The 69,608-nt window shown below is 49.9% G+C and overlaps 2 protein-coding genes and 1 long non-coding RNA gene across 4 annotated transcripts; 2 read left to right on the top strand and 1 right to left on the bottom strand.

Annotated features, from left to right (window-relative positions):
- Nucleotides 1-438: 438 nt before the first annotated feature.
- On the top strand, nucleotides 439-23,277 carry NSFL1C (NSFL1 cofactor). Of its 2 annotated transcripts, XM_030309900.1 has the most exons (10): nucleotides 439-571; nucleotides 3,076-3,173; nucleotides 9,428-9,502; nucleotides 11,351-11,356; nucleotides 11,966-12,131; nucleotides 12,748-12,840; nucleotides 14,165-14,274; nucleotides 15,115-15,252; nucleotides 21,662-21,826; nucleotides 22,865-23,277. In XM_030309900.1, the coding sequence occupies exons 1-10, from the start codon at nucleotides 467-469 to the stop codon at nucleotides 23,025-23,027; spliced, it is 1,119 nt and encodes a 372-aa protein (XP_030165760.1). In that variant the 5' UTR covers nucleotides 439-466; the 3' UTR covers nucleotides 23,028-23,277. The 2 variants fall into 2 exon arrangements, with proteins under 2 accessions (XP_030165760.1, XP_030165761.1); XM_030309901.1 differs by lacking the exon at nucleotides 11,351-11,356.
- An 11,598-nt stretch (nucleotides 23,278-34,875) lies between these two features.
- LOC115510251 lies at nucleotides 34,876-40,698 on the bottom strand. Its single transcript, XR_003967646.1, has 2 exons — nucleotides 40,359-40,698; nucleotides 34,876-35,124 (listed from the first exon to the last, which is right to left on the bottom strand). It is a non-coding gene; the product is annotated as an uncharacterized LOC115510251 (long non-coding RNA).
- A 112-nt stretch (nucleotides 40,699-40,810) lies between these two features.
- FKBP1A (FKBP prolyl isomerase 1A) lies at nucleotides 40,811-67,338 on the top strand. Its single transcript, XM_030309902.1, has 5 exons — nucleotides 40,811-40,963; nucleotides 41,051-41,098; nucleotides 60,593-60,705; nucleotides 64,127-64,296; nucleotides 66,212-67,338. Exons 1-4 carry the CDS (start codon nucleotides 40,927-40,929, stop codon nucleotides 64,253-64,255), a joined length of 327 nt encoding a protein of 108 aa, XP_030165762.1. The 5' UTR covers nucleotides 40,811-40,926; the 3' UTR covers nucleotides 64,256-64,296; nucleotides 66,212-67,338.
- The last annotated feature ends 2,270 nt before the right edge of the window (nucleotides 67,339-69,608 follow it).

Below are 69,608 nucleotides of genomic sequence, written 5' to 3'. Positions count from 1 at the left end.
TCTATTTCCCTAGAATGTGGACCAGAGGGCAGGGACTTTATTTTGCTCCTGCCTGTCCCCAACCCTGGAAGAGCACCAGGGTACTCGGTAAATACGGAAACAAGTAAGTGAATGAACGAATCCATAAGTGAATAAAATGAAGGGATGAGCCAATGAATAATTGTGAATCGGACTCCTTGGGAGATCTCTTATTCCACGAAGGCATGGAGATCCGCCCCGCCGCCGCTCATCCTCCGCCGGGCTTCCAACCCCGTCCTTAGGCTGCAAGTCCGCGCCTCGGCCGCCAGAGGGCGCGGAGCCGGGGGAGTTTCCCGCACGGAGGACTTTGCGTGAGGCACCGCATGGGGCGGGGCCTGCGGGCGGGCGCCGCTCGGCTGGGCCGGGTTGACCGGTGGGCGGAACGCGGCTGCGGGGCTGAGGCTGTGCGGCGGCGGGCGGAGCGCTTCGGGCGGCGCACAGAGCGAAGATGGCGGCGGAGCGGCAGGACGCGCTGAGGGAGTTCGTGGCGGTGACTGGGGCCGAGGAGGACCGGGCCCGCTTCTTCCTCGAATCGGCCGGCTGGGACCTGCAGGTAACGGCGCGGGGCCGGGTGCGTTGGGCCGGCTGGGGGGCTGCGGGACGCGGGCGTCTGGCGCACCAAGCCGGCGGTGGCCGAAGCGCACAGTCATCCCGCCGGGCTGCGGCCCGACCCAGGCCTCGGGGTCCGGGGGCCGCTTGCCACGCGTCGCCGGCTCGGCCTGGGCGTGGGAAAAGGCGCGCCAGCCCCGGCTCTGGTCTGCGGGCCCTCGGCACCCCCCTCTGCCTCGCCGGCTGGCGGGGTCAGCGAGACTTCGGGCGCTGCCGCGACCCGCGTGGAGAAGGGAGCTGGGGGCGTGGCGGCCGCGCCGAGGCTCGGCTGAGGGCCTGGCCGGTGGGAAGGACCGGGTCCTGGGGGGAGCTGCGGTGAGGCCGAGGGGTCGTTCGTTTCCATTTCCGCCGCCCCGGCAGCCGAAGCCCAGCCCTGCAGTTGGCCCACGCCCCCTCCTACCTAATTGCTGGGAGAAACTGCCTTCGAGGTGGTGGCGCCAGCTTGGGGCCTGTGTCAATGTCTGTCTTAGCTCATCTGTACAGTGGGAGTCTCGAGGAGTTTATCGTCTAGTTCGCTGGCACGTATTAAGTATTCATTAAATGTTTGTTAGCTAAGTCATGAAGATGAGCTACACGAGGGAGGGTTTTTTGTAAACTGTTGAATCCCCAGTGCCGAGCGCAGGTCCTGCCTCATCGTAGACGCTCGGCAATTAATTATAGAAAGAATGGCGTAAATGGTATTGGCCAGCCTGCGTCTTAGGTAGGTGACGATGATTAGTGATTTCTTGAATCCTTACGGTGGAGCCAGGTGCTCTTCTAACTGCTTTCCGTGCCGGAAGTTATTTAATCTTTGCATTTTGCAGCTGAGGATTAGGGAGGTTAAGTGACTTGCGTGAGGCCTTGCTAGTTACCAAGTGGGAACAATAGCATTAGAACTCGGTTCAGTCCGATTCCAGAGCCCAAGCTCTGAACCCACCAAGGGCCAGGCACTTTACATGTGATGATGTGTTTAATCCTAGCAACACTGAGGTAAAGAAGACTAACCAGCTCCGTTGTATAGATGAGGAATGGGAGGCTCAGAGGGCAAGTGACATGCCCGAGGTCCACAGCCAGTAAGTAGTGAGGTTGGGATCAGAATTGGGTCTGACTTCACCCATTTAAATTGCTTCCCCAAAGTAAAAGAGTTAGGTACAGCATCGCGCCTGTATGCGCGCATGTGGACGCGCGCGCGCGCGCGCGCACACACACACACACACACACACACACACACACAGTGTGAAGTTCCTGTGCAAGGCAGCCTGGAAAGCCTAGACTAATGTCACACACTTGTCGGGTCATTCAGTGCGTCTCCTCACACTACAGGTAGGGAATATGAGGCTCCCACGTGCGACATGACTTGCCTGGCAGGGCCAGGACTTGAATGTAGGCCCCCCTTCCCCCACCCCCATACCAGTTCAGTGCGTGTCCTATGACAGCATACTGCCTCCTATAAGGTTGGTGATCTTGAGGACAGGAACCACGCCTCTTTCATCTGCATAGACCTAGGTGCTGGTATCTTTGTACAGAGTGATTAAATAGTTCACCATTGAGTCAGCGAGAGAAACACTCGCAAATGGCCAAAAGACTCCCGTAGACCTTCTGTATGTATAGAGCTAAGACGTGCCTGTGCATAAATGCTAATGGGTCCTCTCATTCATCGTGCAGGGTTGGTGGGCCAGGTGTCCCTGTGGATAGATGAGGAAACTGGGCCTCAGTGGGAAAGCAACAATAGCCATCTGAACTGACCTCACCGTTCCTGACTCCTGGTCATCCCGTAAAAGCTGAGAGTAGGGGCCTGAGCAGACTGCCTGGCTTGGAACCTGGCTCCACTCCTTACACACTGTTTAACTTTGGGCAATATTTTTCTCAGTGTCTCCGTATCCACTCTATAATAATTATATAGAGTTCTTTGAGGATTAAATAAGTTAACACATGTAGAGTTAATGCTCAGGACGTTGTGGCACATAAATAAATGCTCAATAAATGTACGCTGCTTTCACTGGACCACCTTTCCTGGTAATGTGAGAGTGAGGAGTGTCTCCATCCCGGCCTGCCTTCTTGCCTTCTATTCCCCTTAGGATATGGAATTCGTTTCAGGTGATAATGAGGAGAAATAGTTGGGCTGCTACTTTTTTTTTTTTTTTTTTTAATCATTTATTTTTGAGAGGGCACAAGCTGGGGAGGGGCAGAGAGGGAGAGGGGAGAGAGGATCTGAAGCTGACTCTGCACTGACAGCAGTGAGCCCTATGTGGAGTTTGAATTCACGACAGCGAGATCACGACCTGAGCTGAAGTGAGCTGCCCAGGTGCCCCGGGCTGCTACCTTTTGATCTCATTTTCCATGGTCCCCAGATACAGACCATCTTGTAAGTGTGGGCCATACCTTCGTGACTTTGCTTTTTTGCACTCAAAGGAAATATGTCAGACAAAGGCCTGTTTAAGAACCCAGGTTACTACCTCTCTGTTTCAGATCGCCCTAGCAAGCTTTTATGAGGATGGAGGGGACGAAGACATTGTGACCATTTCGCAGGCAACCCCCAGTTCAGTGTCCAGAGGCACAGCCCCCAGGTAAGGGCCAACTTCAACTACTGCTACACGGGTGTGTTTCCAACAGTGAGGAGCAATTTCCTGACTTGATGGAGGGTTCAGGCCTGGAGATATGAGCCAATAGATTGCAGTGAGAAAGTTAGACTAACTGGTGGGAATTAGTACCTCATAAGATTTGCTCCTTTCCTGTAGAGAGGTGGACGACACACTCAGGTGGAGTGTGGTTTATGGTCCAGGCCTGGGGGAATCCATGGAACCTACTCTGAAGATGTTTGAGAGTCTTGTATTTATCAATGTGAGGAGTGACTCTCCATCTCTGGAAGTTTTTTTAAATGCTTATTTCTTTTTGAGAGAGCGAGGGAGAGTGAGTGGGGGAGGGGACAGAAAGAGAGGGAGACACACAATCTGAGGCAGGCTGCCTGAGCTGTCAGCACAGAGCCCAACATGAGGCTCGAACCCATGAGTGGTGAGATCGTGACCTGAGCCAAAGTTAGACACTTAACCGACTGAGCCACCCAGGCACCCCCTCTGGAAGTTTTTAAGTAGAAAGCAAAGGACTTCCTCTCTGGGGTGCTGTAGATGGAAAAGATTAGATAACTTTAGAAGGGCTCTTTTGATATTTTTGGTAGGTAATTTTCATTACCCTATTAAGAAGTCTTAGAGAAAATAAACCTGTGTTGCCCACTCTTCCCCAGATTGATGAGGGAGACCTTATTCGGTGAACCAGAGTTGACCTTCATGATCCCGTTTGCATCCCCTATCCCAGACACCTGGCTGCAGGGTTCCCATGGCGGACCACTGCTATGATCTGCAGAGTAAGACAGTGCTGATTGTCCAGGAGACAGGCAGGGCCTCTTACTACAAAGGTGTCTGAACCACAGCTCCCCTCTCTGCTCCAGCCTGATTTGTCTCTACTCTCTGGTATATGTTTTCACCGGGAAAACTTGTGTGTTTTTTTTAAATTAGCCCCAGAATACAGATGGAGTGTTTCTTTGACAGTGAAATGGTAAATTTTGTTTCTCTCTAAAGGCATCCAAGCTTTAAACTACATTTCTTCCCTCTGAAGAAGGAACTCTAATCCCAGACCAGATTTTGTTGCTTCCTTAACTTGTTCCCTCTCTCCCACGTCCAGAGAAAAGAGGTAGTAGTAGGCAGTTGATCTTTTAATTATTCACAGGGGCTGACCTGTAAGGTATGGGTGATGGCTCATCTGGACGTTACTGCGTGGAACGTGGTTGTTAGGAAGATGGCTGATTTCCTGGGTATGAGTCTTTTACAGGCCCCCCAGGTTACTGGTGGGACATCAGCGTGTCAGACACACAGAGGGGGGCCTCTGGTGAGATGTTCACATCTCTCTCCTCTAGTAGCCCCAAAGTCCTGTCAAGACCGTGGTTCATCAGAGCATAGGCCTATGAGCCTGACTGCCTGCATTCCAGTCCCAGCTCTGCTACCTGGGAGCTTTGAGACCTTGAACGGTTTACTGAGCATCTCAGTCCCTCGTTTTTCCTCACCTATCAAATGGGAACAATAGCAGTGTCTACCATGGGGAGATTAAATGAATTCATAACTTACGAAGCACTTCGAACATAATACATATTAGCTGCTGCTGTTGTCATGTTTTTATTATCAGCATCCATTTTTGTCTTCCTCATTCTTTTTTATGTGTTCCCTGGCTCTTTCCACAACAAATTCGTAGATTGAAAAGTAGACCTACTAGTAAAACAATCGAGGAAATAGAGTTTAATGTTAAGACTGAGGCACGTGCAGGCCTGGATGCCTGGCTTTGTTGTTTCGGGGAAGCCAAGAAAAAGAGAGGAAGGGCATGGTTTGATGTCATTGTCCTTGTCTGGAAGAAAAGCACTGAGTGCACTCTCAGGAGAAGCCATGCTTTACAATAGCGCCTCAGAGGAGTTCTGTGTGGACCTGCCTCCGCCCCCACCCCAACTGACCTGTTGCAGGACACTTAGCCTGCCCCCGGCTCGCCCCACCCCCCACCGTCCTCCTCAAGTACTCTTTCGTGTCCTCACCATTCCTTGGAGCCACACTCAATTAGCGAGGTCCTGCTCTGATTCTAGAAGGGGGTTCTTAATGTGGAGGCCCTGAACCCCCAGGATAAGTCTGCAACGGATGTGAGAAGGTTTATAAATTACCTGAAACCACTGGCCAGATTGTGTGTGTGTCTTTTCTGGCAAGGATATCCATAGCTTTTAACAGAGTTTCCAAGGTCTGTGGGACATAAGAGGTTAACACTGCTACAAGATAGTCTAAACTCCTCGATAGTAACAGCTGTCATTTATTGAGCACTTGCCAGGTGCCGTGCACTGGGTTAAGCCTTTACATGTACATCTCTTTAGTCCTCACTACAACCCTGTGTGTGGGTATTGTCCCTGTAGCCATTTTACAGATGAAAATACTAAAGCTGGGCATCTTCCCAAGATGCACAGTGAGTAAAACAAGGATTTAAATGCAGGTCTGTTTCTGTTTCCAGCGTTCCCTTCGTGGACATGCAGCGTCCTCCCGAGTGAGCCCTGAGCCTACCTTCCTAGTCTTACCCTCGTTTCTCACATCCTTATTCCAACCAAACCGATCTCTTTGGTGTCTTAATTTGACCTCCTTTTTGGTTCTCCTGCTTCTGTTTGAGCCTCTCACCTGACTGGATGTGCCTGCTGTCTTGCATTCTACCTGTCCAAACCCCGTGGGTCCTTCTAGGCTTAGCTCTGTGCCCGCCTTCTCTGTCGAGAGCATCATCCCCAGCCCGTGGGCAACGTGCCATAGTCCCGTCCCGTTCCTCAGGAATCCAGGCCACCTATGATTTGTTCACTTTGACCCATATCCACGTACTACTCGGTGACATCACTCGTGGGCTGTCTTGAACTCTTCTCCTGATATTTAACTTTTTGTCCCTCAGTAAATTAGAAGTTCCTGGAAGTGGGAGAACTGGGATTTCAGGAGCACCCACCATCCGTCTGGCTCTGCCAGATACTCTTTAGAAGTAGGTAGGGTGCTTGTCAGTTCACAGGTCAGGGTGCTGGGTCTTACAAAGATTGAGTAACTCCCAGCTGCTGGTATGGCAGATCCAAGGCCAAGTCTGTGTAAATCCGGAGCTGCTTCTGCCACATGCTACTCCCTGTCCAGCTCCTCCCACCCCTGTACCTAGCGCAGCAAGAGGTAGCGGTGAGTTTCTTCCTTTTCTTCTTCTTCTCCCAACTAAACTGTGCTTTCTGAGGATGTCTGGGGCTGCCATTTTCTGATTCTCTAAAACTGTACTATCCAGTGTGGGAGCCAATAGCCTCATGTGGCTGTTTAGATTATTTAAAATTAAATAAAACGAACATTCAGTTATTTATGCTAATCACATTTCAAATATTCCATAGGTCACATGTGACTGTGACTTCCGTACTAGACAGCACAGGTACAGCATTTCCATCGCTGTGGAAAACGGATCTGACAAAGGACTTTTGTGGCACTTCAGGGTGCCAGGGTACCTGGGAAATAGAGTCTGGGTGCTGAAATTTCTGAGACATTTTGCCACTTTGTGGAGGACACAGGACAAAGTGTTCTAAAATTGGTGGTGTCCCCTTGACGTTCATGCTATAAGGCAACTCTCCGAGCGCTACTCCAGAACGGCTCTCAGATCTGAGCGTGTGCGGCAGAATTGGAGAGCGCTTCAGACACAGGGTGCCAGGCACTCTTCCCCGAGTTTCTGACTCAGGAGCTCTAAGGCAGGCCTGGGGATTGGCATTTCTAACAGTCTCTCCAGTAATGCTCATGCGCTCGGTCTAAGGACCGGCACTGGGAGAACCACTGCTCGAGCACAGCACTTGAAATGTGCTGCACCATGGGGTCGGTGCTGTGATTGTCCCCATTTTCACTTGGGAATGGGAAAACTTAGAGCGCTTCGCTAGCATGCCCAGGATCCCAGGGTGGGAGGCTCAGTTGGGATCAGAACCGGGTATGTGGACACCAGAGTCTGTGTCAGAGTCCGGATGTAAGAACTTCCGGAGAAAAACCTGTAGGCAGAGCAAGTGGTTTGCTCAAGCACGTGTACGTGTGTGTATTTGAAGGTGTTAACAATGGGGCGGGGGGGGGGGGGGGTTTTTTCCCACGGATGCTAGGCCGAGCATCTGTGGAAGACTCCCCCTGGGAAGGTTAATGAGTGGAATTAGCCTTTTGGGGCACTGGTGCACATCTGTCACTTAGATCCTTTTGAACCATGTCGTAGAGAGCATCCAGGAATGCCCAGGAGATTGCCTCAGCTAACTCAAGCAGGGAATGTATTTGCTACATTAATTGGTCTTTGTTCTCTCATTTCTAGTCGATGCAACTTCAAAGCCTTGTTCTGTCCTCTGATTATCTCTTTGGTATAAATCTTCAAGACTGATCTGCAGCTTTTCTCTAGAAAATAACTCCTTGAGGCTTCTTGGTCTAGCCTCACTAGACCTGTATTCCCCTTCTTCTTATAGAGACGTTACCTTCTTACTCTAAGAAATACCAAAAGTGTTTTTATCAATATGCCTCCTCCTTGAGAAACTAAGTTCCTTGAGGACAGTCTAAGCTAGGAAAAAAGTGGCAGTGTAAAACAATGTCAGAAGAGGAAGGTGACCCTTCTCACGCCCGTTTTTAGTGTGCCCTCTCCAACCCCACACACAGCCCTGCTTTTTTCTTAAACACCAATAAAGGCTCTTTCTTGAGCCTACAGCAGAAGCAGAGGCCTCCACCCACATATTCATTTCCTTTTCACTTGTTGATAGCTCACCCTTCCTCGAATGTGTAACTCTGCGTGTGTGCATATACCTCTTTCTTGCAGTGCGCTGCTGCCCCCCTTCTCCCACCAGCCCTTGCCCTTTATCCACCTGACAGTCCTCATTCTTCAGCACTCAATCCAAATGTCCATTTTGCTGGGAAACTTGTCTTGATGTTCCCCCATCCCCACCCCATGAGGGATAGGACATTCTGTACCCACACATCCCATGTGCTCCAGCCCCCATTTAGCAGAGGGTTTCCTGGCCCAGGGGCCACAATGAGCCTATAAGCAACTCAAGAATAAGAACTTTTGGGGCGCCTGGGTGGCTCAGTGGTTGAGCGTTTGACTGTTCATTCCGCCTCAGGTCATGACCTCACGGTTCAGGAGTTTGAGACCCGCATCAGGCTGTGCACTGACAGCACAGAGCCTGCTTGGGATTCTCTCTCCCCCTCTCTGTCCCTCCCCGGGGTGTATATACACTCTCTCTCAAAATAAATACAGTTAAAAAAAAAAAAAAGAACTAGGTCTGATCATCTTTATAGACCTAGTATCCAGTTCAGTGTCTAACACATAAGCATCCCTCAGTATTTAAAAATTAAATGATGAGGGCTGCCTGGCTGGCTCAGTTGGTGGAGCCTGTGACTCTTGATCTCAGGATTGTAGGTTCAAGACCCTCATTGGGTACGAGATTACTTTTAAAAAAATAAAAATCTGGGGCGCCTGGGTGGCTTGGTCGGTTAAGTGTCCGACTTCAGCTCAGGTCATGATCTCACGCTCCGTGGGTTCAAGCCCCGCATCGGGCTCTGTGCTGACAGCTCAGAGCCTGGAGCCTGTTTCAGATTCTGTGTCTCCCTCTCTCTCTGCCCCTCCCCTGTTCATGCTCTGTCTCTTTCTGTCTCAAAAATAAATAAACGTTAAGGGGCGCCTGGGTGGCGCAGTCGGTTAAGCGTCCGACTTCAGCCAGGTCACGATCTCGCGGTCTGTGAGTTCGAGCCCCGCGTCGGGCTCTGGGCTGATGGCTCAGAGCCTGGAGCCTGTTTCCGATTCTGTGTCTCCCTCTCTCTCTGCCCCTCCCCCGTTTATGCTCTGTCTCTCTCTGTCCCAAAAATAAATAAACGTTGAAAAAAAATTAAAAAAAATAAATTAAATAAATAAACGTTAAAAACAAAAAAATTGAAAAAAATAAAATAAAAATCTGTAAAATAAATAAAAATTAAATGATGAAAATAGTAAGTTTTTAAATTAGTACACACCCCAAACTGTTGCCCTCTCCTCCCCCTAGGAGAGCTTAAATTGGGACTCCATTTTATTTCATGATAGCCCTTTTTAATTTATTAGTAGTCCTGTGGACTTTGAAGAAGTAAATGCCACGTTATTTTGCATTTAGACTTAGGCTAACCCTCTTTCACATAGATCCTCTTCTGCCCCACCAAAAATATCTAATCCCTATGTTTTCAACTCCTTAGCAGCTGATAACGGGAGTTACTTTTAGTTCTCCCTGAGGTCATTTTGCTCCTTTCTGTGTCTCCAGCGATAATAGGGTGACATCCTTCAGAGACCTCATTCATGACCAAGACGAAGAGGAGGAGGAAGAGGAGGGCCAGAGGTGAGTCTTTGTTAGGGGGCACAGTCCACAGGAAAGTTCATGATAATGTGTAAATCATCTAGAAGGACCCAAAAGGATAATGTGCTCAGTTCTCATTAGCCATTACTACTGTGGGCTAGTCTAGGTGGGTTATATCCTAGAAACAGTCTCCCACTCCCTGTAGCTTAGAAGTGATCCCTTTCCCGTTACTATTTTTTTTCTTTTGGGGTGTTTGGGTTTGTTTTTCTATTTTTAACTATTAATACATATTTGTTGAGGAGTATTAAGGGAAGGGAAACAAACTGATAAAGAGGAAAAAAGTTGTTCTTTATACTGCAACCTAGTGCTAACCAGGTATCAGCATTTTGGGTGTATATTTTTCTAGCTTTTTCTTAATTAAAAAGGCAGTATATCACATAATGAGCAGAGTAAAAGCTTATCAATGTGTTTTTTCTCCAACACACACACAGACACACACACACACACACACATACTGTCTGTTTTTAACCATTATGAATGTTATAGTAAAAATAGTGCCCATTGTAGAAGAAACAGAATAGTGTACTGAAAAAAATATAACACTCATCCACCTTTTGGTAATTGGAGTTAACATTTTGGCATAGGTCTGTTCAGTGTTCTGTATATAACTGTGCTTTGTTTTGTATTGTATTTTACATGGTGTTGGTCAGGTAATTTTATGTCTTGGTTTTATTGGATTAAGGCTATATATTCAGTACTTCTCCGTGCCATTAAGATTCTTCGTTAGTGTTTTCAACAACTATAATAACTCATCAAATGGGTTGTCCAACATTTAAGTTGTTTACAGTTTTTTTTACCACTAAGTATCAGTGCTTTGAACATCTCTGTGTATTAATCTTTGACTGCATTTCAGATTATTTTTCTTAGTGGAGTTTCTAGACATGAAAGGGACAAGGGAGTGAATATTTTTAAGCACTTGATTACACGCTCTCAGTTCACAAGCCAAGGCTTTGAGATTCTATGATAAAGACCACCGAGCAGAACTTCATCTGCAGCCTCATTTCACGGGTTTTAGTTCCCCATGGGCCCTGCCTCGGTCTGTCAGACATTCCTAAGGAACATTACAGTAACCATTATAGAAATGGAATTATCTCATCATGGTCACTCTTTGGGAAGTGGGCTGAGAAATTACATGTGTTCTATTCTCTGTTTCATCCATATAGTGACCTTTACACTGCCTCACAGCCTTCTTTTTAGATACATTCAAGGTTCAGAGTTTTACACTCCTTGAGTGAAAGGCAATGCCATCAAGTATGTGAATGCCCAACTCCTAAATGGCCGCTGCCTCCTTTTCCTGTCCTGTCACATCCTCCAGGTGATGACCTTCCTTTATTTCACATCCTGATTACCTCCTCGGCCCCTCAGCATTTCAGACCTGATGACATTGGTGCTGTCATCCTTGTCAAGGCCTATGGCTTGCCTTGCATTCAGTGGGGAATGTCAGGAAATAGAAGGCTGAGACTAATTTTGTAGGTTCTCAATGTCCCCACTTAGCGACATGCTGTTGACCTGGCAGTGAATAGGAGTGATGAGCCAGGCTACGTGAGTACTGGTTTTCAGAACCGGCGTAAAAACTGCTAACTCCATCTCAAGCTGTGCTTGGCCCATTGCAGAGCCTGGTGTGGGTATCTTGGGGCTGGCATTTAGCTTTCCCTGACCTTCTTCAGTGCCCTCTTCTCGTTGCCCCCGGTGTACGTCACAAGAATAGCGAGGTGAGGCGAGGCTCGGGTGAGCTCTCGGTGCTGTATCACACCACCTTACATGTGTGCATTACTCTGCTTATTCTTTTGCATACATCTGCTGATTTGAACCTCATGGCCCTGACTTAAGGAGCAGGTAGGTAGGGCATGTGGTCCTTCCCTCCTATTTCAAAGATATGGAAAATGACATGCAGGGCAATGCACTGGCTTGCCCTGGGTCACTCAGCAGCAGGGCCGACACTGGAGCCTGGCTGCTTGTACTAACGACGCCACTGCCACTATTAACCCAGAGCTGTTAGTGGTAGCTGCTTCTGACTGTGACCACAGTTGCTATCTCCTAGAAAGGTGCCGGCCCCTGGATGAATAATTCCCAGCTGGGACTCTTTCTGGAGCTGGCATGCTGTCGTGCATGCCTGGAATGCCCTTCCCTGGTTTCTTCACCTGATAAACTTGTCCTCGTCCTCATCCTCAAGATTCAGCCCAGAAGACATTCTTCTAGGAAGCCTTGATTGTCCTCCATAGCTCAGTGCTCCAGAGCATCCCTTACTGACCTCCATTGCTGTTCACACTGCATTATGCCTGCCTGCCTGCTTACATGTTTCCCCAGCTAGACGGTAAATTCCTTGAAGATGGGCGTTGCACCCATTATTGCCTCAGTGTGCCTAGCACCCAGCCCGGAGCCCGGCATGTGCTCTCTTCATGTTTTCCAAGTGCGTTTAGTGTTAGACATGTATTTTCTGCACAGGTTTTATGCTGGGGGCTCAGAAAGAAGTGGACAGCAGATTGTTGGCCCTCCCAGGAAGAAAAGTCCCAACGAGCTGGTGGATGATCTCTTTAAAGGTGCCAAGGAGCATGGAGCTGTGGCTGTGGAACGAGTGACCAAGAGTCCCGGAGAAACCAGTAAACCGAGAGTGAGCACAGGGGATCATTGTGTCCACAGGACTCTGGTTCTGGAGACTGGGAGGAGCCCTTCCTCACCCCAGTAGTGACTGAATTTGTTTTTGTTTCGTCTTTTCTTTTATTGCTCACTTGCTCTTGTATCCAGAAGAGCGGTGCACTTTCTCTCACCTTGTAACATGAGATCAAGATTTGGGGCAACTTTCATGCCTGTGGCCTGTGGGCTGGAACAGGTCCTGCAGACATGTTTTATTTGGCCTAAACCAACTTGACTTATTTAGTATTTTGCTTTATTTTGTTTTAATTGAATTGTAGTGAATTGAATTGATGTGTTACATAAATTCTAGATTTCTGTCTTCTTTGGGAATGTCAGAAAGTCTTCGCTGTTATCTTGCACCCAGATTCCTACGTGGCCATGATTAAGTAGAGCTTAGTAGCAGCTGTTCCCTTTAGCCAAGCAGCCCCTCCCCCCCCCTTCCAGTTCTCACCATTCCTGGCCACTTAATTCATCTACCGTACTGCTTGGCCCTGTAGCTGTGAGTTCAGTACCAGAGAAGGTGCACCTAGTAGGTAAGATCATTGTATCTGAGGGCCCCACACCTCAAGTGTTTATCAACGTGTCTTTTACAGCCTTTTGCAGGGGGTGGCTATCGCCTTGGGGCAGCACCAGAGGAAGAGTCTGCCTATGTGGCGGGAGAAAGGAGGCGGCATTCCGGCCAGGATGTGAGTGCGCATCTACCTTCCTTAGGGGAGCTCAAAGCGTGTTCTGCCAGTTTTCAGAAGGGATGGGTCACATGTTATGTGTGAACCAGCAGCCTCTGGAAAGGAAGAGGCAGTGCCATCACTGTGGGCCAGGAGTGGAGAGGCTTACTTGGCAACAAAAGTCAGCTCTCATCTGGCTGGGCAGGGGCACTCGAGAGAAGGAATGAGCAGAGGGGATGGGCAAACGAAGGAGTTTTCTGAGCATTCCATGAATGTTGGGTGGAGGGATCATGATTCTGAGGTTTTCTGGTGGTGCGGACATGGCTAAAGAACTTAGTCTTCAGGGGCGCCTGGGTGGCTCTGTCGGTTGAGCGTCTGACTTCGGCTCAGGTCATGATCTCGTGGTTGTGAGTTCGAGCCCCACGTCGGGCTCTGTGCTGACAGCTCGGAGCCTGGAGCCTGCTTCGGATTCTGTGTATCCCTTTCTCTCTGCCTCTCCCCTGCTCATGCTCTGTCTCTCTCTCTCTCTTCCAAAAATAAATGAACATTAAAAAAAAATTTTTCTTAAACAAAAAAAAAAGAGCTTCAGTCCACCCAAAGCACAACTTTGAAAAAATTTACTATTGTCCAACCCTTTTTTTCCTGTGCATAGGGTCCCTCTCCAATCAGTGTCTCAGACTATATAGATAATTGTGAGGTTTTTAAATTTAGTATTATGCCCTAAACAGATGTTTGGCCTTGGGACCATTAGTTTTTATAATATATTTGTTTTTAATCATTTTGGGTTTATTCCAAAATGAAGTCAAGAAGAAAATTAAAATTGTATCCACCTGAGGCAGCTGCTAATATGTTGTTTGTAACCTGGACCGTTTTCTGTGAAAATGTCTAGGGAGTTAACACAAATTGTAGATAATCGTTTTTAATGACTGCAAAGTAATCCCATGAGTAAATTTGCCATGGCAGTTTAGTTGAGCACGAGCTACATGCCAGGCACACTGGCAACCCTACAGATAAGCCACAGATTTGATTTAGTCACTTACTCAGAGCCACTTAGGTAGTGAGTGCAAAATCAAGATACACACCCAGGTCTGCTTAAATCAAAACCCATGCTCTTAACCTGTTGCCATATCACCTTTTTTATTTTAAGTTAATACTTGGTTGTTGATTGATTTCCTTGTGCATGCGCGCACGCGTGAGTGTGTGTGATGTTGTCTTTCTGTGTTTGGATAATGACACAGTAAAATGGTAAAAACCTGCTAACGCAGATCGGTGTTACTACTGCACACGTTGATGTGCTTGCCAGCTTCCTGATAATGTACGGACTGCTTACCTCCTATTGTCACAGGTTCACGTCGTGTTGAAGCTCTGGAAGAGTGGGTTCAGCCTGGACAATGGTGAACTAAGAAGCTACCAAGACCCGTCCAATGCCCAGTTTCTGGAGTCCATCCGCAGAGGGTGAGCAGAAGAGCCCTCCTCTGGGTTCCATGTTAGTGAGTAGAATGGCAGATAAGAATGAAGAGGCTGATTTAAGAAGTAAATTTGGGGGACACCTGGGTGGTTCAGTTGGTTGGGCGTCTGACTTCGGTTCAGGTCATGATATCACGGTCCGTGAGTTCGAGCCCTGCGTCCGGCTCTGCGTTGACGGCTCAGACCCTGGAGCCTGCTTTGGATTCTGCGTCTCCCTCTCTCTCTGCCCCTCTGCCACTTGTGCTCTGTCTCTATCAAAAATAAAAACCTAAAAAAAAAATTTTTTTTATAAAGAAGTAAATTTGGGGGTGACTGGTTGGATCAGTCAGTTAAGCATCCATCTTTGGCTCAGGTCATGATGTTATGGTTCGTAAGTTCAAGTCCCACATCAGGCTCGCTTCTGTCAGCGCAGAGCCTACTTTGGATCCTCTTTCCTCCTCTCTCTCTGCCCCTCCTCTGCTCATGCTCTCGCGCTCTCTCTCTCTCTCTCTCAAAAATACACAGACATTTAAGAAATTTAAAAAATTTTTAAAAAGTAAAAATTTTAAGTGAATTTGACAGATTCACAGATCTAAAACCTTGTGTGTCTGTTATTCCCTTTTGGGCCTGGGGCAGAACCAAGTGACCAGATAAGATAGAGGTCTCAGCCATGACTTTGAGCAGGTGAGAAGCCAGCAGGAGGCAGACCATCGCCACTAAAGTAGCCGCGCCCTGGGGAGACCCAGTGATTTTCACATTTGGAACTGCAGCGTTTCTCCTCCCCTCGCACCCATCACTGCTGTTCCCGTGCCGCTCCGTGTGGACCCAGCATTGCCTTTTTTCTTGCAGGGAGGTGCCAGCAGAGCTGCGGAGGTTAGCTCATGGCGGGCAGGTGAATTTGGACATGGAGGACCATCGGGATGAGGACTTTGTGAAGCCCAAGGGAGCCTTCAAAGCCTTCACTGGCGAGGGTCAGAAACTGGGCAGGTAAGAGCAGCACAGGTGGAAGTGGGACGTGCCGGTCACTGCGCCAGGCCCCCCAGACCCTGGGTACCATCACCGTGCACGTAGCTCTTTGCCGTTTCCGAGCACTGCGGATTTTATCTTTAGGGGCGGAAAAGTGTGGAGAACGTGGATTTTGGCGTTAAACGACCTGAGTTTAAAATCTCTTCATTTTCTAGCCATATGACCTTGGACTACATAGCCTCAGTTTGCTCAAGCGTAAAATGGAACTGAGGGTCCTTACTCCTTAATCATTGTGAGGAGCGCAGAGCACTGCCCCACAGTGCACAGCCAGTGTGAGCACAAAGGGTAACACGTTGCTGTTTTGACTCCGTAATCTAGCACGTTCGTGGCAGCAGTGGTCTCCTTCGTAGCTTAAGGCCAGGACAGACACGTGTTCTCAGGAGTCACCTGAAATGGGGATGCAGAGGGATAAGAAGTCTCTGACTCTTCTGCCCAGCCAGACTTGCAGCCTTGCGGCAGCATTGTTCAGGATCCAGGGAAGCTCGGGGACATCGTTGCCCTGTGCCGGCTGCTCTCCACCATTACTGCAGCTCTTATCTCTACTACTTTGGCCCTGCATGACACTCACTGTCACCTCCTGTGCCTTTTTCTGCCCTGTGTCCTCTGCCACTGTCTCCATCTTCCATTTAGACTCCTGATGGGATCTGATCGGTTGAAGTCACTGTTGCCTCTAATAGGCAGAGTTCTCCCACCAGACCTCGGCCCACCCAGAAGCAGGCTTCCTTCTCTCAGAAGCCCACTCATCTCTGTGTGATGGGTCACTTGGTCAGTATTCTCCAGAGAGAACTGTGTGCAGAAGACGCATGCAGGGAATAGTGACCCTCCCTGCAAGTACATTCGTTACTTTACAGAAGGAAAGCTGAGGTTCTTGGACCCTAAGGGTTATCCTTGGGTATATAGCTGGTATGTGGTGGAGCCAGGACTGGAACTGAGGCCTTGTGATTGGCATTCCTTCCCACACCTGCACAGCAAGCACCCTCTCTGAGCCCGATCTGGCAGCTCTTGAGCTAGGCACTGCCCGTCTCCCCTCATCCCTGTCGGCAGAGATCGGAGTGTGGTCTGCCAGTAGCTCTGCCCTTTGAGCTTTAGGTGGGGGCTCTAGGAGACTCCCCGTCGGCCATTCGTGCCTTATCAAGAACAAAGATAATAGCTCAGGACGTTAGAGTGGTCTCTAGTAGACTGATTTACCGTAACCAGGATAGTAAATTCACCCTGTTCTCATTTCATCCCCCACATTGGGCCAGTCGGTTAGTGCAGGACAGCTGTTCTCAGATTGGCCCTGTCTGGCTTCCCTGCCATCTGCTCAACTTTGTAGAGCAATAGGTAATTTCTTTTTTCTTTTTTCTTTCTTTCTTTTTTTTTTTGTTTTTTGTTATTAAAACAGAATGTGTTTGTTTTTTTTTTTTTAAATAATAGAAAGTACAGATTAAGAAAAAACCTAAACCTAACACCCAGACATATGCGGTTAGTATCCTTCTAGTCTTATAAACATGCTGTTTCATCATTTGCTGTTTTGCCTAATGAAAGTAGCATGGCTGTCATTCTATGTCAGTAATTGTATTTCTGCAATATTATTTGTCATGCTCACATAATTTCCTACCTTATGTATGTGCTATAGTTTAATTAGTCCCTGCTTTAACCATTTAGACAGCTGCCAGTTTTAAGAACAACATTGCAGTGAGTGTCTCTAATTAAATCTTTGTATACCCCTTAATTTGGGGCTAGAAGTAATATTGCTGTCTTGAAAGGTCTTCATATTTTTAAGATGGTGTCAGATTGCTCTCCTGGCTCAGAACTCAGAATACCGTGTAGCTTGGGCTTGGTTGGTTTCATGATACTAATGGAAAATGCTACTCCTGGGAAGTCTATAGGATTTGTGCAAGACTCCACATCTCAAAAAATTAAAATATATTTAAGGAGATCTATTTTAGCAGGATGGGAAATAAATAACTTTATTAGTGTGGAGGGTGCACCCAACAAGTTGAAACAGATCTTGATAATCAGGGTTGACACAATTTGGTTTTGTCAGCTAAATAAATATTCTTTGCCAGTTCCATTTTCATTTTATTTCAGTGCTGGCTTTCTATGAAAAGTGAGCAAAAGACAAGTTTCATATAGCTAAGTGAGATGAGGTTTTAGCTTTTCAATCTAAACCAGATGGATAGCTTTTTTAGTTTTTCCCATAAGTTTTGCAACGTTTTCCACTGTCATCTTGTCAACTAAAACGATCAAGAGCCAGAAGTTTAAGAAAATGTTCTCAGGTTTGCCTCAAGAATTAGTCAGTCCTGGGTTTTTTTCCTCCAATTAGCTGAATGTATAAATTGTTCTCAGTTCAAAAATTTGAGAAAATTCTTACAGTTGTATTAAACTTTGTTGTTTTAGGTTTTACAGTGGTTTGTCTGGATGGGACCTAATCTGAAGGTCCAGAAAGGCTGCGTTTATTCAGTTATGAGTAGCAGACGCCCAGAGTGCCCCGGGGGTGTGCGGTTGCTGCTACCCATGTTGAGTCTCGGCTACTCACCGTGCTTTCTGCAGTGGTCGTTTTTGTAAAGAGGTGACAAAGTGTCAGCACTTAATGGTGACAACAAAGTACCTTCATGCCCAGTTAATTCCCAGCCACAAAGGAAAGGAGCAGTCGGTGATCCAGGCTCTCCATCTGGGGGAGGCTGTTTCCCTGTGAGGTGTATGGTGTCTGCAGGGAGACAGTAAAGAAACTTCCTGTAGATGTCTGATCAGACCGTTCCATCCTCGGGGGAGGTGCCTTCACTGCTGCCAATGGCGTGTGGCGTGGCCGCCCCTGGAAAGGAGTGGTTCGAGTGTGAGCAGTGCTCAGGAAGCGCCAGACCCAGGGCTGAGCTCCTTTGGGCAACTGCATGTGGCTGTCCTACGTGACGAGAGCAATTTGGACCTACTACTGTCCGAGTGTGAGGGCCGTAAGATCCAGTGTTGCGGTTCCTCCTGCTCCAGTCCTTGAGGGCAGCGTGGGTTGGGAGTGGCCTGTAGGGGATTTCCAGTTACAGTCCTTGGACAGGCACTAGCATCGGGTCCAGAATTTAGACAAATAGAAGTAAGGCAGGACCTTGAAGAATGATAGGAAACAGTAGTTACAGAGTGTTTTTTCTGCTGTTAGCTAAGCACTGTAGTAAGCATTTCACATATGTTATCACCTTTAATCCTGTTTTCACCCCCAAATAAGGGGATGAAATAAGGACTCTGAGCCTTGAAGAGGTCAGATCACATCCAGGTCACACTACTGGTCAGTGCAGAGATGGTTCCCTCCAGTCTCTGCTCTTCCTACCACGCTGCATTGCATCCTGGATGTTCTTACATAGCCACGTAGGCATTTGTGCTTCTAGTACCTGCTGGGTACGGTGCATTATTTTTAGCTGTTATCCCAACCAAGGGAAATTTCATTTAACTCCCTTTTTATTGACGTGCAAACTGTGTCTTGGGACAGTGTTCCTGAAATCCAGGTCTAGGTCTACCTGACTCCAAGGCCTGGAGGGAAAGTATGACAAGAGCCAGGCAGCTTGGATTGTATCCTGGCTTCGCGTCAAATCAACACCGGGATCTTGGGCACGTAGCTTAATTCCATTATGCCTCAGTTCCCTCATCTATAAAGCGGGGATGACGAATCCCTTCCTCACCCGCCATTGTGAGAATTAAATGAACTACTTACTACATGTGAAATACTCAGCACAGGGCCCAGCTCGGTGATGAGTGCATCATAAACATACAGCGTGTCCCTCACACTTCCCCAGCTCACCGGATTCACAGGGTTTGCAAGAGAAACAGAAGCAACACGGCCAAGTGTGCACATCGGGCTTTCCTTGACCCTCAGGTGATGAGCACCAGCTCCGTGCAAGAGGCTGTGCTGGGAAGAGAGCCAAAACCTCAGTTGCCTCCTCGTGTGGAGGACTTGCTGAGTGTCTGGTCTGTGTCCAGCCTGCACACGGTATGTCAGCTAACCCCCACGGCAGAACAGTTCCTTGTGTAGCACGTGCACACAGTGAAGCCCTGGGAAGTTGAGTAACTTGGCCACAGCCGCCTCTGTTGTTTAGTTCAGTGCTAGAGCTGGGACCCGATGGCTCCAGGAGCACAGTGACGCTCCTTAGTAGTACTGGCTGCCATTTAGTGGACTGCCTGCCCTAAAAGGTGCGGAGGTGTAGGGATGGTATTGCCCTGTTACAGAAAAGGAAATTGAGAAGCCCAGATGTTCACTAACTTGCTGAGCATCAGGCAGCTTGTAGGAGGGGGGTATCAGACTCTCTGGGAGCCGGGGAGGAGTTTCAGAAGGCAGTTTTAATATATTAGTTTCCTAAAATAAACCCTAGAGTTTGACACTTGACAAAGTCCTGGCTGGAGGAACACACAGAACGTACAGGGAAAAAGCTCGTTCATTACATGAATTTTTAACAATTGAAAAACTGCTCTACGGCATGTGCTTCTGTTTTCCTGTCTGTAGGATGGAAACAGCACCCATCTCAAAGGACAGTTGTGACGAGTCCGGGAGGCTGTGGACATCAATCCCCCCGCCGCCCCCCAACCCCCCCCCCCACCCCTAGACAGCGCCTGAGCAAAGTCCACGTCATTTCTGGTTCCCTCCCGCCCCCACCCTAGGTGAAACTGGTTCTCTGGGCCATCTCGCTTCTTTCTCATTGCAAGCCTGACTGAAGATGTGAGAGTTCCCTTTCTGGCAGGCAGTAGCTTCACGGAGTACCTGTTCTGTCCTTGGAATTGTTACTTGAACAGTTGAGAGGCTGTCTATAGTCTAATTAGAGAGTTGACCTCATGCCCATAAAACTAATGAACAGAGTCAGTCTTAGGCAGTTACAGGTGTAATATTGAACCCTCCACTGTCTCTGAGCATCTCTTGAAGTCTGTGATGGTGTGATGTCTGCATGCGTTGGCCCACATTTGGGTCCCACCCGCTGAGAGGCTGATGCATAGAAAGGAGCAGCTCCTCTCATAGCTGGGTTCTCCCCTGAGCTCTGCTTGGTGATTCTCTGAGCCCTCATTTTTTAACAGTCACAGAAAACAGTTCACTTTTCCGTTCTTCTTTGCTAGTTATATGCTCTAGGGCAGTGTTTCACAAACTGAGTTCCAGGACATACTCTATATGCAGGAGGTTTAACAAGTGTAGCTTGAAAAAAGGACAAGGTGGTCAAATAAGTTTGCCTTAACCGCACAGCCTCTCAAGACCTGTAATATGCAAGTGGCCTCTGGTGCTGCCGGTTTGATGTGTGGCATTTCCACAGCCTTCCTGGGGATCTCTCAGGGGATTAGGGTCTCAGGAAACACCCTTGGGAAAGCACTTTCCGATGGCTTTATTAGGAGTACCATTTTTAGCTTGTAAAGATCCAGGGGAGAGGGAGAGGTGTAGGAACTGATGTAATCCGAAGCTTGGGGGAAACAGGCAGGCTGCCACCTCCTGGCCTCTCTTCTCTGCAGGGGTCTGGGTGAGGGCGGCTGCTCAGTGAAAGGCTGGGAGGGGGACACACAGGTGTTTACAGGAGAGGGGCGAAGCCTCCAGAAGTTGTCAAGAATCGGGAGTTCTGTGTACATTTTGTGTGTCAGCAATGTGTGTATTTCTCTCCTTCATCCCTCACAAAAGCTGAGCAAGGCAGGTCAGGTAGCCTTAACCTTTGTTAAAGAGCTTCGTTACTACCCTTGTTGAAACTAAGGGAGCTCGAGTAACTTGCCCAGCGCCGCCTGACTAGTGGGAGCATTCAGACGCCGGTCCACTTGATCGAAGATCGGTAGCAGACGCCGTGTCCTGTTGATACTGTGCAAATAATCCCTGTGGTGCGGGGTGCTTGAGTTGACCTGTGGGAAATCTCTGTCCCCTTCTGGTAGTTGACACAGGAGGATGAATGTGTACACGAATAAGGCTGCACTGGGGGGTACAGGCCTGACAATTCCATGACCGGGAAGGAGTCTGGACTGGTCCCTGCATCCCGGCAGTTACCTGCCCGGCTGTCAGGCCTGCCTCCGTTACGGACCTGGAGTACCCTTGGCCTCTCTCGTTGAGGCTAAAACCCATCCTGATCTGGTCCCGCCACAGGCTGTCATGCATACTGCTTTCCTCCCTTCGGGCCTTTGTCCGGGTGAGGGCACCGAAGCAGAAGGGGTGAGTCACTTGCCCCGGGTTACTCAGGAGTTTGGAAGCTAGCCGCAGCTTGGGGCCTGAGTGCCTTCTGCCGGGCCTGTAGGTTCCGCGAAGGCAGGGCTTGTCTGAGTCACTCCTTGTAGCCACAGCAGCGAGCAGAGTCCCGGACACAGCGCGTGCTCAGGCTGACTCCAAGGCGGGATTGCCCTCCTGCAGGGACCTTGTTGCTATGTGCGGCCTGACAGGCTTCTCTCTCCTCAGCACGGCCCCCCAGGTGCTGAATACCAGCTCTCCAGCCCAACAGGCAGAGAATGAAGCCAAAGCCAGCTCTTCCGTCTCAATCGACGAGTCCCAGCCCACCACAAACATCCAGATACGGCTCGCCGACGGCGGAAGGCTGGTGCAGAAGTTTAACCACAGCCACAGGTGCCTTGCGCCGTCTGGCCTCGCTTGCTTGGGGAGGGCCCCCTAAACGCCAGCGGGCGCTCCGTGCGGTCCCCGAAGGGGGCAGCGGGATGGGAAGGTCTGAAGCTTGTGGTTCTAGTCCCCACTCTTCTGTTAAGTGCGGCCAGCGACTGCTCACTTCCTGCCTATAAAGTTAGGGGACTGGACTTCTCAGGGTCTTTTTAAGCCCCCACAGTGTGTGTTCACAGGAAATTTCATGGCAGAGCCCGGGTGCAGAACGATAAAATCTGAACTGCTGTGGTTAATGGAGAGGAGGAGGGGACACAGCACCAGCCTCCCCTCCAATTGAGTGTCCCTCCCCCCAGGGGATCTCTGAAAACCACTGGGCTGTGTAAGTCTTTTCTAGATCTGCCCTTCGAAAATTCTAGAATACCTGCTCTACTATTTCAGATCATCTGGGCTGGATCAAAGCAAACTGCCAACCCCATTTGAAAGATGGGGAAACTGAGGCATGGAGAGATTGCAGAGATTAGCAGGGGAGGAGGACTGTTAAACCAGTATTCTAGGTATTTGGCAAACGCCTTTTTCTAGGATAGCAGTATCCATATTTCATTAGGCATAGGCCAACTAAACCAGAAGCACGTGTGGGGCCCAGGGAACGGCTTGACAATCCTTGAGTACTGACAGGGGGTCACGTGGACTAAGTTCTGAAAAGGTTTGATTAGGATTACAGGACAGGAATCAGGCAGAGGAGCCTCGAGGGACCCCAATGTTGGCAGGAAGCACAGCATGAGGAAAATCTAGAAGGCGGGACATAGCAAGGGGAAGGAGCATGGGGGTCAAATTAGGTAGGGCTTGGGATCACAGTAAGGAGGCGGTGTTTATCCCAAGGAGACTGGGAGCAGTCGTGAAGGGTTTTAGGCAAGGGAGTGCCGTGATCGGACATGCTTCCAAGTGAGTGCTTTGGCTGTCCTGTGGAGAAGGAAGGCCGGGGGCTATGGACGGCAGAGGCCGGCCCTGCTCACCCCCCTCCCCACTCACCCCCCCCTGCTCTACCAGGATCAGCGACATCCGACTCTTCATCGTGGACGCCCGACCGGCCATGGCTGCCACCAGCTTTGTCCTCATGACTACCTTCCCGAACAAAGAGCTGGCTGACGAGAGCCAGACCCTGAAGGAAGCCAACCTGCTCAACGCCGTCATCGTGCAGCGGTTAACATAACCGCCCGCCTGGCCGGCAGCCTCCTCTCCCTCCTGCGTCCCCCTTGGCCGGCCGCCCCACGGGGACCGCCCCTCCCACCCCCTCCCCCACACCCAGCAGGCCAGTGCCACGTCTCCTCCGTAGCTCTGGGTTCTTAGATCTCGGTTGGACATTTGTTTTCTCCTTAGTTGCATTTCCTGGGTTTTTGTGACGATCAATGGACTTTAAAGAAAAAAATAAAAATGACCAAAAAAATGGAAGGATATCACCAGCACGTTGTATGGAACGTCTCCCACAGAAGCCGGCTTTCATTGCTTTAAAATCACACTACTCTCCAGGGCGTGCGGGGAGGAGCCTGCCTTCCACCGTCTCTGCTTAAACATTGCTTGTGGCACACGACACCCATCCGCTGGCATCCACCCGCCAGCCCCGAGAGGACCGGTGGGCTTCCCCCGTTACTGGGAAGGGGGTCGGGCGCTTGTAGAGAGAGGCTCTGCAGCCTCTTGCTCCCACAAAAACAGGCCTCTTGCCCGGATACAACTGGGCAGCAGCAGGGGTGCCTGAGTGTGAGGTCAGGTCTGGATGCACAGAGCCCTTCAGGTGAAAATACTGCCCTGCACTCCTTTCACTCAGACGCTGGGAGATTCCAGCTCCCCGGGCCTTGGCCGGTTGAGATTCTAGCGATGCCTCTCTGTCCCAGCCTTTCTCCCTCGTCTGGACTGTCACCCTGATGTTCTCGGCAGCACTGCCGTTGCCTTGGTCGCTCCACGTGCAGAGATCTGTACCTGGGAGATCGGGTGTTCTCTCACTGGGAAACGGCTCACACCAGCCCACACGAGTGCAGGGTTAGGGCGCCTTGGCCCGGAAGACGAACCGAATCAAAATGTCACCCAGCTATCTATCCACTAGTGGTGAAGGGGCAAATCAGATGGTGAAGAAAGGGCGAGTTGCCCGTGCTACAAGCCCCTTTTACGGTGTTAGCCTTTGTAGGAGGCTCCCGCTGAGTCCGTTTTGAGGGGGAGAGCGGTGTCCGTGGCCTTGGTGTGCAGGTCCCGTCCACAGTTCTCTGCCCTGCTGACTTCCGACGGGCAGCAACTCAGGGAGCAGTTCCCCCGTGAAGACCCCCTCCCGTAAGCGTGCTTCCTGTGCGAAGCTGGGAGAGGAGGTCGCCGGGGTCTTCAGATGGAAGTCCTTCCACCTCCCTATCAGAGGAACCACAGACAGGATCGCCACTGACTCAAAGTCCCCGGTCTTGAAACCTAATGTGCCTCAGCGCTCTTCCCAGGCGCTCATCACCACACACTTTTCTCTTCCCGCTTTACACCTGCGGCGAGCAAAGAACACGACACCCAGCCGGGGCTAGCGAAGGGCTTGGCGTTCCACCCCGTGCCCTTCCCAGGAAAGGGACGTGGCTTGGTGTTCCCCATCCCACACTGGCGGAGGGGGGCCTGCCGGGACAGCAACATCCATAGCGTGTCCGGCAGACGGAGGTGACTGTGGAAACTAAGTGCGGGTCTGGAAATACTAAATTGTCGTCCCCCTGCCCGTTAAAGACCAGAATGAGGATAGTGGAGTTTGGTAGCTTCTAATGGGTTGCTCTGAAGAAGTGTAGTCCCAGTAGTGTAATAACTACTGCAAAATCTAAAGCCCAAGTCACATAGCTGGTAAATGGTAAGGTGCTGTCTGCTTCTAAGGCTCGTGCTCTTAACCACCCTGCCCTCTACATACACTCCCTCCCCCAGTCCCCGGCCCTGCACGCATACACGCTGCTTACGTTAATTCTGCTTGCATGAATGAGCACACACCCAAAGAGATCATCAAAACACCACTTAGAACCTGCATCATCTAGAAGAGTTTACAAAGGGCTCTTGGGATTCCCAACCAGCCCTGGGAAGTGGGTGAGGAAGCTGACGTAGTTGTAATTGTTGCAGCCACCCCAGTTCAGACAGCCTGGGTGTCTGGCCCAAGGTCAGAGGGACTATGGCCACCGAGCCAGGGATCACCCTGGTCCAGATCCAGGCCGGGCAAAGATGTTTTTAGCCCTAGTTCTCTGTTTTGGGTGGCTCAGGTGGAAAGGTCCGGTCACCCAGATAGGCTTTCACAGGTTTAAAAACAAATAACCACTGGTTCTGGGGGGTCTGAATGCAGGGCAGTCTTTCTCAACTAGACATTCCGTTCATCTATGGGAGTATTTTGAATCCTCGCCAAAATTGGTTGGTTGGTAAGGGAACCTCCTGTCATTACACGGGCCAAGGACGTATCGCAAAGCATGGGACGTGTCCTGATGGAATGATGTTTAAAATTCAGCACCGAGTGATGGGGCACCTGGGTGGCTCGTTCGGTTAAGCGTCTGACTTTGGTTTTGGCTCAGGTCGTGAGCTCACGGTTCGTGAGTTCAAGCCCACATCGGGCTCCATGCTGACCATATGGAGCCTGATGGGGATTCTCTCTCTCCCTTTCTCTCTGCCCCTCCCCCCCTCAAAAATAAATAAAGCTTAAAAACTACATAAAATAAAATTCAACACCAAATGAAAAACATGAGTTAACTGGGCTGATGATGCCTCCTCACCGAGTTCAGCTTCAAAGCGAGCACGTGGGCCGGAGGCCGGGCGCAGCTCTGCACCTTTGGGTGGCATTGACAAAGTGCCCTCCAGGGACTCCTTAAGGTTGACCTGGAGGGAAGCGGCTGGTGCAGAAAGGTGGGTTCACTGCTCCCCACCCTCTGCCCTAGCCAGCAGCATGTTCAGAGGGGACTGTTCCAGGACTTCCTCCCAGGGCCAAAGACAAGGTCTTCCTTCTTTAAATGGGTTCTGCTCCTGTTCACGGGTGGTAGCTGGGCCCCGCCCCCCCTTTCCGGGTCCAGTCTTCTCAGGCCAGGACAGGGAAGCAGAGCAGAAACCTTACGCTGTGGACTTCGAGTGTCTCACCTGGTCACTGGCTGAGCAGCCCGTGCGTCTGTGACTTCCCTCTCCGCGGCCCCGAGCCTCACCCCACGTCCCATTCATCAGCAAGTCCTCTGGGCTCAGCCGCACACGCGTCCCAGATCAGGCCGCTTGTCCTCCCCTTGCGGTGTCCCAGCCCGGGTGCTGTCATCTCTGCCGGTGACAACTGCCCTTACCCCACTGATCCCCTGCTACTGTCGTTGCCCGGCAGTCTGCTCACATACAGGCGCCACACCTGTCACTTCTTTCCTTTAAAGCTCTCAGGTGCTCTCCCCACCCGCCCCCCATGCCCCAATTTCTGGAAACTGCTCTCTAAGGCCTGAAGAGTTCTGCAGGGCTGGCCCCTCGCGATCCCCTTGTCCTTATTTTCCTTCTTATCCTGCCTCTGGTGCGTTGTATGTTCTATGTGTCTGTTCACTCTTGTCCCCTGAGCACCTGCCGTGGTGCCTGATGTATAGCAGGTCCCCCACAAATAACTGGTTGGATGAACCTGCGAAACAAAGATAAGACCTCCCGGTCTGAAGGATGACAGGATGACGACCAACCGTGCTGCTCGGCAAGGCCCCATGGGGTAGGTGCTCCGGTAACTGCGGTCCCTCCCTTCCCCCCAAAGCAGGTGCTCGTTCAGCCACAGGGGGGCATCGTTGCAAAGGGCACCTGTTGCTTCCAGCAAAGCCACTTAAAAATGTGGAGCTGAAGACAGCCGCGTGTGTAGGTGGGGGGTGGGGGCGGGGGGGAGGGGAGGGTGTGAAGGGAATGCCCTCTAGCACTTTCTCTGCCCTGCCTGAGCTGGACTAGGGAGTTTAGCAAGGGCCAGTTACCCTCTATATTGAGCACCTCAGGCCTTCAATGTCAAGACCAGGTCTTTTTTTTTTTTTAATTTTTTTTTTCAACGTTTTTTATTTATTTTTGGGACAGAGAGAGACAGAGCATGAACAGGGGAGGGGCAGAGAGAGAGGGAGACACAGAATCGGAAACAGGCTCCAGGCTCTGAGCCATCAGCCCAGAGCCTGACACGGGGCTCGAACCCACGGACCGCGAGATCGTGACCTGGCTGAAGTCGGACGCTTAACCGACTGCGCCACCCAGGCGCCCCAAGACCAGGTCTTTAGTTACGACTGATGATAATAGCCGCATCCATTATTTGAGCAATATCTTTGTGCCAGGCCCTGTATGTACCTTACCTCATGTAGTCTGACAGCGACCCAAAGGTACTATGGTTAGCTCATTTTATGAGAGTCTCAGCATGGTAAAGGAACTAACCTCAAGTCCCACCGCCCACACTGATGAAAAGGCAGAACCAAGATTTGAATCCCCAACTGTCTGACCACCAAACTACTGTGGAGAAGGCAGGCCCAAGGACAGAGGCAGGGGGGAATGACTAGGGCAGAGGGGAAATCAGGGAGGGCTTCTTACAAGAGGGCACCCTTGGGGCACCTGGGTGGCTCAGTCGGTTAAGCGGCCGACTTCGGCTCAGGTCACGATCTCACGGTCTGTGGGTTCGAGCCCCGCGTCGGGCTCTGTGCTGACAGCTCAGAGCCTGGAGCCTGTTTCAGATTCTGTGTCTCCCTCTCCCTGACCCTCCCCCGTTCATGCTTTGTCTCTCTCTGTCTCAAAAATAAATAAACGTGGGGCGCCTGGGTGGCGCAGTCGGTTAAGCGTCCTACTTCAGCCAGGTCACGATCTCGCGGTCCGTGAGTTCGAGCCCCGCGTCGGGCTCTGGGCTGATGGCTCAGAGCCTGGAGCCTGTTTCTGACTCTGTGACTCCCTCTCTCTCTGCCCCTCCCCCGTTCATGCTCTGTCTCTCTCTGTCCCAAAAATAAATAAACGTTGAAAAAAAAATTTTTTTTTTAAAATAAATAAATAAACGTTAACAAAAAAAAAAAAAATTAAAAAAAAAAAAAGAAGAGTGCACCCTTGAGCTGGGTTGTGAAAGGTGATCGAGGGTTGGTTCTTTGACAAAGAAGAATGAAGGCTTTCCTTCCTTAAGAGACAACCCCCAGAGGATGTGTGGTGTTGGGCAGGCAGATGGGGCTGACTGAGAGGGAGCCAGTACCAGGGACAGCATCTGGTCCCCTACTGAGGAGTGAGAGTAAGTCCCCCCCCCCCCGCCTCCCGCCCACCCCCGTCAGACTTGTGAGATGGGAACAAACTGATGAAACCAAGAACGGACCCGCAGCGGCGAGGGTCCAAGCCCTTCCTCCTCGACTGGCCTCTCTCTCTGCTCCACGGTTTTCTCATTTGTAAAGTGTGTTCTCCACAGAGTTCAAGGAATCAACATACCTAATGCTCTCAGGCCAGTGACCTGAATTGTCAGGACCAGTCTCCCAAACCTCTGAGTTCCTGTGTCCCCAGATCAGCCAGTACCGTTGGTTTTGACCAACATGCTTGCACCTCCAGGGCAGATGGGGACATCCAAACTCCCCACCAGTGATAGGGTTTGTCAGATTTCAGACTGACAAGGTGGTGGGTCAGCTCCGGTGACCCTTGTACCCTCTCTCTCTGGGCCCAGGGTATGTCCTTTTCAGCCAAGAACCTGAAAGTCGAGGTCCCAATCAGCTGAGCCCCAGAAGACTCTTACCAGGTGAGCTATCGCTGATCCCTTGATCCCAAGATGAGACAGCTTTCCCTCCAGACAGGCCAGACAGGTCCCCAAATCCCAAGTGGTGGCCAGAATTCGAGAGAGACTTTGAAGTCTGAGCACTCTCAGCTCACCAGCCAGATGACAGAGATCTGAAGTGGAGGGGGGTGGGGGGGAGCCCCTGGGGACAAGAGTTATCACAAAGGCCCAACAATTATCTAAACCAAGTTCTTGAAGCCCTAAGGGCTCAGGTAGAAGTAAGCAAGAGACAGTTTTCCCACGGCCCTGAGCTAGACCTGATTTGAATTTCACCCCACCCTTTCCTGGCTGTGTGTCCTTTCCTGGCTGTGTGTCCTTGGACCAGCTTCTCCCCTCTCTGAGCCTTAATGCCCTCATTTCTTTTCTTTTTTTTTTTTTTTAATCTTTATTTATTTTTGAGAGAGAGACAGAGTGCGAGCAGGGGAGGAACAGAGAGAGGGAGACACAGAATCTGAAACAGGCTCCAGGCTCTGAGCTGTCAGCACAGAGCCCGACGCGAGGCTCGAACTCAAGAACCGTGAGTTGATGACCTGAGCTGAAGTCGGCCACTTAACCCACTGAGCCACCCAGGTGCCCTTAATGCCCTCGTTTCTAAAGGAAGAGAGTCATTATAACTTCTTCAGATGGTTACTGTGAGAATTAAGTGAAACAGTCCATAGAGGCTCACACTTGAGCACCCAGTGTTACTTGGTCAGGGGCAGGAAGTAGAGACTATGAACTGAGACCAGTGAGCTTGCTAACAGCCCTCTGTTTTCACCAGGGGCAGCTGGGATCTTGAGCACAAGAAAATGCGTTTTCTAAAATCCAGATCTCTTGAAGATTTAAAATATTAAAACAAGTGAGAGATGTGTAGACCATGGTATCCATTGGCCAGCAAGGGTTGGTGAGCACCTGCTTGGTGCCGGGGCCAAGGGTTCACGGTCGGCCACCAGGTTCCTCCAGGGTCCCATCCCATGTACAGTCTGCAGAGAAGGACAGCAAGGATGGTGGGGGGTGGGGGGGAGAGACCCAGGGAGCCTTCTCCAAGGAGGAGACTTTGGGGCTGAGAACTGGTTGTTGCACAGGAAATCAACCAGGTGGTCAGAGAGTAGGTGAAGAACGTTCCGGGAGGAGGGACAGAAGACGCAAAGGCCAGTTAGCTCAAGAGAGTGTGGTGCACACATGAATGAGTGAACGGCCTTGAATCGGTCTTTGTAAGACCTTTCCAAATGAATTTAAATGCCCATCAACCCAGATGGTTACGTCAATTATGGATACATTCACATAGCAGACACAGTACAGCCATTTGTAACCATTGAGTTCTCCGGACATGGAAAAGGATGTTCTCTAAGGTACCTGGTAAGTCATTTCGAGGAATAGGGTTTACCACGGGGCAGACACTGTTCTCAGCATTTGATGGATATTAACTCGTGATCCTTACACCAACCCCATTCGAGAAAAGGAAAAGAGAAACATGCAACATAGGTTACTTGTGCAAAGTCACTCAGCCAGTAGGTGGAGGAAGCAGGATTTGAACTTGGGACTGGATCCAATGTCTGTGCTGGACCATTTCCCCTCCCTCCCTCGGAATGTGCAGTTTGCTTCTGTAGGGGAGGCAAAACTTTACCTCTACCCATCTTAGTTTTCAGCAGGGACTTGAACAAAACTTAGACTAACAAGAGAAAAAACTTTTATTAAGTCATGCAGCACACATTACACGGGGAAACCTAATGAAAAGTAACCCAAAATGGCAGCTTAGAATTCCAGCTTAGATAGCATCTTCAACAAGGAACAATAAATTTGCCAAGAAATGACAAGGCAAAGGGAAATGGCTTAAGGCTTCTGAGGTCAGAAGGCTGTGGAAAGGTAAATATATGAGAGGGAATGGAGGAAGGTTTGCAAATTCCTCTGGTGTCATCTCTAGATTTATGTCTGTCTCCAATAAAAGAAGAATTTATACCCTGCCTTTAGGCAGAAAAGAGGGAGCTTTTTTTCCTGGGCTTGCTGCTTCTTAACTGCCTTCAGCTCAAAATACTTTTTAAGTCAAAGAGGCATATTTTGGGCTGACATATTCTGGTTTCCTTCACTTCCACCCATGTAAAATAAAATGGTTAGAAATATGTATTTGATTATATCTACATAGACACCCCCCCCCATTCCGGAAAAACACACCAGACAGCAATTATGGGTATGGGGAGATAGGACACCTGGGTGGCTGAGGGATGGTGTGGGAGGGGGACTTATCTATATTGCCTTTTCTTTGCTTTTTGCTTTAGAATTTTGTACCATGCACTTTTTTGGGGGTCGGGGGGCAAGTGACAAGGGGCGGGGAGATTGAGAGAGAGAAGCAGGGCTCACCCAGAGCTCGCGTTTTACCCGAAGCGCGGGGCTTGTGTGACTCGAAATCACAAACTGTGGGGGGTGCCCGGCTGGCTCTGTCAGTTAAGCGGCCGACTTTGGCTCAGGTCATGATCTCGCGGTCCGTGAGTTCGAGCCCCGCGTCGGGCTCTGGGCTGACAGCTCAGAGCCTGGAGCCTGTTTCAGATTCTGTGTCTCCCTCTTTCTCTCTCCTCCCCCGCTCATGCTCTGTCTCTCTCCTCTCAAAAATAAATAAACAAAAAAAATTTAAAAAGGAAAGATATTAACAGTAATTTTTCCTGATTATCCCCGAAACATCTGAACCCACAAGACTTACTGTCCTCCATGATCCACCGTCACCGCCCAAGATAATGACGTCATTTAATGCGGATCCTTCCTGACTTCTTCACTGTGATGACAGTTGAGAGCCATCAGTGAGCGCTTACTTCCTGGCAAACAATTCCGAGCCCTTCAGACAAAACTTTCCACAACGGAATTATAACTGTGGCGCTCAAAACAGCCTTGTGAAGTGTGTACCATTTGTTCTCCGTTTTACAGGTGAAGAAACTGAGGCACAGAGGGTAAGATGAGTTGTCCTGCCCCCTTATCCCCCCCCTTCCTCCCCACACCAGGCTCCTTGCTGTTCCTCAGGCATCGCTGGCATGCTCCCACCTCCCAGCTTTTGCACGTGCTTTTCCCTCTGCCTGGAACACACTTCCAGATCTTTACACAGCCCACCCCACCCCCACCGCCACGCGCGCACACACACACGCGCGCGCACTGTATGTAGGTCTCTGATCAAATGCCACCTCCTGGAAGGCCTCCCCTGACCCCCACCCCCTTCAACCAGCTTTGTTTTGCTTCATAACCATGTTTACCACCGGCCATGGTCATTCATCCCTTCAGCACTTACGTAGCAAGGCCCTCCAGTGCGCCAGGTACTGTTCTGAGTACTGGGGCTGCAGTGAGGAAAAGACAGACGCAGGTTCCACCCTCACGGAACTGAAGCCCTCGGGGAAACAGACATTATTCCACTGACTCCTAACAGCAGGCCTGTATCCCAGCTCCATTTATGAGCTGTGTGGCTTAGTCCTTAACTTTTCTGAGCCTCCGATCTCCCGTCTGTAAAACTGGGCTAATCACAGAGCCCCCACCACGAGGGCTGTTGCAAAAACGAAATGAGGCAGTGGTGCCTGGCTGGCCCAGTGGGTAGCACGTCCGACTCCTCATCCCAGTGTCGTGAGTTTGAGCCCCATGTTGGGTGTAGAGATTAAATTTAAAAAAATGAAATCTGAGGGGCACCTGCGTGGCTCAGTCAGTTAAGTGACCGACTCTTGGAGTTCAGTACAGGTCATGATTTCACGGTTTGTGAGTTCAAGCCCTGCATCGGGCTCCACACTGACAGTGCGGAGCCTGCTTAGGATTCTCTCTCCCTCTCTCTGCACCTCCCCAGGGCATGTGTGCGCAAGTGCTCTCTCTCAAAATAAATAGACTTTTTTTTTTAATGTAATTCTTTTAATGTTTATTTATTTTTGAGAGGGAGAGAGACAGACTGCGAGCAGGGGAGGGGCAGAGAGAGAGGGAGACACAGAATCCGAAGCAGGCTCTAGGCTCCGAGCCATCAGCACAGAGCCCGATGCAGGGCTCGAACTCATGAACTGCAAGATCATCACCTGAGCCGAAGTCAGAGGCTCAACCGACTGAGCCACCCAGGCGCCCCTCAAAATAAATAGACTTTTTGAAAAAAGTTTTAAAAAATGCCATGAGCTAATAAAAAAGCAACTGTTCAGTAATTATTAACACTGATTATTAGGGTTGTGATTGTCATCCTTAGGCGCCACAGGGAGATAGAAGTAGTCATTATTTCCGCCCTCAAGGAGGTGGTAGATGGGTCAGGAAGACACATATGGATGACAGCAAGACACCAACGTTTCCCAGAGCAGGCAGAGAGATCAACGGGGGCAGAGAACGCATGAAAGAGAAAGTGTGTGTTGAGCCAGGGCTCAAGGGGGGTGGGATTTGGAGAGATGGGGGCTGGGGAGGGAAGGGTCTCCACACAGGCCTCTCTGCACAGAGGTACGGAGGCGGGACGGAGCACACGGGCCTAAGTGTGCTTCTCCCTTCTTGTCCCCCCTCGGAGAGAGTGCACTCGATGGCTGGGCACCTTCAGCTGCCTCTCCTGCCTGGTGCTGGTTCTGGGACTGAAGGAACAGCCCCGTAAGGGAGCTGGTATGGCAGCTAATAGGTTTAAGAGGGTGGGAGTGGCCTCATGCCCCGGGGGACTGTAGGAGACTGTGGGGACACCCAGACAAAGAAGAGATGCACCAGAACTCTCAAGTGAGGCTCAGTCCTACCCTGAACTTGGCCGAACCCCAGAAGGGTGGCAGAGCGGAGGCCAGCCTGGCCAAAGTCACTTTGCCCTGGTGTGGACGGAGCAGCCCAGGTGTGACAATTGTTCTTCTCTCCTGCCTGTCTGCTCTGTCAAGGTCACCAACACCTCCCCACCGCCAACGTCCACTGGCCACTGCTTTGGCCCCTTGTCCTCCCGGCAGCCTCCATATAGCCTCCACCTCAGAGCTTCCAGAGGCCCTGCTCTCACCCACCTGCCTTTCCCAGCCTCCTTTGCGGGATCGTCGGTCGATTGGTTGGTTGGTTGGTTGGTTTTGAGCACTTTCTTACTTCCTATCACTACAAGATGCTCCAGGCTCATGTGGTATATTTCCTACCCCAGTCCTAGAATCGGGTATTTCTTCAAGGAGCCCAGGTTCCTTTCACTGGAGTATGGTATTAGAAACCAAGGTCTGGGTGCTAAGTGTGTTCTTGCTCTTTGCGTGTCTTTTTTTTAGGCCCTGGCAGCCAACAGAGCAAAGAAATATATGTGTGTATACTAATCTGTAATATACACATAGCCATAAATATTTCTGCACGTAACCATCTGTATCTATATTAAATTTAACATAGTTCTTACTAACAGCTCTTTTTACTGCTTTTCTATAATGTCTATTTCATTGCTGAGATTATCTATTTTTTCCCTTCATTTCAAGGCAATTTCTAATTGATTATTGAAGTATTTTTAGGATGGCTGCTTTCAGGAGCTCCTGGGTGGCTTAGGTGGCTGAACGTCCAACTTCAGCTCAGGTCATGATCTCAGGGCTTACAAGCTGGAGCCCCGCGTTGGGCTCTACGCTAACAGCTCAGAGCCTGGAGCCTGCTTTGGATTCTGTGTCTCCCTCTCTTTCTGCCCCTCCCCTGCTCGTGCTCTGTCTGTCTCTCTCTTTCTCAAAAGTAAATAAACATTAAAAAAAATTGTTTTAAATGATGGCTGCTTTCAGACCTTCTCGGATAATTCCAACATCGGATTCATCTCAGTACTAGAGCCAATCGATTTGTTTTTCTCACTCAAGTTGCAGTTTTCTGGGTTCTTATTAGGGTGGGTGATTTTAGGCATATCCTTGTCATCTTGTCTATTATGTTTGGGAACCCCAGGTCCTATTCAAACCCTTTATTTTAGCAGGCAGGCACCCTGTTCAGGTTTACCATGCAGGTCCTGGACTATTTTGGGGAGCTGTGGTTCCAATGACAGCTTAGTGTTCAGAGCCTTCACTGTATTATTTTGCTCATTGTGGTTTATCTGGTATCACTGGGTCTTCGGGGGCTAGAAGGGGTTTCCCCAGGCCTCGCTGCCCCGTGTCTCATGGTAGGGAGGGAAGTGTCAGCCCTGCTGTGGTTGCTTCTTCTGCCAAGGCCCTTCCTGACTGTTCCACCTGCTCACCCCCATGTCTCCCTGGGGGGAAGGGGAGTGCTTCTCCTGAGTGCTTACTGTAAGCAGTGCTGGGCTCACCTGACATTGGCAGGGAGGCTCCCTCCAATCCCGGGCTGCCTACCTGAGCCAGACAGACAGGGGCACGTGGCTGGTTCTACATGGTAGACTGGTCTCCTAAAGCTCTCGTGGCAAATTACCACAGACTTGGTGGCTTAAAACAAACAGAAATTTATTCTCTCAGTTCTGGGGGCCCGGAGTCCAAAATCAGTATCACTGGGGCAAAGTAAGGTGTTGACAGGGCTGTACTCCTTCTGGGGGCTCCAGGGGAGACACTGTTCCCTGACTCTTCCAGCTTCTGGTGTCGGCTGTTTCTCCTTGGTTTGTGGCTGCATCGCTCTGGTTTTTAATGCCAGCATCTTGAAATGTGTCAGCTCTATGGTCACATCACCTTCTTTTCTGTGGGGGGTGGGGATGGGAAAGGGAGGGAGGGAGAGAGAGAGAGAGAGAGAGAGAGAGAGAGAGATCTCCCTCTGTTTCCCTCTCCTATACATGTAATTGCATTTAGGGCCACCCTGATAATCCAGGATAATCTCCCCATCTCAAGATCTTAACTTAATATATCTGTAAAGGCCTTGTATCCATGTAAGGTAGATTTACAGGTCCCAGGGATCTGGCTTCTTTGGGACATCATTTTTTAGGTTACCGCCCACAACTGGAGGCAACTTACCCCAAAACTACACCTCAGTTTTCTCTTCTGTAAAAGGGGGTTAATAACAGTGATGTTGAGATGAAGGTTATATAAACCAGTGTATATGGAACAGCTATCACTGCATTTCTTATACTCAGGCCCGCTATCTATTGCCTTGCTAGATGGGAAAAAAGATTCCACCATGGGAGAAGGATGGGGTCACAAAGGATGGGAGGCAGGTGGGTAGAAGGCTTCCCACTGAGGGCACACATCCCACAAAAGGCAGAGTTAGCTAGAATTAAGGGGAAAGCCGAGAGCCCCAGAGGTCACATCACGAGGTAAAGCCCCACATCTTAGGTGAGGCATACAAGGTTTGCTGATGCTCCCCATACATCTAGATCAGACTGGGTTCGAGCCCCGCATGAGGCTCTGTGCTGACAGCTTGGAGCCTGGAGCCTGCTTCGGATTCTGTGTCTCCCTCCCTCTCTCTCCCTCTCTCTCTCTCTGCCCCTCCCCCACTGGCACTCACTCACTCTTTCTCTCTCAAAAATAAATAAACATTAAAAAAGAAAAAAAATCCTGGACAAAACACAGAGTTGCTATTTAAGAACTCTGAAAACTTAGTAGCAGATAGGTGGAGGAACAAGACCAGCATCGGATGTACAGCCACGCTAGCAATGAGTTGACCATCCCCCTCCCCCCCCCCATATTTCCCAGGCTGGACTCCATGCACCTTTCAGCCTGGAAGTGCACACCAGGGCAGACAGAGAAAGCTCTAGGGCCCCCCTCATTCTGATTAAATTAGGCAAACGTCTCCTAATACTCAGAGTAGGGGAACAATAAACTTCTGCACCCATCCCCCTGTTTCGTGTACGTGAATTAAACACGAAACAGTTCACGCAGACTTTGAGAATTTACTATAGGATGGCCTGGGAAAGGCTCTGAAAATACAAATGACCTTGAAGTCATAAGCCATGGGAGGCTGGTTGGAACTCACAGCCTGAGCCCAATCTGGTCCACGGCCTCCTAGAACAATATGGCAATAGTCTCCGCAGGATTTTTAGAAAGGTCTAATGATACCCAGAATGTCCAGGTATATTCCAGAGTGACTTGACATATGAGGAAACATGAAAATCCCAACTCGCATGGGAGAAGACGGCCAACAGCTGCCAGTGCTGAAATGACACGGCCGTGGGGATTATCTGACAGTCATTAAAGCAGATATTATAAAAACCCTCCAGCAAATAAGGGCAAACCACCTAGAAACAAACGGATAGAGGGACATTTTAAACAAACAGGGCTACCTGGGTTAAACATCTGACTCTTGACCTCAGCTCAGGTCTTGATCTCAGGGTCATGAGTTCAAGCCTTGCATTGGGCTCCATGTTGGATGTGGAGCCTACAAAGGAAGGAGGGAAGGAAGGAAGGAAGGAAGGAAGGAAGGAAGGAAGGAAGGAAGGAAGGAAGGAAGGAAGAAGGAAGGGAGGAAGGGAAGGAGGGAGGGAGGGGGGGAGGGAGGAATTTTAAGCCAATAAATAGAACATAAAAAGGACAAAATGAAAATCTTATAACTGAAAAATAAAATAAGCAAAAATTTAAAAACCCTTTGTATGGGTGCCTAGCAGAACGGAGACGGCAGAGAAACAAGTCAGTGATCTTGAAGGCAGAAAGTATCCAATCTGACAACAGAGAGAAAGATGGGGAAGAAATGAACAGAACTCCAGGAATGGTGGAACAATTCCAGAAGAGTGAATGTCTGGGTCATCAGAATCTGGGAAGTACAGGAGAAACAGTGGTGCAGGAAAAATATTTGAAAAAACAATGGCTGAAAACCTCCCATGTGGGTGAAAGATATAAACATACATGTTCGGGAAGCTGAATGAAACAGAAACAGGATAAACCCAAATAAACCCCCATTTTTCAGATTTTGGAGCTGCAAGGAAGGAATCACTTTCCCCATCACCCGGGATGCTTATAACTTGAGACTCAAATGACATCCTGTGTCCTTTAGAAACCATGAAAATAATACACAGAGTAAAAATAAATTCCATCAGTTCAGAATGATATTAAATGAAAAGTCTAATCTGTCTTTCTCCCAGTCCCACCTCTTAGGGTCACTCCCTATTTCTGTTTTAAGTTCTTCTGGTTGCTAAAGTTTGATTTAAAAAGATTTGAACGCTTATCATTTTTATTAATGAATAACCAGGCTTAAGCTAACCAATTAAGTCTTATAAGAAAATAAATCATGGGGTGCCTGGGTTCGCACAGTCGATTGAACATCCGACTTCAGCTCAGGTCATGATCTCATGGTTTGTGGGTTCAAGCCCCGCATCAGGCTCTGTGTTGACAGCTCGCAGCTCGGAGCCGGACCCTGCTTCATATTCTGTTTCTGCCTCTCTGCTCCTACCCCGCTCACGCTCTCTCTATCTCTCTCTCTCTCTCTCTCAAATATAAACACTTTTTTAAAAGTTGAAAAAATAATAAATAATAATTTTGTAAAAAAAAATCAGTAATCGGCTATGTACGAACATAGAATCAAAACCAACTTGGAACTCAACACCAAAAAAAAAAAAATCCAATTAAAAATGGGCAGAGGACATGAATACACATTTTTTCAAGGAAGACATATAGATGGCCAAATGACACATGAAAAGGTGCTCAACATCACTCATCCTAGAAATGCAAATCAAAACCACAATGAGATGATCACCTCACACCTGTCAGAATGACTAGAGTAAAAGAGACAAGAAATAACAAGTATTGACGAAAATGTGGAGAAAAAGGAACCCTTGTGCACTTTTGGTAGGAGTGCAAACTGGTACAGCTTCTGTGGGAAACCATATGGATGTTCCTCCAAAAATTAAAAACAGAAGTACCGTACCATCCCCTAATTCCACTACTGGGCATTTTTTACCCAAAGAAATATATATAGACATATTTGCAGTGGAATATTACTCAGCCATAAAAAAGGGTGAGATCTTGCCATTTGTGACAACATGGATGGGGCTGATGTATCATACTGAGTGAAGGAAGTCACTGGGAAAGACAAAAGGTCTTTTACGGGCTCATCATCATGCCAGCAGCAGTGACATATTTAAAATTAGCTGCCGAGGGGCGCCTCAGCGGCTCAGTCGGTCGAGCGTCCGACTTCGGCTCGGGTCATGATCTCACCGTCCGTGAGGTCAAGCCCCGCCTCGGGCTCTGTGCTGCCGGCTCAGAGCCTGGAGCCTGCTTCGCATTCTCTGTCTCCCTCGCTCTCTGCCCCTCCCCCAACTGCTCGCGCACGCGGTCTCTCTCTCAAAAATAAATAAACATTAAAAAAAAAAAAGTCTTACAAATGTCTAATAAGCGTCCCTCGTGTTACATAGCACATACCAGTCTTGGGTTCATCTCAGGTCTGTATCACATGCCCCCACTGATAGCCGAAATGGCAGTCACGGGTTTCTGTTCCCCAAAGCAGTGAAGAAGAGGGCGTGCAAACCTGAGGCTCTTGGAGAATCCCCCCTAGGAAAAGGTGACGTCTTCTATCTGTGGATTGACACAGATGGATAGGATGTGCACTGTCTCAAAGACAGATCTGTGTTTTGAACTGAGGCGCTGTCCAGAACCATGAGAGAACCACCAGATCACAGAGTGAAAGTGAGGGAAGCCGCAGGCTGGGGGCTTCAGGTGGTGGGAGAGGTGTCGGGGTGGGTTGGGAGGCAGTCCTGGCCCCTCTTGAGCTCTCCCTTTTTAGTTTTATTTCTCAGTATGCATTCTTCCCTTCTTCTATAGGCACAGAACCCCTACTTTTACTTGGGCACAGGGACACCCAGAATGAAGACTGTATTTCCCAGCTTCCCGTGCGGCTCAACTTGACCGCACAGCTAGGTAGCAGCCAATGAGGTGTGAGGGGAAGAGATACCTGCGACTTTTAGGTCACGCACTTAAAGGGAGGGGGACATGCCCTCACATTCCACCTTCCCCCCTTTCCACTGGTTGGGATGCAAACCCGCTCGGTCAAGCATAACAGGAGGAGCATAGGGATGGAGAGGCACAAGTAGAAGGATCACGGGTCCCTGATCAGCCTGGGAAGCTGAGCCGCCCTACATGCCTCTGCACTGTGATGAGAGAGAGACGGCCACTTTTGTCTCATTTCAGCCACTGTTAATTTGGTTTCTGTTAGAGCCCACACCCTAAATAACACAAAAATTGCCAAAGCAGTCACGAGCTCCCTGAGATTCTAGGGAAGGGGACACAGACGACAGGAAGAGTGTCAAAGGACTTTGACATTTAAAGAATCTCGGGGATGGGGCACTGGGGTGGCTCAGTCAGTTAAGCATCTGACTCTTGATTTCGGCTCAAGTCATGATCTCACAGTTTGGGGGTTCAAGCCCCGCACTGGGCTCCACGCTTAGAGCATGGAACCTGCTTGGGATTCTCTCTCTCTCTCCCTCTCTCTACCGCTCCTGTGCTCTCTTTCTCTCTCAAAAATAAATAAAATAAACTTACAAAATTAAAAAAAAAAAAAATCTCAGGAGCACCCGCCGAAGACCTAAAGGATTATCCACACTTACCTCCCTCAGGTCCTGCACTGTGTCACAATGTTCCCTGGGGCCACAGTGCCTCTGCCTATTTCTTCTACCCCAACATACACCCAGCTGGCCAACTCCTTCAGACCTTGGCTAAACCTGGCAATCTCAGGGAAGCATTCCACACACCCCAGACTGAGTAAGGCATCTCTGTTATACATGCCTCAGAGCATAAGCCATGTATCACTCTACTGACATGTGATACATAAGCCATGTATCACAGTACTGACAGCTTTGAAACTTTGTATTTATCTCAGTGGTAATTTGATGGTCTCGCCTTCACCAGACTGTAAGCTCGGCGACGTCAGGGACTGAATCTATCTCCTTCACTGTTGTTTCCCCAGCACCTAGCACAGTGATGGGCATATAGTAGACGCTCAATTAGAACATAAGTAGATAAGGCATGAATGAACGAATGGATGGATCCCGACCTGACAGGACAGGCTTCATGCAGGGCGGTGTGAATACCGACTCCTCTTCCAACGAAGAAAAGCAGAGCTCAGAATCCTGAATCGTTTGTTGACCGCTAACGTGAACGCACACATGCGCTGACCTCCCACAACCATCGTTTTTCACGCAAGTGTGCACTTCGAAGTGTGAACCTGCCCAAAGTCACCCAGCCGGGAACGGGCCGACCCCCCCGCCATTACCCCCATTTCCCCAGACGCGGAAACTTGGGGAAAGAGGAGCCCGCCGGCCGGGAGCACGAGAAAGGAAGGGCGGGGGCAGCAGGACGGCGCTCCAGACGGCTGCATCCGGAGGCCGCGGGGCGGCCGGGCTTCCGGTCCCCCAGCCCCGCGGCCCGGGCTTCGGGGACGTGCGCGCCGTGTGGGGCGCGCACGCAGGGCGGGGCGTGCGGGGGCGCGCGCGTGCGCAGGCCAGGCGCCCAGGGCCAAGGCAGAGCCGGGGAGCTGCCGCCAGGTCCGCTGTGGGTCCACGCCGCCCGCCGCGCCGCCCGCCAGCCCAGCGTCCCCAGCCGCCGCCGCCGTCGCCGCCGCCATGGGAGTGCAGGTGGAGACCATCTCCCCCGGAGACGGTGAGTAGGCGCGCTCGGCGTTCCCAAAGTGCCCCCTCCGCCGCGCGCATCCGCTCACCGCTCCCGTCTGTCTGTCTGTCTCCTTAGGGCGCACCTTCCCGAAGCGCGGCCAGACCTGCGTGGTGCACTACACGGGTGAGTCGGCGGGTCCGCGGGGTGGGGGGGCCCGGCCCCGGGTGGCCTGTAGCCGCCGCCTGGGGGCAGAGGCCCGGGGCGTGGCGGCGGCGGCGGCGGCGGGGCCCGCGTGGCCCGAGGCGGAGGCCTGGGCGGTGGCAGCGCCCCCGAGGGGGCGGCCTCGCGCCTGCCGAACCCGGGACGGTGTGAGCCGGCGGTTTCGCGCTTCCCGAACAGCCCTGTGCCCACTGCACAGATGGGGAAACTGAGGTTTGGGGAGGCGAAGTCGCCGGCGCAAGGTCACATGCTCCGGAACGGGCAGAGCCCTGGCCCGGGACCATCAAAGGATTTGTACCATTTCTGTGTCCCGGGTGACACCCAGCCTCCCCTTCCGGCCCTCCCTTGGATGGAGATAAGAAGGGCGAGGTAATTTCCAGTCTGCGGAGGGGCCTCTTCCAAAGTCGGGATTCATCCTGGTTCCTAAGGCACGGCTTTGACTTCAGCCTGGCCTTGGATGAGCTAGATCCGCTCATCTTAACTTTTGAGCCACTTTGAAATCCAAGCCTCGGTAGCCACGATGGCCTGGGCTGCCTGAACGTGTAATTTCGCCCCTCAGCCCCTGCCCCCCAACCCTTCTAGGAGTAGAGGTTTTCTCATCCCCATTTGAAAGTTAAGGAAACTGAGGCCCAGTTAGGGTAACGAACAGTAATGAAAACCAAAGGAGATTGTAGACCTTCAGCCAGAATTCAGACTTCAGAGTCTGGTGCCTTGAGACCATCTTTTAACTCCATGCCCTTACAAGGTCCTCCTGGGTTGTATTGGGGAGGGGGGTGGAGGCTAAGCAGGCGGAGACTCTGTGGCTGTGGGCTGGAGGGGGGGGTGGTGATTGGTGTAGCTGCACTGTAGATACGAATAACCTTCCCTCCCCGTCCTTCTTCCCCTTTCTCCTCCTTCCCACCCTTTCCTCTGTTCCTCCTCCCCCTTCCTCTGTTTCTTCTCCTTCCCTCCCTTCTCTTTTTTCTCCTCCTCCTCCTGGGTAGTAGGCTGTAGGCAGTTGTGACCAAGCTGCTCAGGCATAGGCTTTACCCTTCCCTCCCAGATTATGGGGGGAGCCCTCTGTTAAGGGAAATGACTTTCACTGGGAAGGAGAAGGAGGCACCCAACATCCCCTTTCCCAGGCGTTTTGACTTATTCGGCTGTTTTGTGTCTCTGGCCCTTCTCCGTGGGCAGAAATGGGGGCAGGGAGTGGAGGGAGTCAAGAACTAGAACCTTTTAAAAGGCTACCAAAGGAGGAGGTATTGCAACCCATCTTCGTAGGGAACGTTCTCGTGCCTGTGAAACGAAGCTGGAAAGTGGTTCTGACGTTTTTCAATGGCCGTTTTTGTAGGCCATGGTCAGCACCCGAGCCTGGGAGGTCTAATGGAGGAAAGCTTGTCAGTTTGGTTGCTTGTGATCGGTGGGATGAGAAGAGTAAGCGTTGCCTTTTGCAGTGCTGGGGTGAGTGGGCAGTTAATGCGGTTCCCACCGCCAACTTGGTGCAGACCCTGGGACTCGGAGAGGTAATGAGGTGACTGTCCCACCCCTATTTTATAAGTTAGCCATACTAGGATAACTGGCTCTGTCTGTCTCACTCCTGAGTCTGTGCCCCTCAGCCTTGGCTTACCCGTCTTTTAGTGCTCATGGCGGGATTGGATCCACAGCATGTCGACAGAACCATGCCTCACTGTGCCTTTTGGTGAAATGTCCCCACACAGCACGTCTGGAGCCTTTCCTAAGAGAACAGATGGTCGTGGGACCCAGAACACCATCAGGGCTCCCAGTGCCTCTTCTCCAAGTCTGTGTTTTCCTTGAGGGTGGCACCCACCCACACATTCCCCGAACAGCCGCAGGACCCTGGCATGCATCAGGACAAAAGCTTTCTTTTTTATGTCATTTTTGATAAGCTCTACAAAGACGCCTCAGTGAGGAGCCAGCTCTGCCCCTTGCTCACAGAATAGGCTGTTCTTGGGCAGGCGGCTTTGTTCCTGTGGGTCTTTGCCACCAGCCTCCCAGGAAGAACCTGTTTGAGGCCTGTGGGGGCGTGAGAGGAATGGGTAGGCGCTTTGAGATTTCATCTGTAGCAGTGAAGGCTTTCAAGCCAGTGGGAGCAGAATTCATCTTGATGGAACATAATGGGGGTGGGGAAAGTTACCATAAGGACCTGAGGGTCTTCCCAGGCAGGGAGCCCACTGGGGCTCAAGAAGGGAGAAGAAATTCTCATAGTACTCCTAGTTTTTCTCCCTGTTTTTCTCTATCTGGTTGCCCCAGTATTCCCTTGTCGGATTCGTTTTTCTTTGCTTCTCCCAAGTGGAGATGTTGGATGTTGGAAGGCCCCTGTGTGCCCCGCCCCTCCCACCCCATGCCCAGTGTCTCCGTCTCCTTTTGAATATCCAGCTTACATTGTTCGGCTGTGGGACTCCAATGATGATAGTTCCTAGGAGGGAAAAATCTAACTGGCCCAGGTTCAGGTCAGGCGAACACTCTTGATCCAGCCTGCTCTGGCCTGGTATCCCTTGCTGCTGACTGGGGGCAGGTCCAAAGAAAGAGCAGTGGAAGTAAGGTCTCAGCCAGCAGAGACATGCATAGCCCAGGCTGACTTTGACCACATGGGCATTTTAAGTGCCGCTGGTGGCTGCCAGTCGTAGCCCTGATGACACCCTCAAGGCTCCCTCTGGTGCCTTCTGTGGCCTCTAACAGAGCACAGCCTGCACGCGGCTTCAAAGAAAGGCCTGCGTCACCTCTTTGTGGCGCCAGAAGGGAAAACGAAAACTTTGCTGCCACCAGCCCAGCGCCTCCCAGTAGCATGACAGGCACTGAGGTGGGAGGAAGGAGGTGGAAGGGTAACTTGCCAAGTATGTGCCTTGAGGACCAAGTGGCTTCTCACAGCTCCCTCCTTGCCTCCAGTAGCTTCGTCATCTGTATTGTTGAGCCTGTCCTGACACATAGCCAGGCTTGTGTCCCTTTTACTCATGTCAGCAGGCCACATGCCTGCCTTTGTCAGAGCAACCTTAGGTGGATTGAAGGAATTCTGGTTTTATCCTCTTGAAAAGTAACTGACATCATGTCCTTGGGGTTGGGTTTAAGTTGTCAGCAGCCTGGCTTCTAACGAGGAGGACCAAGGGTCCTTCAGCCCTGTCTCCTCAGAAGGTCCACTTAGAGGGCAGCTGAGGTGACCACTGTCCTGCAGCCCCCTCCCCAGCCCCTTGCTTTTCTTTAACCTCTGTCTCCCCTCCCCTCTCCTCTCTACTTTATTCCGCCCCCCCCCCCAGCCGAGTGTTTCTCAGCTGATCGGATGTCTGGAGGAAGGCTCACCCCCAGCAGAGGCTCCTCCGACGGGCCCCTACTCGGTGCTGACTTCAGTCAGAGAGGCTGTGACTGTTTGGTCAGGGCTGGAACAGGACCCTGTTTTCCTTCCTACGGCAGGTGTTCACTGAGCAGCAGTGACAAGCCAGGCACTAGGGACATGGCCAGTGGACTACATAGGCAGAGACCTGATGTGGTGGGGCTTCCTTGCGTGGCAAGGCCAGGCAGGTGCGAATGTCAGGTGGTGAGAAGCACTGTGGAGAGGTGAAAGCAGAGTGCAGGCGTGGGCAGGGGGTCGCTGCTTTTGGCGACAGTGGTTGCCAAAGGCCTCTGACAAAATGACACGCTAATATTTACCCATGGGAAGTTGAGGAGTGAGCGGTGTGGGTGTCGGGGCAAGAGTCTTGCCGGCAGAGGGCCCGAGGCTGGGGCGTGCTTGGTGTGGTGGGAGAACAGCAAGGAGACCCATGTGGCTGGACCGGAGGGTGTGAGGGGAAAGCGGTGGGAGGAGGGGGTGATGGGGGGGCCTTGCAGGTTGGTGACTCTCTCTGAGTGAGGTGGCAGCCCTAAGAGGGTTGTGAGCTGACCTGGATTTTAACAGGCCCGCTCCCTTCTGGCTCCTGTGTGGACGTTGAACTTTTTGAGGGCAGGGACAGAAACAGGGTTCCGGTTGTATCCTGGGTGTGTGGCGTGCCAGCCTGGGCAGGTGGGGAGAGGTGGTGCCAGGTGGACAATGATCCCCCAAGAGGAAGTGGGCCCTTGGCTAGGTTTCGGCTCTTGCCCCTGCCGGATAACATGTTATGAGAGCTCAGCCGAATTGTCCCACTTTTCTCAGCCTCCGTGGCCATCCGTAAAATGGGAATAAGAACACCTGCTAGGAGCAGTGACAGTGCTGCTGTTATTATACGCACTGTATGAAGGCTGCTCGTGTCCCAGGCACTGGGTGATGCGTTCCCCGCCCTCTTCCCGCCCCCCACCCCCACCCCCGGCCCTTCCTCCCACCAGCACTGCCCGTGATGTCTTGAGTGGGAGAAAGGCAGAGCCCCGGTGTCAGCCCTCAGTTCCTGGAGTGGCCCAAACTCCCATGCAGGGCGGGGTTGGCCCTGAGACCTCAGCCTCTGTTCCTCTACAGATAGGGAAATGGGCACTTATAAGAGAGATGGGTCTGAGTGAGGATTCAGGTTAAAAAAGGCTAACCTTGGGGCCCCTGGGTGGCGTGGTCGGTTAAGCGTCCGACTCTTGATCTCGGCTCAGGTCATGGTCTCATGGTTCTTGAGTTCAAGCCCCGCATCAGGCTCTGCAGTGATATTGCAGAGCCTGCTTGGGATTCTGTCTCTACTTCCTCTGACGCTCCTTCACTTGTGCTCAGTCGTGCGCGCTCTCTCTCTCTCTCTCTGTCTCAAAATAAATAAACTTATAAAAAAAAATTTTTTTTTAGATAAAATAGGTCTAACCTTGCCTACAGAATAGAATAAATTGGCTAAGAAAGTTGTAGCTGAGTTGCTAAATGTGGGTACCGAGGGGGGTTGTTGGTGTTTGTTTTCCTTTCCTTGTGTCTTGAGGGGCACGAGCCGAGCAGAGTTGGGCCGTGGCAGCTTGGCTGCGCAAGCCGAGGTGTTGGTCCTTTTTTTTCCATGGAAGCATAGCTGACACACGACGCTTCGTTGGTTTCAGGTGTACGACACGGGGATGCGACAAGTCCGTGCGTATACGGGGGTGTCCGTTCCTCTTCTCGAGCTTCCTTAACATAATGGGGTTTTAACATTTTGGAAATAGACCTTGCTACGGAAGCATCATTTTCTTTCCTCTGGGATTGTGGTTACTAGAGTACAGAATCCTGCAGGTGCCGTTTTCTCCTTCCACCGGTAAGAGTAGGAGGCTCACCGGTCTTAAGTGAACCGAAGGCCCCATAGCATGCTTGTGTATGTGTATGTGTGACTCTTACTTGCGAAGTTTTCACACATAGAGAAAAATCTAAACAAATAGCCACGTGCCCACCACCGAGATTCTGTGATGGTTGACATTTTGTCAAGTTTGCCATTTCTGTCTCCTTACAGAATATGCGTGTGTGTGTGTGTGTGTGTGTGTGTGTGTGTGTGTGAGAGAGAGAGATCTGTGGGTTTTTCATGGAGTCATTTCAGCCGCAGACATCATGACACTTTAAATACTCGAGCATGCTGTAAGAATATGGATATTCTCCTTATCCTCCTACTGGTCACACCTAAGAAAATTTGAAATGACTTAAGTGACCTAAAACCAGATGCATATTGTAACCCCCCCCCCAGTGGTCTTGAAAGTGTTTTTTCTTTTTTTAAACCAGAATTCTTTCAAGTTTTACTCATTGCAGTTGGATGTTGTGTCTACTGCCAATCTAGGAGAGGCCTCGTGCTGGTTTTTTCTTAATGGCCCTGGTGTTTCAAAGAGAGCCGTCTTGTGATCTTACCGAAAGAATGCCCTGCGTCCGTCTGCTCATTTTCTTCCCGGTGTCATCTGGCCGCTTCCGCCTCGTGTCGTCTGCCGTCCCGTCATACCTGGTGCTGTGTGCTCGATACTCAGCACACCATGGGGAACAGCATTATTGGTGGTGCCGAATTTGATCTTTTCTGTAAGGGTACATTTCCCCCTTTGCAGTTAGCAGCAGTTAGTGGGGCCCTGGGCATCCTGCCCGTGCCTGGTCTCCTCCACCTTCCCCCTCTGGTATGGACATCATTGCTGATTCTTGCCAGAAGTCTCCATTTCGTTGGCATTTGCAAAGAGGCGGTTTTAAAAATTCCTTCATACCTTCCACATTTATCAGCTGCCATTCCATAAGATAGGGTAGAGCTTAATTCTTTCCCTTTAATTTAAATCTTCATTTTAAAGAATTTGTTTTGTCATCTTTCCCAGGGGTGGCAAGATACTTTTCCCCCCTTTATCCACTTACTTGTATTTTTGTTTGTTTGTTTGTTTTTAGTATATGGACTCATAATAAATTTTCCTGAGGGCTTAAAATCATTGATACTCATTATCCTTCTTGATACTCAGGTTGTCCCACATTTGGCCAGCAGGAGCCCCTTTGGGCTGGCTCTGGTACCTTTTTGATATGCTCGCCTTACTCCCTAGTCACCTCCTTGGTTTCCCTGCTCTGGTCCTGGCATCAGTTGTTCTCTCCAGAGAGCTCTGGTTCCTTTCAGTAGGTCTCATGGGCTTTTTTTTTTTTTTTTCCCATTAACAGCTTTATTGGATATAATTTATGTACTATAAAAATTTAACATAGGCTTTTTAACTTGAATGTTTTTGGTGGGTAGAAACTGATTTTATGGGGCACCTGGCAGTAGAGCACATGACTCTCGATCTCAGAGTCATGAGTTCAAGCCCTCATATGGGTGTGGAGCCTACTTAAAAACAGATTTGGGGGGCCCCTGGGTGACTCAGTCGGTTAAGAGTCTGACTCTGGCTTTTTTGGCTCAGGTAGTGATCTCACGGTCTGTGAGTTTGATCCCCATGTCAGGCTCCGAGCTGACGGTGTGGAGCCTGCTTGGCATTTTCTCAATCTCTCTCTCTCTCTCTCTCTCTCTCTCTCTCTCTCTGCCCCTCCCCAACTCTCAAAATAAATAAAACATTTTTAAATAACTGATTTTATGAGGTGCTAATGGGTTCATTGTATCTGTAAACTAGGAATTGCTTGTCTGCTTTGGGATTTTCTCTAAAAATAGTATTGTCACCTTTTATTTCTCCTGGAAAAGGCTGGGGGTACTTTGGATAACTTAGGCATGTACTATTCAGTTCTCCCTTTTGGTGCTTACGATGCTGTTTATTTTCATTGTTTTTTTAATTTTTTTATACCGTTTATTAATTTTTGAGAGAGAGAGAGAAAGAGAGAACACAAGCAGGGGAGAGACGGAGAGAGAGGGAGACATAGAATCTGAAGCAGGCTCCAGGCTCTGAGCTGTCAGCACCGAGCCTGACTTGGGGCTCAAACCCATGGACTGCGAGATCATGACCTGACTCTCGCATGACTGCGAGATCACTGACTGAGCCATGCAGGTGCCCTTGTTTATTTTTATTTCTATTTTTCCTCTCCTGTTCTTGTACCTACTTGAAGAACTCAACCGAGTCCTTGTGTGCCTTCCCCTAGCTCACTTTAACTTCGGCCAGATAAATACTAGCAGTGGAAAGAGGAGGAGGAGGAGGAAAGGGAGTGGGGAGAAACAGCCCTGTCCTGGGTGCTGTCTTCTGTTCTCAGTGCCTTTACTCTCCCCTCCCAGGAGCTCAGACCACCCTGGCCCACCTCCAGTTCCTGGGACACACCAAGGGCCCCCCCCCCCCCAAAAAAAAAACTCTCTGGCCCTGTGCTTAGGTGCCACCACTCCCCACCTCAGGCAGACTCCTATCTATCACACTTACATGGCACCCCCTCGGTGGGTCTTCCCCGATTGACCCTTGGCTAAAGTGGTTCTTCACAAATGCATCACACACGTACCTTGGATTCTCCGGCAAGGCATCTGTCCATTTCCTTCATGGCCTTCCTCACGGTCAGGTTGTATACAGTTACACCCACCCTTTCCCCAGTAGACTGCAGGCTTCAGGAGGCCAGAGGCCTAGTGGTGGTGTTCTCCAGGGCCTCTCCCCATCAGTGCCTGGCATGGAGTCTCTCAGGGACAGTTTGAATAGTGGTCACTTAGGACTCTAGCTGGAGTGGAGAAAGGTCACATTCCTGTTACATTTGGTATAATGTTTCTGTTTCTTTAAGCTAGAATAAGAGCAAGAATCTACCTTCTGCACTTTGCCCAATCCCTGTGGATTAATAAAATTGTGACTGTTTTCTCTCACGCCTACTACACACAGGGCAGCACACCAAGCCCTTCCCTCAGTCATTCAGCAAACATGTTAGGAGCTGGGGAAAGCTTCAACCTTGCCCTTGAGGTGCTTACCTTGAGGGAGTGCCTTCCCCTGCACCTACCTTTTCGAGAGAAGGGCCTTGAGCAGCCCCCACCTGGAGTGGAAGGGCCACGTGGTCTTGGATGTGTATGGCTTGGGCTGGCAGGAGGGGAGAGCTTGCCAAGTGTGTGCAATGGCCTGGAGGGAGAAAGGGTGCCTTTGGTTTCTCTACAAGCACTTACGATCGATTATGTGCAAGGCACTGTTCCGAGCACCAAGAACATAGGACTGAAGAAGACACAGTGCCCATCCTCGTAGATCTTACACTGTAGTGGGAAAGTGATTAATAAGCGAAGATATATTCTATGTTAACCAGTAAGTGCGAAGGAAGGGACAGGAGAAGGTTTAGTTTTAGATAGACCAGGGAAGACTTTAATGAGAGAGTAACATTTGAACCAAGACCTGAAGGATGTGAGGGAGTAATCCATGTGACCATCTGGTAAGAGCATTTTAGGCAGAGGGAACAACAGGCACAAAGGCCCTGGGGTGGGCGTATCCCTGGTGTGTCTACAGAACAGAAGGAAACAATGTTCTTGCAGTGGAGAAGTAGGAGAGTCACCAGGGATGAAGTCAGAGGGATGGCAGTGTGGGGTGGCAGCTCTTACAGGGCCTCCTAGGCCATTTTCAGGACTTGAGATTCTGTTCTGAATAAGATGGGGGGGCCGTGGGAGGATCTTGAGCAGAGGAGTAGTAGGGTCTGACTTGTATTTTTAAAGAATGTCCCTCTAGCTGCCGTGTCAAGTTTAAACCGTAGGAGAGAAAGGGCAGACGCAGGGATACCAGGGAGGGGATTACTATAGTCATCTGGGCCCAAGCCCCAGAACTCACGCCATTATACCCTACAGCCTTCCGCCTCCGTGTTTTCTGGAAAAGAAGAAAAGCTAAAGATCATGCATATTTCTACCATTACCAAATAGCCACTGTTAAGTATTGTTTTCCTTCTGTGTGCTCTCCCCTACCCCGCCCCATGAGATACAATGTGGCGGTATTTTTACTCATATTATGATAAAGTGGAAGATGGAGAGGCATGCCCACAAGGATTTTATTCTGGTTTGTGTACTTCCCATCATGGGATCTCCTTTGAAAATACACTTTTGGTCATAGAATCTAAAGAGATTTAGCAAAAGTTTAGGAGCATTTCCAGATAACAGAGGGGATGTGTTCTTGTGCTCAGTTTGTGCAATGGTGGGGAAGAAGCCGGCTCTCTCTTTGGGTAGGCAATTGGCCTTCGATCTTACCACGTTCACGGGGCTGTCAGAGCTCCCAGTTCAGGAAGGTTGCCCTGGGAGTGCAAACCCAGAGGCCTGGAAATGGACATGAGACATAAACTTTGAATTCATATGTCTTAGCTACCTCAGGTGTAGAGTCTCTTTTCATTCATCATGATGGGGACAAGTGGGTAGTTGATCGTAAAAATGACATGGCTTCTCTAAACATTTTATTTCAAATCCAAACATAAATCGTTTACTCAAGGCCCATGTCTTTCTGTTAGGATGGCTCTTCTGGTAGAGTTTCCCGTCAAGGTTCTTGTAAAAACTAATTTGGATTCTTTTAAAGCCAAAACAGCAAGGACTGTTGGGAGGTCATCTGAACGCCCAACCTTTCTATATTCTTAAGATTTCTTTCTTCAGACATACATCTGTCTCATCCACACAGTTACTCACGAGCAGTATTTTTCAGTGACTTGCCTTTATTGAGTCTTTCCAAACAGCTAGGACCACTCTTTTTTTGTTGTTCACACTCCTGTTTCATTTTGTTGCATACTGTTTGATTATGTTTTCTCTACTCGGTAAGTATAACTGACATAAGTGAGTCTGGGAGTCAGCATAGCTGACCAGCCCTTGGTTAAGCATAAAGCTCACATGGGAAAAAAGAAATGAGCATCACTAGAGACTAGGAGATACAGGCTCTTTCTCCGCTCTGGGGCTGTGCGTGCTGCGGTTTGTAGGAGTCTTTGGTGGGGCAGTTAGTTAAGTTAAAGGCTGTTGAGGAAACTTCTGTACATAAGGAGGAGAAGGAAACAGCTAAGCCTGGGTCGGTACATCCATTTGTATCTAGGTCAGTACAGCCATTTAAGAATGTTCCAGGTGGCTTTGAAATGCACGTCTGCAGAAAAATTGGTGACTTTCAGTTCAGTTTCCCCACCTCCATTCAACCATTGTTCTTTTGTACTTAAGAAAACACGTGTTGAGGGGCGCCTGGGTGGCTCAGTCGGTTAAAGCCTCCCACTTCGGCTCAGGTCATGATCTTGCGGTTTGTAAGTTCCAGCCCCACGTTGGGCTCTGTGCTAACAGCTCAGAGCCTGGAGCCTGCTTCGGATTGTGTCTCCCTCTCTCTCTCTGCCCCTCCCATGCTCATGCTCTCTATCTCTCAATAATAAGTAGATGTTAAGGAAAAAAATTAAGAAAATACGTGTTGAGGGGCACCTGGGTGGCTCAGTTAAGCGGCCGATGTCAGCTCAGGTCATGATCTCCTGGTTCGTGGGTTCGAGCCCTGCATCAGGCTCTGTGCTGACAGCTTGGAGCCTAGAGCCTGCTTTGGATTCTGTGTCTCCCTCTCTCTCTCTGCCCCTCCCCAGCTCGTGCTCTGTCTCTCAAAAATAAACATTTAAAAAAATTAATAAAAGAAAATATGTGTTGAATTGAACATAGAAGTCCTTTCTCCCTCTTCCAACTGTAAACGGCAAGAGCTTTGTTTTGTTTGGAGGTTGAGATGTTCTTTGTTGTTGTCATCGTGTGATTTAGCTTTGGGTTTTTTGTTTTTAATTTAAAAACTTTATAAATTCTGCACCCTGCAAAGTGCCTATGAAAACCACCTGCAAAGATTCCACCCGCAGCCGAAAACCACACTGTGAGTCACAAGCTTGAGCTGCAACAGGTGCCGGAGCCCTCGCTACCCGTGCCTCGTGCAGCCACTTCCCTTACCCTGTAGGGGGGACATGGGGGTGCTGCCCCCCTGAAGCCCTGGAGGTAGCTCCATTTCTGTCGGATTATTAGTGAAATAATAACCCAGCGTTCCTCTCGAGTCTCCACGTCCTGGCCTTGGGTCTTAATCACTGCTTCTTGGGCAGTGACTCGGGCCAAGTACCGGGAGCAGAGTCCGAGGGCACGTGCGCCTCAGCAGCTGCTGGCCAGGTCTGCCTTCGCTGGTTCCTTCTGAGCGAGCACACCCTGAAACAGAAGAGCAGGAAAGAGCAGGCTGCTGTAGGGGAGGTGAACTTGAGCTTGTTCCCCACATTTCTTTTTTTTTTTTTAAGCCCTCCCGCTCCCTCCCCAGGGATTGGAGTCTGGTTCTTCCCCAAAGGAACAGCTAAATCGTTCGGGAGGAAACTCAGACAAAGGTGACATAAACGGTCTTGCAGCCAGAGGCTGCTTTAACACTCCCTCCTGCAACCCTTTCACACAGGCTTGTGCTTTTAACTGGAGACCCCCAGATTTTCACATTTTTTTCTCACTGATTAGTAATTCAGAGGTGCTGGAAGTAAAAGCTGCCATTCTGGGATTACCCCTCAGATCCTTCCTACCGTACAGGGAAGAGGTCTAAATATGGAAGCCTCTTGCTTGTCCTGCTGATTCTTAAAAATCGTGCAGGCAGAGCCAATCTTAAAGTAGTCGCGAGTGCCGCCAGCACTGCGGGTGCCAGGGGTGGAACTGAGTACACAGCACGTACAGGGACATAGCACTTTGCGTCCAGGTCTGTGACCTTAAGCTGCGTTCAGTCAGGAGAGACAAAAATTCATTCTCGAGAGGGAGAATATGGAGCCATCCCAGGCGGTCTGTGGACCATGAGGCACAGGTTTGTGTGTAGTCAGAAGGGACGTCAGTCGGTTCCGCAAATGGAGGGCCATGCCGTTGCTGGTTTCTGCTGGGAGTGCCCTTTGGAGCTTAGAGTGTCAGCTGTCAGGTCTGAACTGTAACCTCAGTTGCCTTCTCTCATCAGAGCGTGCTTTCTCTAGGAAATTACGGCACTGGCTTGGCAGGTGGTTTCACCGTTCAAGGGCTCCCGGTCCTGGCACACAGATGTCCAGAGTTGGGAGCAACTGCTGAGACTTGACGGGCCGCCTGCTTTCCTTGCCCCCTCCCTAAACAGAGGAAGTCCCTCGCCATCCGCCGCCAGCTTGGGTGTAGGAGGTCAACACACGTAGGATTTCAGTGAAGCACACTTTTTTCACTTTTTTTTCCTTTCGGAAAAACCCCCCAGTTTTGTAGAGGCCTCATTGACGTTCGATAAACTGCAATTAATGTGTACAATTTCCTAAGTTTTGGTATGTCCCTTCGTCATCCTCTGAAACCTCCTCTTACCATCCCCAACAACCACTGGTGCGCTTTTCTGTCAGCAGAGTTTGTATTTTCTAAAGTTTTGTATATACGGAATTGTACAGCGAATACACCCTTGTCTGGCTTCTTTTGCTCAGCATAATTATTCTGAGATTATGCTGTTCCATGTATCAGTAGCTCATTCTTCTTTATTGCTGAATAGTTTCCTACTGTGTGGATGTGGTCTGTTCATTCACCAGTTGGCAGATGTTTGGGTTGTTCCGTTTTTTGGCTATTCAAGGGAGGCTGCTGTGCATATATGTATATGTCTTTTTGTGTGAACACAGGCTGATATTTATCCAGGAAGAACGGAATGGCTGGGTCGTATGGGAGGTGTATGTTTCACTTAAACGGCCGGCCTGTTGTCCACAGTGGTCGGTCCACTTGATATTCCCATCAGCAGCAGCGTGTGGGAATTCCAGTTCCTCCACATCCTCACCAGTGCGTGATTATGGATCGTCTTTTAGTTGTACTCTTTCTAATTCAGTAGTCGTCATATCTCCTGGTGGTTTTAATTTGCCTTTTTCAGGGAAGTATCTGTTCCAATCTTTTGTCCCTTTTTAATTGAGCTCTTTCTTTCCTATGTGGAGTTTTGAGAGCTCTTTATATATTCTGGACACAAGTTCTTTATGAGATACATGCTTTCCAAGGTTCCTCCCAGTGGGTGGCTTGACTTTTCATTCTCTTAAAAGTACGTTTGAAGTGCAGAAGTTTTTAGTTTTGATGACGTCAGTTTATCCTTTTATGGATGTGCTTTCTGGCCTCATGTCTAAGAAATCTCTGCCCTAACCCACAGTCACAAAGATTATTTCCCTGTGTTTTCTTCTAGAAGTTTTATAGGTTTCATGTTTACAGTTTTTGGGTTGATACTTGATGTGAAGTATAGGTCCATGTTTTTACTTCTTTGCCTGTGGGTGTCCAGTTGTTTCCGTCCCACTGTCATTGTCATCTTTGGACCTTTGGTTTGAATCTTACTGCCCTTCTCTACTGATTCTAACAACTCTGTCAGCTCTGGGTGAGTTTCAGTTGATTGGTTAGTCTCTTCCATTGTGGGTCGTGTCGTCCTGCTTCTTTGCATGTGTGTCTAATCTGGATGCTAGGCATTGTGAATTTACCTTTTGAGGTGCTGGCTATTTTTGTGCCTATAAATCTTCTTGAGCTTTGTACTGAGAAGCACTTAAGTTACTTGGAAACAGTTGATCCTTTTGGATCTTGTTTTTATGATTCGTTAGGTGGGTCTGGAGCAGTGCTCAGTGTTGGGGCTGATTATCCCCCACTCCTGAGATGAGATCTTCTGGATATCCTCCTACTCAGTGCCTCATAAACCATGATTTTCTCCAGTCTGGCTAGCGCAACAGTCACTGATCCCAGCTCCAGCTCTGTGTAAGCACTGGGCACTGTTCCTTCTAATCCATCCTTTAGATGGTTCTTTTCCTGGCCTTAAGTAGTTTCCTTAAACATGTGTGCTGATTAGTATTCTGCTGAATACTCAAGAGGGACCCTCTGTAAATCTCTGGGGATTCACTCTACACTTGTCTCCTTCCTGGTTTGTGTCCTTGGACTCCCAGCTGCTTTGAGCTCCATCCAGGTCCCTCTCCCCGGAAATGCCCAGGCTGTAAGCTGGGCAGTCGTAGGGCTCGGCTCGCCTTGCTAGTTTCCCATCTCTCAGGAATCATTGTCCTTTGTTGCAGTGTCCAGAGTCTTGTCTTAAAAACCATGTTTAGCTGTTATCTGGGTTATTCTCTGTCTCTTGCTCTCTTTTCTTTTTTTTTAATTTAATTTTTTATTTTTTTAAATTTACATCCAAATTAGGTAGCATATAGTGCAACAATGGTTTCAGGAATAGAGTCCTTAGTGCCCCTTACCCATTTAGCCCATCCCCCCTCCCACAACCCCTCCAGTAACCCTCCATATTTATGAGTCTCTTCTGTTTTGTCCCCCTCCCGGTTTTTATATTATTTTTGTTTCCCTTCCCTTATGTTCATCTGTTTTGTCTCTTAAAGTCTCATATGAGTGAAGTCATGATTTTTGTCTTTCTCTGACTGACTCATTTCACTTAGCATAATATCCTCCAGTTCCATCCACATAGTTGCAAATGGCAAGATTTCATTCTTTTTGATTGCCAAGTAATACTCCATTGTAGATATATACCATATCTTCTTTATTCATTCATCCATCGATGGACATTTGGGCTCTTTCCATACTTTGGCTATTGTTGATAGTGCTGCTATAAACATGGGGGTGCATGTGTCCCTTCGAAACAGCACACCTGTATCCTGTGGATAAATGCCTAGTAGTGCGATTGCTGGGTCGTAGGGCGGTTCTAGTTTTAGTTTTTTGAGGAACCTCCATACTGTGTTCCAGAGCGGCTGCACCAGCTTGCATTCCCATCTCTCTCTCTTCATGATGGAGTTTTTGTTTTTTTTTTTTTTTAAATTTTTTTTTTTCAACGTTTATTTATTTTTGGGACAGAGAGAGACAGAGCATGAACAGGGAGGGGCAGAGAGAGAGGGAGACACAGAATCGGAAACAGGCTCCAGGATCTGAGCCATGAGCCCAGAGCCGACGCGGGGCTCGAACTCACGAACCGCGAGATCGTGACCTGGCTGAAGTCGGACGCTTAACCGACTGCGCCACCCAGGCGCCCCATGATGGAGGTTTTGTTTTGTGTTTATTTCATGTGTTTATTTCATGCATTTCATTTTGTTTTTGTTTCTGTGTGGGTTTTGTTTGTTTGTTTGTTTGTTTGTTTCGTGGGAGGGTAAATCTGATCCCCAATACTCCACCTTTGCCAAAGCTATTTTGATGTAACAGCTTCTGTCATATTCTGCATTCGGCACTGACCAACCTAATTCACACTCCAGAAAACACTGTACACATATCCATTTCTCCTTCTTAATGGACACTGCTTCCTCTCCTACATCACCTCCTCACCTGGCCTGACAACTTACAGGCATATATAAGGTGGTCTTTTCCTCCCCATTGGGGAAGCCCTCCTTCTAGCCCCTCCTTGCCCGTATAGCCTATGCCAGTTGCGTGACATCTTGCTCAGCTGTAGAGGTGATGTTTACCCTTCAGACTTAGATTATAAGATAACCCCTCCTTGGGCGTAAGGCACCCCGCCATTACCAACACCACCGCCCACCCTTCCTTAAGAAGATTTCTCCTCCAAGGAAGTGGGAGTAGGTGCGATTGACAGGTGGGAACAGTAGTCTGAAGTTCTGGAGCAAGGCTCATGTCCTTGTCCCAGGAGAAACAGCTCATCTGAAATAGGGGAGGAGAATAAGGATCCTCAGCAAAGCTCCTGCTTACAGCCCCTTTACTTAGAAATCCTTCTTGGTTTTTCTGGTTTCTTACAATAGTAGGGAAAGGCTTTGTCCTTCAGTGTCCCAGAAAACCTGAAGAGATCTGGGGCTAGACAGACATGCTCCCAGACCCACAGTCTCTGCACTGAAGAGCATGCATTTCTCCAGGTTGGCTCAACAGCAGGTAGCACCTTGTGTGTTTGGCCTGGAACTGGTCAGACAGTAAGCATCTGGAGATAGCTTGGCAATGCATTTGATCAGGTATGAAAGGGAAGTGTAGGGAGTCTGTCCCCATACCCTGTGGTTTCTCATTGCAGTCAGAACATGATCTTGCCCTGGTTGGGGTCATGTTCATATTTGGCTGAAAGAGGCTGATTCTTTTGTAGATACACTGTATTTTTAAAAAATTTTTTTGAATGTTTATTTATTTATTTAGAGAGCACAAGCAAGGGAGAGGCAGAGGGGGAGAGAGGGATATTATCCCAAGCAGGCTCCGTACTGCCAGCATAGATCCCCATGTGGTGCTTGATCCACGAACCACAAGGTCATGACCTGAGCCAAGATCAAGAGTCAGACGCTCAACAGACTGAGCCACCCAGGCACCCAGGTATACGATATCTTTTAAACTGTGAGTTGCAAGCCAGTAGTGTATTATGACATAAATTTAGGGGGTCACAATCAGCTTTCTTTTTAAAAATGAGAAGTGCATCCCATGTCGTAACTATTATGTGTAAGTCTTGTTTTGTTGATAAACATTTATGTGTCCTGGGTCCTGGCAGGGCATGCTGGTCTGCTGTCAGAACGGTGACAGCTCTTTGTGGTGTGAGTTGTTGAGCTCCAGTTTTACCCCCTCATGGCAGCACTGCAGTGGGGTGTGTGTTGTGTACATATCCAGTAAAGGGTCACCTCATACCTGTTAGGTTATTTTCAGTAATATTTCAGCTGACTTAAGGCAAAGCAGATTTTTAACCACCTCAGAACCTAAAGCTTGAGGGAGGCGGTGTGGGGCTGGTTCATAACAATGGGACAACTACTCTGTGGTACTCCTGACCTTCTCATGGTTACAGAGTGGCTGCCAAAGCTCCAGACATCACATCGTCACATGATGGTGTTCAACAGGAAGGGAGGGCAGGAGCTTTCTTCCTGAATGGGTTTCTTTTTTTTTTTTTTTTTACCCATGAGGCAGGTCTTTCCAGCAGGGCTCCAGTAGACTTCACAGTTGATCCTAGTGCCCAAACTGGCCCATGTGCCCACTCCACACCAACCCTGGTGAAAGGCTTAGATTGATTCCAGTTCATCTCCTGGGCCATGCTGTTGCTGCTCCTGGAAAGTTGTTCAGTTGGAAAGAGGGATGGATTTTCCCTCTTGGGGAAAATTTTGGTCTGGATTTTCCAAGGGTGTGGAATGTGCACAGCTGGTTCCAGATGGCCCTCTAAGGTTTTTCTGTGTGTGTGTGTGTGTGTGTGTGTGTGTGTGTGTGTGGTGGTGGTGGTGGTGGTGTTGTTTTTAATTTTTCTTCTTAATGTTTATTTATTTTTGAGAGAGACAGAGACAGAATGTGAGTGGGTTGGGACAGAGAGAGAGGCAGACACAGAATCCGAAGCAGGCTCCAGGCTCTGAGCTGTCAGCACAGAGCCCGACACGGGCTCAGACTCATGAACTGCGAGATCACGACCTGAGACGAAGTCGGACGCTCAACCTACGGAGCCACCCAGGCGCCCCTTTCTCTGTGTGTTTTGTCCAGCCAGCCTTCACAGGCAGGGCTCAGAGGTCAGGGACCACCCTGTCTTCTAGGCTCTTTCCCAGGGGGCTTCCTCACCTAGTGATTTACATATCAAGGCTGCTTAGGAAGCCCTGGGGCTCTATTCAAGGTCTCCTTAAAATAACACAGACCAGGAAGAGGCTGTTTCTGGTCTTTGGTCTCCTTCATAGCTCTCAGTCCCCACTGGGCTAAATGAAAGCCTTTTGCTGGAGCCAGGCCCCACTACCCACTGACTCTGACCTTGGGTGAGTTAACTAAGCCTTGGAGTTGATTTCCTTATTTTTGTTGCAAGCCGTCTCGGTGGGTGCATGGGAAGGCTCTCTGGCTGGTCAAAGAGCGGATTCTGAGAATCCAGCTCATTGTCTGCTCTCACCCTTGATGCGGGGTTCAGTTAGGCTGGGTTCCGTGTATGCGGTAGAGCCCACAGGGGATTGTCTACAGTGAAGGTGGACGCCTATTCTCCCAGCTACTCATTTATAGGAAACTGTTCAAATCCTGTCATTTGTCACTTCTTTCATCTGGTGGTAGTTGTGTTCTGGTGGAGAGATGAGCTCCGTGTACGCCCCAGCTTGCTGGTCGTGGGGCCTCAGTTGCTGGCTGTGCACTGACCTGGCAGGGGTGGGGCCCCGTCCTCCCGTCTGCCTCATGGTCCTCAGCTCCCAGCTCTAGGCTTCCGGCACCCGCTCTGCTTGGGACATCTGTCTGCCTTCCTGCTCCGTGAGGACAGCAGTTCCCGTTCCCGCCACTGCCCATTTCCTATTTGTCAAAGTACAGCTAGTCTGGTGGCTCTGATAAAGCTCTCAACTGCTCTCTGCTTCCCCGTCCCGCTTACAAGTCTTGACATTGTTTTTTAAGTTGGGATTTTGTTAGGGTTTCCCTCCTCCTCTAGAAGTGGCCAAACTCAACAGAATTCTGTGTTTCAAGGGGTCGCCTGAGCGATGCTTAGAACCGTGGCCCCCCCCCCCCCCGCGGCCCCCAGTGAAACCTGCTCTGTTAGCTGTATGTCAACAACTGGCTTGCCCTTCCAGTCTGGGATGGACGGCTCTCCCGTCGGTCCCTCTGGCTTCCCAAGAACCTACCGCAGACGGTCGTCTTTGAAGGAGGGGCTGCAGATGTATGTCCCTGTTGTGGCATTCACCCTCTGGCGTCTCCACCTGTGCAAGTCCCCCTTTGAATAGTGGCTGCCATTGTGGCTTGTCCAGCTCCCGGGACACGGGGGTAGTCCAATGAACGTGGCGTTTGGACTGCTAGTCTAGCTTGGGCAGGCGGCTTCCCTTCCCTCTGCCTCAGTTCCTTCCTTTGTGAAATGGGGACAGCGCTGGTGGAGGATCGAGTGCGTGCAACGTCGCTGACTCCGGGTGGAAGCCCTGCCCGCAGTTCGGCTGGAGCTGCCTGGGGGCCACCGGGAGAGGTTTGCGGTGGCTCTTGCACGGCCGCCTCTCCGGCCGTCCGACGCCCACTGGTGTCCTCCAGTTCGGTTCGGTTGTGCCGCCGCCCGCCATCAAGGAAGGCCTGTTGGCTCCTGGGCCGCGTGTGACTTTTAGCTGTTGCGTGTGCCTCCGGGGCCCACGGCAACTCTTAGTCCGGGGGCAGGGGTGCCGGGAAGCCCCGTCAGGAGCGCGCAGTTCCCCGTTCTCACACCAGGTAGACAGCCGCCTGCCTCTGGGGCCCGGCCCGCTGCTCAGAGGCGGGAAGAACATGCGCAGACCTGGGTGGAGGGCCCGTCCCAGCTGCGGAGGCCCCCGGAGGACGCGGGGCGCCCTGCCGGGCCCTTCAGCGCTGGCGTCTGGGACGGCCACTCTGCCGCCGGCGTCTGACCGGTCGCACCGTCACTCCTTGTCGCTCATGTTACAACTGCCCTTTTTCACAGGGATGCTTGAAGATGGAAAGAAATTTGATTCCTCCCGGGACAGAAACAAGCCCTTTAAGTTTATGCTAGGCAAGCAGGAGGTGATCCGAGGCTGGGAAGAAGGGGTTGCCCAGGTATGCTCTCGTTTGTTTTGTTTTGTTTCCTAGTGTTTACCTTTTAAATGATGCTTGTGGCGAGGACATTCACGTGGTTCAGAAATCAATGAAGGTGTAAGTGGAAGATTTCACTTCCGTCCCACCCCGTCTTGCCAGTCCCCTCACCCCCAGCAAGTCATGTTACTAACGTTTTCTGTAGAGTTTCTTCAAGCACGTACTTTTTTTCCCCCCCTGTGGACCCACACAGTGTTCTGCACTTTGCTTTTTCACTGAATCTCTCTTTCACGCTTTATATATCTGCACATAAAGAGGGGAGGAGGCTCTCTTACCACATTCCCTTAGGTGGGTGGACAGTATTGACTTGATCGGTACCCTATTGATGGTCATCTCCAGTGCTTTGCTGTCATAAACAGTGCCGCTGTGACCAGTCTTGTGTGGACTTAATTTTACATTTGTGTGAGCGTTGCCGTAGGCAGACTCTCAGAAGTCGGGGTGAGGGCTTCACTGGCTGTGCACGCTGTATTTTGACACTTTGCCAAGTTGCCGTCCGTAGGGATTATACCGAGCTGCCACCAGCAGGCTGTGAGGGGGCCTGTCTCCTCCCAGCCCCTCCAGCACAGTGTGTCGTTAAACTTTTGGATTCAGGACAATACAGCGAGTGAAAAAAAAATGTGGTCTTGGTGTGGTTTTAATTTGCATTTGTCTTATTATTGGCCCTGTTGTGTCAGACCGCTTCCGAGAGGTCATACTCCTGGAGAGAGTCATTTTGTTTGTCTTGAGTCCGTTTCCTCGGCCCTTCCTCCCCGTTAGTGTAAACAGCTTTTGTTCTGCCAACATGACAGAATTCCCAGTGGACAACAGGGGACCCAGGGTTGCCAGATTTCAGTTGGGCTCTAGCCTTCCATCGAGCCCAGCAGGTTTTTTCTCGGCGCTGACCAGGTTCCAGCGTCCTGAGACTCGGGGCTTTATGTCAGCCCTGTGTCATAAGTAATTAGTCTCTTTCCTTCCACCAAAGAGAACTGAAATGTAACCAAAGTGGAGAGAAAGATTTCTGTCTTTCTCTTTTCCAGAATACACACTGATTTATCTCCAGATGAACTGTTTAACCTGCAGAAACTTTAAGCCACCCCACCCCCCAAGCGTCTAGATTTCTGTTCCTGCAGGGCAGAGGGTTGGCAGTGCGAGAAGGAGAGAGGATCTTCATGGTTTACTTCCCTTTGGAGATCTCTGTCCCCACTGCCCTCGTCTGGCTGGCTCTTGGTCTGTAGCCCATCCCCCAGCGACCGTGCCACCCATTGTCCACACCACAGCCATCTTCTGTGGCTGTTCGGCACTGGAACAATAACTGCGTTGTGTTCCAAGAGCCGTAGCTGCCCCCGAGATAATGTTATCAGCCTATTTTACATCCCAGGCTTGGTGAGGCCTAGCGGGCATTGGGGAGATGCCCAGCCTCCCCCTGGACCCACAGCTCTGTCACTTGTGAGAAGTCTGAGTGGTCTGAGACCTGCATAGAGCATCTTTGAAACTCCACGGGGTATTTGTTTGAGCATAAAGCACAGGAAGAAGGGGGCTTATCTTGTGCCCCTTTTCCCTTTCTCCTGAGATCGTTGTTTTGCTTTTACGTGTTTACAGGTACGCAGTCCTGCCACAGGTACTGCTTTGGCAGCGTGCTTTTTTTCCTCTAGCTGTGTCTGGGCCATCTTTCCGTGTTAGTGCATTTAAGGCCACTGTGTTCTTTCTGGTGGCTGGCCCATGTTGCAGATGTGCCAATGGAACCACTCCCCTTATAATGAGCATTTCGGGTTGTTAGAAGATTCTGGAAGTAGAATTGCTGAGTAAAAGGACATGATCATTTTTAAATTTTTTTATTTTATTTTAGAGAAAGAGCGTGAGCTGGGGAGAGGGGCAGAGGAAGAGAGAGAGAATCTCAAGCAGGCTCCATGCTCAGGGCAGTCTGAGGCAGGGCTCGGATCCCACAGCGCTGGGATCATGACCTAAGCTGAAATCAGAAGTCAGATGCTCAACTGACTGAGCCACCCAGGCGCCCCAGGACACGAACGTTTTGAAGTTCATTAGATTAAGCCATAATGCTTTTAACTACTCTTATCACCGTAGTTCAGCCTGTCCTGGTTTGCCAAAGGAGACGGGAACACGGTTTCTGAGTTGTTAGAGGAGCGCAGCCTGCAGCTCTGTCCTTAGTTGCTGTCTCCTGGGCTGCGTCAGGGAACCAGGAGTGCACAACGGAGGGCCTAGCGGAGAGTGCTGGAAAGGTGGGCAGAGCAGAGAGCCTGCTCACCGTTCAGAAAATATATATTGAAACTCACTTAATGTAAGTTTTGATTTGGAAATGAAAAAGGACAAATGTATTTTTTTTTTTAATGTTTATTTATTTTTGAGAAAGACAGAGTGAGAGTAGGGGAGGGGCAGAGAGAGAGGGAGACACAGAATCCGAAGCAGGCTCCAGGCTCTGAGCCATCAACACAGAGCCCGATGCGGGGCTTGAACTCACAGACTGTGAGATCATGACCTGAGCCGAAGTCGGACGCTCAACCGACTGAGCCACCCAGGTGCCCCCAAATGTATTTTTTTTTTTTTCAACGTTTATTTATTTTTGGGACAGAGAGAGACAGAGCATGAACGGGGGAGGGGCAGAGAGAGAGGGAGACACAGAATCGGAAACAGGCTCCAGGCTCTGAGCCATCAGCCCAGAGCCCGACGCGGGGCTCGAACTCACGGACCGCGAGATCGTGACCTGGCTGAAGTCGGACGCTTAACCGACTGCGCCACCCAGGCGCCCCCAAATGTATTTTTTAAAGTGAAAAATTTCCCTCCACCCTGGCCACTGTACTCTCTCCTCCCTATGAAAAACCTGGTATTATTTGTGTCCTTCCAAAGGTGTTTTGTTTATTTAGGCAAGGTACAAGTATATAAATATTTCCCTCTTTTTACACTATTGCTAACGTGCCATACATGCTTCTTTGTAAAATCATGTTTTTTAAAAAGTTTTCTATATGTCTGACTAGAAGTATAAATAAAGTACAGAAAAAGTAGGCTACCCCATATATTACCTTCTGTGTGTGTGTGTGTTTTCTTTTAAAGCAGAGTTTTGATCAGAATACTTTTTTAAGAGTGTAGGTGCCACACACATATCCTTTGGGTGACAGGCCACCAAAGGACTGAGTGGTGACACTTCTGTGGCACTGGCTGCCCAGAGCCGGGTCAGTAAGCCCTGGGCAGAAAGGTGGTTTTTATCTGCCATTGGGCCCCTGAGAGCCAGATGGAGGGATCACGCAGCCTGACTGTCAGCCTCCACGTTCCGCACGGTCGCTGTCCTCGTCCCACTATGCTGCACCAGCACACCCCGGTAAACGGCCCTGCTTCTTACAGGGACAGCTGGGGAGGGCGTCCAACTGAGTCTCTCTCTTTGTTCTTTTCACAGATGAGTGTGGGTCAGAGAGCCAAACTGACCATCTCCCCAGACTACGCCTACGGTGCCACTGGCCACCCAGGCATCATCCCACCGAATGCCACCCTCGTCTTTGACGTGGAGCTTCTGAAACTGGAATGACAGGGACAGCCCCCCTCGAGCCCCCTGCGCCCCGTTCTTGGGTGAGGAGCTGAGTGCCCAAGGGCCTCCTACCGCCTTGGCACCCCCCCCCCCCCCCCGTTTACCGGCTGTTTGCTGGGTAGCAGAACCAAAAAGGCCATGGGTTTTCTCCCTACGTTCTTGCTCTATTGGGTAGTGTTTCGATTTTAGTTACTGGTATACACCTCAGATGCCACAGCTGGTCATCCTGGGGAAAGGAAAGGCGCGTGCTGTCGAGCAGACTCACTGGGACGGGGCCGCTGATAGTAGCTGTTGAAATAAAGTATGTTTTTGTATATAATTTGCAAACTAAAACCGAGCTGGGAACCGGAAATACGGCCAAATTTATAACGCTAGCATTTTGGTTCTGTAGAAGTAAGACCGTTGAGGGCTACACACCCCGCCCTAGTGTGTGCAGCCCCCTCGCCATGTAGATTGTGGTCACTGCCTGTCAGGGGGTGTGAGAGAGGCACTGTCACCCGAGCCAGCTGCCTCAGGGGCAAGTCCGGGACCCTGGAGTGCACAGGCCAGCTCATTTTCCGTGCATGGGAAGCTGAGGCCAGGGCGTGCTTTTCAAATGTAGAGGACACTCCCAGACACTCCTAGGAAAGGACCTTAGGGACCGATCAGCCTTCCTGCGTCACAGGTGAGGAAACCGAGGCCTGGAGAGAAAGACCTTACTTGAGGTCACTTCCAGACCGTGGCAGACTAGCACCAGAACCCCTTCCTGGGCTTGTTTTCCTTCCTTTACCCTCATTTCTAGGAAGCCAAACTCCATGTCGTAATGACTCATAACTTTTCATGTGGGTTTTAGGATCATAAAACACACGAATGGTGTCATCTTTCCAGCTGGCCCCAGACCTCTACTTTTGCCCCCTTCCTGGCCCTTGGAGTCAGAGGACCACAACTGGGGCCTGAGGGAGAATGCCTTCGTTCGAAAGTGGTCACAGGTGGCTGCCAGCCTGTCTGTTACGGTCTAACTTTGTCCTGCTGTGGACTCCGTTAAGCACAAGGGCTTTTGAAATTCTTAGCTCTTTTCCTCTCCCTGTGCTTTAAGCCCTACATACCTGGGTCATACAGACCTGGGCCAGTTTGCTGACCTTGGCTTCTGTACTTGTCATTCTTACTAGGAAGGAACTCCTTACAGAGCCTCTGTCTGCCCAAAGGTCTGTACCTAATCTAAACCCTCTTTCCTGTTCTCTGAGAGTTAAGCCCTTTGGACGTGAAAGTATTTGAGGAGAGCCTTGGGATTATCTTGATTTGGGTACCAGCGTTCTATAAATCTGGTCAGATGGAGGGAGGGGAAGGAAAGGAGAGAGGGCTGTGAGTCACCCTGGCCTACACCTCCCCACACCCGGCCAAAGAACATCTCAGACCCTCTTGCAGAGCTCTTGATGGAAAGCCCAAGGGCAGATCTGGAAAGTTGTAGGTTGGAGTAGATGAATAAAGACTGCAGACATTGTTAAAATCCCTTCAACATGAAGGATATACCAACGTGGAGTTGTACACACGGAAGTCACCTGGGAAGCCTCCTGATGCCCAGGCCACACCTTCGGCCACTTAACCACAATTACTGGCAGTGGGATCCAAGCATTGCAGTTTTTTAAAGCCCCCCAGGTGATTCTTGTATGCGTCTGGCTTGGAGACCCAGTGATCTTGGGGAACTGTACAGTCACTGCTCTCCTCAGCAGGTAAACATAAGCTTAGGCTAAAAACAAAACAAAAAAAACTGCCAGTTGAGGCAGGAAGGAGACTGCTCACCTGGGAATCCAGCCCAAGCCCGGCCAAGCCCGGCCAGAGCGGAAGTGGCTCGTTCAAAGGGAGACCTGGGAACTCTTGGGGGAAGGGACCTGCCATGGCAGACAGCCTCGAGTCCGCCCCCGCCGCGCACGCAGGGCACTGTGCTGCCGGAACTGACAGGTTTTCTGTCCCCAACAGATGTGCCGTGGAGGGATGTGGCGCCTCCAGATGCGCACACGCGAATCCGTATGGAGCTTCTCCTGATGTTCCACTACACTCTTTGTATAAACATCGACCCCGACTGAATGTGTTGTCACCCGGCTTCGCTCTTTCCCTTTCTCCTCGTATGTGTGTTGACCTAAACTATATGCCATAAACCTCAAGTTACTCATTTTATTCGTTTCGTTTTGGGGTGAAGGTTCAGTTTCAGTCTTTTGGATCTAGGTTTCCACTTAAGTATTAGTCAAGTATTAACAGCACAAGTAATGGGTTAATTTTAGAATAGGAATTGGTGGGGGGGGGGGGTTGCAAGAATCTTTATTTTATTTTATTTTTTTTTTTTGGATGAAATTTTTATCTATTATATATTAAACATTCTTGCTGCTGCGCTGCAAAGCCATAGCAGATTTGAGGCGCTGTCGAGGGCCGAATTATCTCCAAGTTGAGAGATGTCCTTGGGTTGAATTAAAAGCCCTACCCAAAACTGAAATGGGGAGGGGGAGGAGAGCCTTTGCCTCCACTGCCCTGCCCCACCCTCCCCTTAAACCCTCTGCCTTTTGGAAGCAGATGGTTCTCACTGCGGTGTTGGACACTACAGGTATCTGTCCCCAGGCCAGCAGGGACCTCTGAAGCCTTCTTCGTGGCCTGGCTTCCCCCCCCCCCGCCCCCCCTGCCCCTCCATCCTGTGGTTTTTCTAACGGATATTCAGGACTTTTGTAATCTCATAGCTATCCAAGCTCCACTTCCTAAATTTTAAGAAACTTTAATCGAAAGTTTAAATTGAAGGTGCTGTTTGTAGACACTTAACACCCGATGAAAGCCCAGCCATCATGACAAACCCTTGAGTGTTGTCTTGAGAAAAATGATGCTGGTCATCACAGCTTCAGCATCTCCTGGTTTTTGATGTGCAGCATTGATGTTCAGCTCCCCCTGCTGATCTCAGAGTTTCCTGCCTTTTCCTCCCCCCTCTCACCCCTTTGCTGTCCTGTGTAGTGATTTGGTGAGAGAAATTATTGCTGCCTATCCCCCACCCCCACCTCCCTGCACTATGTATAAGTTTCAAGTTTTATTATTGCAATAAAAGTGCTTTATGCTGGCTTTTCTCAGCGCTGTGTGATGGCGGTTACTTTCAGGTGCCTCCTCGGGCCGTTTGGTCCAGGGTGTGGGGTAGGGGCTGTGACAGCGGGGATGTCGTGTTGGAGGTTGTGTTTTGGCAGAAGGACTGCCACAGGGATGTCCTTCCCTGTTGGCCCCTCTGGGGGTAGGGGGGCAGTGGTACGTTTGTAACTCCACTGGTGGAGAGAACTATCAGGGAGCGCCCTCCTCCCCCTGCCGCACACCCTCAAATGTCTTACCCAATATGTGTTCTGAGTAGAGCGCTCAGCCGGGTTCTCTGGAGTTACCAAGAAGTGGGAGGCGGCGACCAGCTGTCAGGAGATGAGCCACTACCCAGTTGAGGATGTGCTGCAGCAAAGTGATGGAGGGTGACGAAGGGAAGACCGGGGCTTTGAATTGGTGTTCCTTGGTGACATTGGGGTGGAGGTTCTTTGTCATGGTGGGAGGCTGGCTGCTAGCTTCCCCGGCCCCTACCCTGTGTGTATGAGCAATACCCCCCTCCTCCCTTGTGACGGAGACCATCGGTAATACTCCCACACCTTTATAAACACCTTCCGCAGGTGCCCTGGTTGAGAGATTTTTCTGGAGAGAGCTTGTTCAAGGAGTTGCCTGACAGTTTTCCAAATCCATCTCTTTGTTTGAAGTCACTGGAGCAATATTTCGGGGTCACAGCTCGTTTTTTCCAAAATTCCCTTATAAAAATCATCGAACGACAGTGAGAGATTTTTATAGCGAACCTTTGTATACCCCCCCCCACCAAGATTCTACCATGAACACTTTACTGTACCTACTCCTCACACATCCCCCCGTCCCTCTCCCAGTCTATCCTTTCGTATCACCTTTCAGAATAAATGCCAGACATCACTACAGTTCCCCCTAAATACATATTAGAATTTAACGTCTGTTTATACTTTTGTCCCTTGAAACACCATCAAGATGCAGAATAGGGCCGTCATCTCAGGATATTCCTTTTTGCCCTTTCTCAGTCTCCACCCCACCTCAAGAGGCAACTGTCATTTTATTTTCCTATTACAGTAGTGCCCGTTGGGAATTCAGTTTAAATGAGATCCTGCACCGTGTGCTCTTGTACTCAGCACTCAGTGTGGTACGCTCACTTGGAAGCGACAGGGAAGCCGTCCCTTCTCCTGGAACTTAGTTAGGCGGGGCCTGTCACTAAGGTTACAAGCTGAAAGGGACTTTGCAGATGTGCTTATGCTCCGGACCCGAGGTGGGAGGTTATCATGGGTTACGTAGGTGGGTCCGTAGAATCACAGAGTCTTGAGGAGTCAGGGGAAAGACATCTGAAGATGCCTTGCCTGCTGGCTTTGAGGATGGAAGAAGGGACTAGAAGCCAAGGACCGTGGTGGTCTCTAGAAGCTGGAAAACACAAGGAGACCTTTCTCCCCTGGGGTCTCTGGAAGGAACCAGCCTGGCTAATAGCACTTTGGTGTTAGCCCGATGAGACCCATTTGGGACTTATGACCTCCAGAACTATTAAGATGATAAATGTGTGTCGTATTTTCTTTTTTTTAACATTTATTCATTTTTGAGAGACAGAGAGCATGAGCAGGGAAGGGGACAGAGAGAGGGAGACACAGAATCTGAAGCAGGCTCCAGGCTCTGAGCTGTCAGCACAGAGCCTGACGTAGGGCTTGAACCCATGAATGCAAGATCATGACCTGAGCTGAAGTCAAATGCTTAACCGACTGAGCCACCCAGGCACCCCCAAATGTGTGTCGTTTTAAGTCACCAACTTTGTGGTAATCTGTTACAGCAACAATACAAAATTCAAATGGACCCTTTCTTTCTTAGTTTAATTTTATTTTTAACTTTTTAAAAAGATTTTTAATTTAAAAAATTTTTTTAAATGTTTACTTATTTTTGAGAGAGAGACAGAGGGAGAGACAGAATGTGCATGGGGGAGGGGCAGAAAGAGAGGGAGACACAGAATCAAAGCAGGCTCCAGGCTCTGAGCTGTCAGCACAGAGCCCGATGCGGGGCTCCAACTCACAGACCACAAGATCATGACCTGAGCCGAAATTGGATGCTTAACCGACTGAGCCACCCAGGCACCCCTTAAAGATTTTTATTTTTAAGTAATCTTTACATCCATCATGGGACTTGAACTCACAGCCCCAAGGTCAAGAGTCACATGTGCTACCAACTGAGCCAGCCAGGTGCCCTTCTCTTAGTTTCAATGTATAACAGAACAGAATAATAAAAAGTCAGGATTCAAAAAACAAATCTCTAGGGTCCTACC

The sequence above is a fragment of the Lynx canadensis genome, chromosome A3 (genome assembly GCF_007474595.2).
Source record: "Lynx canadensis isolate LIC74 chromosome A3, mLynCan4.pri.v2, whole genome shotgun sequence".
NCBI classification, from domain to species: Eukaryota; Metazoa; Chordata; class Mammalia; order Carnivora; family Felidae; genus Lynx; species Lynx canadensis.
This window is presented reverse-complemented; position numbering and strand designations above follow the sequence as displayed.

Coding starts and splice junctions, on each gene's coding strand:
- NSFL1C (XM_030309900.1), top strand. CDS start 467: ATGGCGGCGGAGCGGCAGGACGCGCTGAGGGAGTTCGTGGCGGTGACT. Junction 3,174..9,427: donor TCCAGAGGCACAGCCCCCAG/GTAAGGGCCAAC, acceptor CTGTGTCTCCAG/CGATAATAGGGTGACATCCT. Junction 12,132..12,747: donor GAGAAACCAGTAAACCGAGA/GTGAGCACAGGG, acceptor TGTCTTTTACAG/CCTTTTGCAGGGGGTGGCTA.
- FKBP1A (XM_030309902.1), top strand. CDS start 40,927: ATGGGAGTGCAGGTGGAGACCATCTCCCCCGGAGACG. Junction 40,964..41,050: donor GACCATCTCCCCCGGAGACG/GTGAGTAGGCGC, acceptor CTGTCTCCTTAG/GGCGCACCTTCCCGAAGCGC. Junction 60,706..64,126: donor GGGAAGAAGGGGTTGCCCAG/GTATGCTCTCGT, acceptor TTCTTTTCACAG/ATGAGTGTGGGTCAGAGAGC.